Below are 72,089 nucleotides of genomic sequence, written 5' to 3' on the forward strand. Positions count from 1 at the left end.
CATCTAAGGTTTTCGTCAGAGCAGGTGCAGGGCCCCCAGTAGGCGCGTGTTAAATGAAAACAATACCTCGTTCGGCTAGTCTTAAAGGGACATCCTGTTGGTTTACTTTACAAAATCATTTTTCTGCTCAACATCTCCGCGCTCTATACTTCCTAATCACGAAATTTCATCGAGCACATACGGGCCCCTTGCTATAGTGGAAGAGCTTCCTGCACGAGCACAGACATCGTGCACTATAAGTACATGATTAAAAATCGCAAGGCACATTCGCTTAGCACAGAGGCGCAGATTAATTTACATGCGCGAATTAATCGTGAAACTGCTAGCATGTACACAAGTGGCAACACAGCGGTAAATGACACCATAGGCTGACAGCCACAGAAACACAGACCACATAACGTACAGCACAGGCCAGGTAACCGCCGCAGCTGACGCGCGACGGCACTAACCTGCGATATCGAAATAAATCTTCCCCTCACAACATCACGGTAACATCCCAAGCTCGTACTCAGAACGCGCGATAAATTACGTAAAGGCAACACATCACGCTTGAGACTTATAGCGTGATCGCTCCAAAATTTCAATCTGCCCAAGCGATCGAAACCATAAAACCCTTTATTTCGGCGTGACAAAATTATTTTTTAAGTATGTGCGCCTGAAAGGGCCTCATTGCACAACAAATAATAAGTTGGTGTTAATGGAACGCTGTTTATAATACCAGCAATATTCAAGCTAAATACTCAAGTACGTATCTCGCATAGCACGGAGCAGTCGTTCGGGGTCCATTTGCTGCGTCTGATGTTGCTGATCCAAAGGCGTCGTCGCTTCTTTTCCTTCGGTAGCATAAAAGGCGGAAACCCTGCGCGCTGCTGTTTGAACAGCCAACCGCGCAACAGCAGCCCACCGCACGCAACAAATTCACGCTTGAATGCGAGGAGCAGTCGCCATGAATACGCGCGGATTCGCACAAGAGCTTCGTAACCTACGCGCGCTCCTCAGCGATCGTGTAAGTGCGGCGCGCCGGCGTCTCGCCGTCGCGGCAGCACCGGACTCCACGCCGCGCTGTCGCCCGCCGCCGCCAGCGAGGAGAGAGGGTTACGTCACGAGAAGAGGGCGGCGCTTGGGCGGAGCTCGGAGAGCGGCGAGATGAAACAATCGCAAAACTCTCCCGAAGGGTATATATGGCTCTGCGTCACTTAAAACTGCAGCGCCCTCGGGTGCTTAGCGGAAGAGTTGCACAAGCCTCTCTTTCCGGCCAAGAGCCATGCTCTGCGATCTTCACAGCTCAACTAACTTCAACTGCAATCTACGAAGCGCACGAGTGAGGAGGTGGCTGTACACTGACACGAATGGCGCTACTTTAGTTATTTTTCAGGTAGAGCGCGCTTCAAGTACACTCTAGTAGAGGAGCAGCGTACCATTGTCCCGTAGTGCACAACGCTCGAAATTGTCCCCGTTCTTAGATGCGAAGCAGCTTTTGCGCTGGGCCGTGTCCGTAGTTCCATTGGCGACCGTCCCACCTAGCATAGCCATCTGAGCGCGCGCTCGCGCCAAGAAGTCTTCTTCCTCTTGTTCTTCGACCGCCTTGATGATGATACGTGCAGAGCACTTTAGGGGCCCGGCTGCCGTATGCTGTCCTAGCTTGGCGTAACGCGGACAAAACCATGTGTGCTGGCACGCGCTTGCGCGTTCAGACCTGTGTAGGTGCTGGGTGAGACGCTGTGGCCTCTCCCCCTTACACTCTCTTAGCAATCACTTGATGGCGCCGGGGAACGAGATTCTGCAGACGCGCGATGAACCCGAGCGGCGTGCTCCAACAAGAGTTTGGGACGAGCAACAGCAACCATGGGCGTCCGGAGGGGGGTGCAAGGGGGGGCAGCTGCCCCCCCTTGGAATTTTGGATAATAATTTTCTATGCAGTAGCAGTAAACTACACAGCTTGATTAGCACACTCCAGTCCCGCATATCCGCGTGAAACGTCATTCAGGATTACCAGCCAACTTTGTACGTTACATACTGCTATGGACTAATCTTGCCGGTCATGTCACGGCAATGAAACAAAAGCTACCTATGCTGTATGCCCCCCTCCCCTCCCCCACACTCTGCTGATGCACCCCCCTGGAAAAAAATTGGTTGATCCCTCCGTCATAGGAATCGGTATAACACAAAAGTGAAATGTGTCCTCATAGAAGTAGTTTATTGTTTATAGTGCATTGGTATATGCGAGCTCGTTCAATGTGTACCGTTATTTATGCGTCCACATTAAGCACCGCTTAATGTGGACGCGTTGCACTCATGTTGACGCCTAGTGGCACATCTTCGTACCGACGACAAACGCCCATGATCATGATTTAACTCTTGCGGTAGCTGAAATTCTTAACATATACGTGGACTCCGCATATGGAGGATCCCACGCAAAGATGGCATCAACAAGCACATAATAAACACCAAGGAGGTTATAAACACTAATGCTCGATATACACTCCTTCAAAGCGTCGTGAAATGCGAAGAGAAACGCTACGCGCGTCGTGTCTTCCCTGTAGCCTGGCCCGCCCTTCTCAAAGGGCGAGCAGGGAACGCTGTGCGACAGCTAGGCGAGCGTCGGAGAGCTATTTGTCGATATGGATGAATGCTATGGACGAGGCTTGCGCTAAAACCGCCACCTCACGGTGTGTTAAAGCGTTGACGAAATTAAACTTGTATTGGAAACGCGCCGAAGGGGACGGTCGTTGCAACGGCGCCTGTTTTTTTCTTTTACAGCGAAAGCTGTTATGAGATAATTTCACCGGCCGTTTTTGGCGCCGTAGTTGTCCGCCGCCGCCGCCGCCGCCGCCGCCGCCGCCGCTGCTGCCGCCGCCGCCGGTGTCCGTAACCAGTATCGCTTGAAATAAGAAAAAAAAAAAAACGAAATAAGAAAAAAATTCCAGGATGGAACGAGCTTCGAACCTGGGCCCTCTGCGTGTGAGCCCAGTATTCAACCTCTGAACCATGCCGGTGCTTGAAACTGCTTTGCAAAAAGGTCCTATACAGGCTTCATGTCGGGAAGGAACCACATTAGCATATGCAATATAGCGTGGTAGAAGAGTAAAATAAGCACCAAGCGTCGCACAACGCGAATTCTGTAACCAGGCGTGACACAATGCGAATTGCGCGACGAGTAGGTTGTTGAATGCTTCCAACCCATTACAAAGGACTCTGCCATAATTCTTCGTCGTCATCAGGCACAGCATCAACAAAGTGCGCATAATGCCTTACATGCGTTTAGCAGGTACCACGGCTCTTCGTAGAATGGCGAAAAATGGCACAGTGCCTGCTGCCCTACTTCTCAAAATTTGCAATGATTTATAACGTAAGGGTTCCTCGCAAGTGCACTTGTATTGGTTGCCAAGGAAGCCCACAAGCGCATGATCCATTTCCTCGGGGTCTCAGTAAAATCACAATGATTTATAGCGTAGTGGGTTCCTCGCAAGTTCACTTGTATTGGTTGCCAAGGAAGCCCATAAGCGCATGATCCATTTCCTCGGGGTCTCAGTAAAATTACAATGATTTATAGCGTAGTGGGTTCCTCGCAAGTGCACTTGTATTGGTTGCCAAGGAAGCCCATAAGCGCATGATTCATTTCCTCAGGGTCTCAGTAAAGTTGTTCACCCCCCCCCCCGTCTCTCTCCCACGTCAACGTATGTTATACAGCATGACGGGAGAGGGAAATAGCGGCAGGGCGTCACCCAATGCAAATGACATAACTGGTGGGCCGTTTAAAGCTTCCAACCCATTACAAAGGGCTGAGCCATAATTCTTCATCGTCATCAGTCGTCGCGTCAACAAAGTGCACATAATGCCTTACAGACGTGTAGCTGGTGCCTCGTTTTTCCGCAGAATGACGAATAATGGCCTAGTAGGTGCTTCCCAACTTCACAAAAATTGTGATTTATGGCGTAGTGGGTACCTTTCTAGTGTACTTGTATTCTAGCCCCAAGAGAGCTTACAACGGGCTCTAGAAACGCCGCTCTTCCAGCTTTCGCTGTGACTGTGCTGCGGTTTCAGCGCAGGCCTGGCGTTTTTTTCGAGCCGGGTGGCACAGATGTCACCGCCCCGTTATAAAGGGGACGCTCATAGCATCCATCCATCAAAGATCACTGTGAGAGGCAAGTGTGAAAGATAAAAGGCGCGTTCATGTCGCCTCCGTAATGTGTTTGGCGCTAGCTCAGTGGGCTAAACGCCCGCCAGCCATTGTCGCGGACCGAGAGGTCATGGGTTCGATCCCCATCAACGGAACTTTTTCTTATGGTTTTCTTTCTTTGCCATCTGATCGCATTCATTTTGCTGACGTACTTCCGTGACGGAAATACGTCATGAAAGTCTTGGTGGACCCCGGCATAAAACACTTTCGTGTTAAAAGTTCTGCGGATGCCCTTGACAGCAACAGCAACTACAGTGAATTCATGGTGTGCTCCACTTGCAAGGACGCGTTAACGTCGGGAAAGGTGCCCGTGATGAACGGAGCTTTAAGTCGACCCATGCGTTGCTTCGCATCCCCACATGGTTGCATTTAGTGGGAGATGGTGTAATATTTCCTGAATACGCAACCGCGTCTACCTACGTCGGACTAGCATGGCATCGAAGTCCAACTCGTCGCTCACCACACAGACAACGACAACGAGGTTCTTTTAACACTTTCCCTACCGAGACGGGCTGAGCTCGTCCATACGGTTTTATTGCTGCCACCGAAGATATATGCAGACGACGTCACCATATGGTGCACCGGGGGCAGCGATGGCCATTTGGAAACTGCGCTTCAAGATGCCATCGAGGTCACAGAAAGCTACCTCAGACCTACTGGACTCCGATGCTCACCGCGGAAATCAGAGCTGCTACTTTACAGCCCCAAGCGCAGGGGCCCCAAACCGAAAGGTTGGAGGCCTGTAGAGGACATCGACATCACTCTAAGGACAAGTGAGGGTGGTATCATTCCCAGGGTGGACACCTTCCGCGTTCTGGGTATGATGATTGAGTCAAACGGTTCAAATAACCAGACTGTACTGAAGCTTACAAGGAAAACAGACAACGCCCTGAGGTTGATAAGAAGGGTTGCTAACCGGCAGCAAGGACTATGCGAGGACAACCTCATCAGGTTGGTGCATGCTTTCGTGATGTGTCACGTCACCTACGTAGCGGCAATGCACAATTGGCAGAGGTCGGAGCGGGACAAATTGAACACGTTGATAAGAAAAGCGGTGAAGAGAGCCCTCGGGCTTCCCATGTATACGTGCTCGGAGAGGCTGCTTCACCTCGGCGTGCACAACACGCTGGAAGAGATAGCTGAGTCACAAGAGAGGGCGCAGTTCACGAGACTTTCTACCACCAGTGCCGGGAGAAACATCCTGAAAGAGCTTGGAGTTCACCCGACAGAAATCGATACCCGCTACTGCAGCGTTCCTCGAGAACAAAGAGAGCGTATTACCGTGGCACCCATACCTCGGAATGTTCACCCTGAATACAATGTAGGCAGACGACGGGCTAGGGCTAAAGCCCTCCTGGAGAGTGCCCATGCACATGCCCAGAGTTGCTGTTTCGTTGACGCTGCACGGTACCCAAACGGAAAAGCATTCGTTGCAGTCACTGTTGATCAAGATGGCATTATTACAAACTCCTCGTCGGTCCGGACCACAACGGCTGAGGTTGCCGAACAGGTCGCAATAGCCTTGGCCCTGCTAGACGACGGGAGAACAACAATATACAGTGACTCGAGATCAGCAGTTCGAGCATTCGGTAGGGGCACCATCTCAGAATCAGCCTTGCGGATCCTGCGAAATAAGGAGGTACAACAACACACAATCGTCTGGTTCCCAGCTCACATGGGACAGATCAAGGGCGCTCTGTCCAACCTCAACGAGAAGGCCCATAGAGCTGCGCGAGGAGTCGTCGACCGCGTAGCTACTGAACGGCATGACGATGAGGTTGTTGACAACAAAGATCCCCCAACGACGTACAATGAACTTTGCAAGAACTTTTATCTGAGGAGGCGAAAGTATCCGCCACCGCACAGTAAACTGAACAGGCCTCAGGCATTGACGCTCAGACTCCTGCAGGTCGGGGCATATCCCAGTCCCGCACTCTTGCACAAAATTTACCCAGAAATTCAGACGTCAAACACGTGCGCGCTTTGCTCAGACTTTGCCAGCTTAGATCATATGCTCTGGCGGTGCCCTGCGTTACGGGTTCAAAACGTTACATCGTCAAAGTGGGATGCTGCGCTACGCAGTACGGATTTCAGGACGCAGCTATGGGCAGTCCAACGGGCCCACGACGTGGCGGACAGGTTAGGCCTATCTGTCCCGACGTGGGAGCGGCCCGCTACGTGCTAGTTCACGCCCCGACGGACCTAAATAAAGTTTTTCCATACCATACCGAAGATGAGGTGGTCTCGTCCACGCTAAAAGAAGCGCTTGGGGGCGCCACAGTAAAGCTACCCTGATTCATTGTGCCGAGTTCTGTTTGGTTTGAGCAGATGGTGCAGTAAAAATATTAAAAAAAGTTAAGAAAGTGCTCAAAGCATGCATTTTTTGGTCGAGAAAGAACTTGATTCTGGTAAATGGAACTAGAAAATGGCATCCTCCTCCGTTCGCGAGCGGCGCGCATGCCGGCAACAGCTCCATTCACACACACAAAAAAAGAAAAGAAAGTAGCAAAGAAAAAAGCGCTTGTTTGCTAAAGTTCTGTGCAATTAAGAAGAGCTGCAATTCTCCTGAGAGTGTGGCAGCGACACACACAGCAGTGCATTTTGTCAAAATCATTGGATTGGGAAGACGACCGCGTCTCGACGTATCGGCAGTGGACGCTGAAAGATGTGGGCAAACACCAGCCGGCGTGTCCAAGGCTTGCTTTCGCTTACTCACTTGTCCCTGCGCTTGATATCTCGAAATTTCAAAGAGACGATTTTGGCACCGAATACTGGAGAAGTTAGGGCACTCTCCGTGGTGCAGCGTAGTAAAACATCCCTCTGCTATTTTCAAAAAAGAAAAAAAAAGAGAATATTTTGCTTGTAACTTTCGAATAAAGCGCCTTTAAATAGTTTTGGGTTCTTTCAATACACGTAGTATAAAATAAGCAACAGGAATATCGGTATTTCTCTACGGATTTTGGCCAGAAAACTTGGTATGGAAAGGGCTAATGAGCCGCGATGTAGATAAACTGTGAAACTATTTGGCCAGGCAACGTATCGAAGGCATATCCCTATCGAAAAATCTCATATGACACGTATGCCTCGTATCCAATAATCTCGTATGAACACACATGAATCATATGTGTTCTCGTATGATCATACGAGATTATTGGATATGTGTCCTACGTGACATATGAGATTTTTCGATAGTATCTCGCGCCGCGTGGTACGCGCTCGTGTCCTCGCCTCCCTGAGCAACCGCAACGCGGTGCTTTCTCTCGGCCACGAAGCGCGCGACCTCTGCTCTTGAAAACCACTCAGGCAACCTCGCTCGCTTCCGACACGTCACGCTAGTTGAATGCAGCACCGTGGAAACTATGGCACATCGCCGTGTAACCATGAACGCGATGCACACAGCTGCCGCAAACTGTTAATGTTGAGGTAAAAGAGAGAGAGAGAAAAAAAAAAAGAAAGAAAGAAAGAAAGAAAGAAAGAAAGAAAGAAAGAAAGAAAAAGAGCTTAATATCGTTTCCGGGCTATAAGCTTCTGATATAAGGTCGCCGTCTATCATCGACGTATGTCGGCAAAAAAAAAAAAAAAGGTGGTAGCTCATTCAGACTCACTCAAGAAATGTATTTTGCGCTTAGGGCTTACTCGGACGCAAACTCACTAAAAGATTTCTCAACCGGACTCCCTCGGACTCTTAACTCACCGAAATATTACTCAGTCGGACTCTCTGAGAATCGGACTCACGGCTCCATCTGAGTCGGAGTGAGTTGACTCAAGAGAGCGTTAGTGTATAATTAGCTTTTTCGATGGTGGTGTCAATGCTCTTTAATGCCAATATCTCGCATAATCGGTGCTCTGCGTGGCGCCTTTTGATCTGGTACCTTCAAATACGAATTATGAGTGGTGTGTATACAGTAAGGAACACTTTCATAAATCACTCGACTCACACCACGAGATATAATAATAATATCTGGGGTTTAATGTTCGAAAACCACGATATGATCATGAGAGACGCCGTAGTGGAGGGCTCCGGAAATTCCGACCACCTGGGGTTCTTTAACGTGCACCTAAATCTAAGTACACGGGCCTCAAACACTTTCGCCTCCTTCGAAAATACAGCTGCCGCGGTCGGGATTCGAACCCGCGACCTTCGGGTCAGCGGTCGAGCGCCATAACCACTAGACCACCGTGGCGGGGCGGACCACGAGATATCTTTATCAAGTACTTCCAGAGAGTTGGCCGACCCTATGATCATTGACACAGCGAATGGGGAAAATAAATCAAATAGCACGCCATACGCGAATGACTATTGCTGGCGGCGCTGGCGCCTTCTTTACGAGCAGTTAGGAAGGTAAAGCGTATGGTCGTTCAACGTGCGATTACCGGGCATGTTGACTCAACGGCTGCGGGGCTGCGCACTAAGCACGAACGCTGGCGGTTCAGATACCTGACACAGCGGAGGCATTTCGATGCTGGAGAAATAAAAAAAATGCTCGTGCACTTAGATTTGGGTGCACGTACGTACTTGTACGTTCGTGGCCCACGAGACTGCGCGCCGGCAGTTTCTGCCGGCGCGCAATCTCGGAGGCCATAGTACGTTATGCAAAAGCCCGTCTCGTCGTTGCTAATTCAGACTCCGCAACTATGACGTGCTTCATAGTCGTACATTGAATTTAGCGTCAGGAACCCCGTAGTTTACTATTGATTCGACGCATCCTGCTATGTCATTTAGTTGACGTAGGTGTCGCGAGGTAGCGCCACTAGCGCTACCTCGCGACCTAGAAGCGCAAGAAACGTCAACCTTCTAGGGCGACAGAGAATAGAGAAGCGCTGACATTCAGTTCGACTGCAGGTACCGGGTTCGATTCCCAGTGCCGACGGACGGGGACATACCGGCATTTCTAACTGCGAGAGAGGTGCCCCAACGTAGACTTGGGTTGTTCATGGGTACTCATCTTGACGAGATGGCCTACGCTTCTCTCTCTCTCTCTCTTTATTTTTCACTTCCTCCCGCTCCCTTTCACGACGCTGCCCGATGCTCTCTTATGGTTGCAGAAATTAGCGTGTTTCCTAAGCTCAAACCACTATCATTACAGTCAATGTGAATGGAAGCACGGTGAGCGGTTTTCATAAAAAAGAGGCGTTTAGAATATTTTAAAATGAAGTACGCATGAATGCGATCGTTGGAGCCGCAGTCGTTAAAGGCATGTTGAACTGTAGTACCATATCGAAGTACAGGTTTCAGAGAATGAAGTCTAAGGTTTGACGAAAACTCGTCTGGCGAGGAAAATCATGGCTGAAGAGAACACGGGGTCCATCCACTCCCTGGGGTACACGCAAGCGCGTTGCGTTTTTTGACGCATATATAAGAAAGAACGCCATGCATTCTTTCATTGTGAACAAGGCACCCATACCGGGTGCCGAAACGTCAATTCTGTTGTTTTCTGTTCTATTTTAGTTGGCGGTGTACGGTTTCTTCAGCCAATCTTTTAGAGCAGAAGAAACGGATCGAGGAGGGATAGGCGAAATGCTATAGAAGATATTACAATGAATCTTCCTTCACTCCTCGTCAACGCCTCTCCCGCACCCTCGTGTACACAACGCCGCTCTACGTGTAGCTTCTGCTACGCTGCACGCATTTGCGTAGAACGCGCTGATTCCCGCGAAGCGTGGGCCAGATATCCGGCAGCCAGCGACGAAACGTCCTTGGACGCCACAAGGCAAGAGAGGGCAGCGTGTGAGGCGACGTGGCTCAGCAAGCCGCGCCCGACAAACCGGTCCCTTCTTTTTATTTTCACCCTCCCCCTCTCTCTCTCCCTTCACCTCTTCCACGCTCTCGACCAAGAGAGAAGAATGATTTCTTTTTACGCGACGAACGTATTGCAAGAGATACGCCGCGGTCCCGTTGCAAAATGGTGCCTCCCGGCGCCCTTCGTGTGGCTTCGTCTTCGGATCCGTCTTCCTCTTCTCCGCTATTGAAACACGACGCCCCTCAAATTACGGCGGCGCGTGCGGTTTTTTCCGTTTGAAGTCGCCGGCGCCGTACATTCATTTTCAAGTCACCCCCATATCGGAAGCGCGCTGAGGAGCGAGCCTTCTGTTGGCACGCTCGGGAGGAAGGGCATCTGCGAAATTTCTCCGAACAGTCGGGTCCCTTACGTATTTTCATTAAACCGGCCGTATCATACGCATCGGATTGCTATATATAATGAGCAGGCCGCTGCGGAAATGGTATTCAGAGCAGCGGCACTATTATCTGTAATCCCTATGTCTCTCAGACTCACGCGCGCGTCCGGCGGCTCAGCAAAAGTCACGGTTCCCTTACGCATTTGCCTAAGTCGACTCGAAGGCGAAAGCCGTATTCTTCGTCTTTCATGTGGCCTTAGATGCCGCATGAAACGCGAAAGTTGACCGTCGGCGGCGTCGGCTCCTCAAACACGAGTGATGCAAAAAGATATCATCATCACGTGATGACGTCACCACATGACGTTTCATGACGTCACAGATCGTCAGAGCTTTATGACGTCATTATGACGTGATCATAGCGTCAGATGATGATGATGTCATCACGTCATATAGTCGCTTGGTCAAAGTTGGTCCGATCACGGAGGCAGTGCAAAACCAGCTGAAGTGTAGAAACGTTGCGATGCCTCCGATGCAGGAGGCAGTGCGAAGTCATGTTAGGTGCGGAAAGGTTTTGGAGAGGGGCGGGGCGGGATGAGTACAACGAATGAGAAGAAACAGAAGAATGTTTTCGCTCGTGTTAGGCGTACTCATCAGGAGCCCTGTGTGTTTGCTCCTCAGTCGATTGTATTTCACGCACCGTTCTGTGTTTAGAAACAACCGAGATGACGTAGAGTGCCACGTACTCTAATAAGGGGGAGTGGTAAGCTATAATATATGCAGGGTGTCCCAGCTATCTTTAGCCAAGGGTTTAAAAATACAATATTAGAGGCAGGCGAGTGAAATCACTTGCAAATTACTGACAGTCACCTTGCGCACTACCGACAATTTTTTGTTTGATAATTAACTAATTTGTAAATTATGATTATTTAATTAAATTGCTAAATATTGACTGTAGGGAAGAAATGCGGCTTGCAAAGTTCGAGAGCGTATATATATATATATATATATATATATATATATATATATATATATATATATATATATATATATATATATATATATATATAGAGAGAGAGAGAGAGAGAGAGAGAGAGAGAGAGTCTGTATCCGCTGGTAGGAAACAAACGACCGTACACTTGAGGCTGCCCGATCTTCCTATATAAAGCTCTCGCCTTATATCTTGATGGGCCTGGTTTTCCCGTGACATTGTGAGTGAGTGAGTGAATAAACTTTTATTTGGTCTAGCGAAACGCGATAAAACGAAACAAGTTTCACGCGCTGTTCACGTCGCGATAATATGCGCACCCGGCTAATCCCCCGACGGGACCGACAGGTCTAGCCTGCCGGCCCGATCACGGGTGCACTGGACGGCCAGGATTCGGTCTTCATATAGGCGTGACTTCGCATGACCGCGTCCCACTCTTCCTTGGTGAACTTCGGGCCCAAAGAACCGCACTCCCAGAGCATGTGAGGACAAAGTAGAAGCCTCGCCACAGGCCGCGCAATAAGTGTTGGTGTAAATTTCCGTTATACGCTATAAATGCCGTTTCTTCAAACGAGACGATAGTTAAAAGACTTTCCTGGATAGGAAAGTCTTTTAAACGAAGCTCCTGCGAATTACTGATTTCGGTGGCGGCGGCCTCGTCCGCGAAAAACCCGGTGCCGGCGAGTGACCAGAAATAGGCTCCTTGAAGGTCACGTGCGTATATTTATACGCGCCGTTTTCCAATAGGTGATGCTCTCTCGATCGTGGACTTGTCGGCGATCAGCTGTTTCTGATGTGGCGTTGTGATCTTTTACGGAGGTCACTTGTCGTTTCACGTCGCCACATTATTGCACTGTTGCCCTTTCATTGTTTCACGCATGACCACCGTCGTTTCCTTTGGCAACAGAACTGTTGCGCTGCTAAGCACCTGGGTGAAGGTCCAATGCCCTGCATGGAGGAAGGGAAAAGTTAGGAGGGAGCATTGCACAAATACGATAGAGAGCAGGAATAGTCAGGCAAGGACGCGCCAAGCTTCGCTTGCCCCATTTTCCCGATAATGGAAGGGCCGGAAGGGCTCCTGAATCGTTCCAATGTAAGACCATTGATATATACAAGCACTGCGTATATAGTCTACCTTCAGAGAGCGTTAAGCTGACGAGAAGAAACATTCACCCGAAATAACTGCAGCACATAAAGACACAATACACGCACAACTCTACTTTACCCTTATCCTGTTCTACCACCATTACTTCTCAAACTAAAGGAGTGAACTCCAGCAGAATGCACTCTTGAAGTTTCTCAAGAAAGAGAAAATAAGAAGTGAACCAAGCATATTTTCCAATATCGCGCAAGCCTTCTTAACAAAGCGTCTATTAACTTTACATAGAAGCAGGCCTTCAGCTTTTGGTCTACCGCAGAATACGCTTGGCAAATCGGTTTTCCAGGAACTGAGGTGCGAGCTAGGAGGTTTAGAAAGAATCGCTGGAGTGGAAATTACACCTCAAGAGTGAAGCCGCACCCACCCTAAAATGGCGGCCGCGGTCGCCATCTTAGTAGGGGCAGGATAAAACCAAGGAGGTTTAAAAAAAAATTCTGGAGTGGAAGCTCTCGCAACGCCTTGCCAGAACAAGTGAAGCCAGCTTTTGCCCACCAAAGAACTCGGAAACATGCTCTTTTTAGGTGGTGCCTACTAAGAGATTAAATGGCTTTGATCTGTTAGTATAAATACTACGTTAATTATAAAATAAAAGATAGTTGCTGCCAACAAAAGTAACCCGCCGAGTGGAGTATTGGCGACTGATCTCCAATAAAATTTGCCATGACTTTGAGGCTTACTGATGAAAACTAGTTACACAAAGACACGCTTGGAGCAGTATCTGACCCGTAAAAGTTGCTATATTAAACTCGTCTGGCGCGCGTGGAAAACGCTCGCTTTCCTTCGCCAAACGCCGATGATTTATCGTGCCCCTACTAAGATGGCGGCCGCAGCCGCCATCTTGTGGTGGGCACGGCTTCACTCTTGCGCAATAATCGCCGCTCCAGCAATTTTTTTTTAACCTCCTTGGATAAAACCAAGGAGGTTAAAAAAATTGCTGGAGTGGCGATTATTGCGCAATAGTGAAGGCGTGCCTACCAAAAGATGGCGGCTGCGCCCGCCATCTTACTAGGGGCACGATGAACCATCGGCGTTTGGCGAAGGAAAGCGAGCGTTTTCCACGCACGCCACAGAAGTTTAATATGGCAACTTTTACGGGTGAGATACTGCTGCGTGTCTTTGTGTTACTAGTTTTCGTAAGTAAGCCTCAAAGTGATCGCAAATTTCATTAAACATCAATCGTCAATACTCCTCTCGACGGGTTACTTTTGTCGGCAACAACACTCTTTTATTTTGTAATTAACGTAGCATTTACATTAACACATCAAAGCCATTTGACCTCTAAGTAGGCACGACCAGAAAAGAGCATGTTTCCGAGCTCTTTGGTCGGCAAAAGCTGGCTTCACTTTCGCTGGCAAGGCGTTTCGAGAGCTTCCACTCCAGAATTTTTTAGGAGCGAAGCTCCTTAAGGCGGCACCCGTTCGTCCCTCGTAGTCGTCGTAGTAGTCGTAGTGCGTAACCAGTCTTACCGTTTGACCTCCAAGGTGGTGCCGGTGGGAGATTTTTCCTGTGCGTTGTTGAACAATAAAAAATTCGCAGCGTGCGCGTTAACTAAAAGCCGAATTCTTCTGTCTCTCATTCCCCATTAGCAGCCATTGGCATGTTCCAGTAGGAAACGTTAGTAGAAGTAGAAGTGTAAGTGTTAGCTAAAAGCCCGACTTCTTCTGTCTCTCATTCCCATTAGCAGCACATTGTTTACCTCCAAGGTAGTGCCTGGTGAGATTTCTCCTGTGCGTGATTAAACAATAAAAATTTTGTTCAAAACGCCGTTGATTGATGAAATAAACCAACGAAGACGCCAGATGTTTTGTAAAAGCAAAACGAAAGAACGCCAGAATGTTTCTAAAGCAAAACGGAAAGACGCCAGCTGATTAACGAAAGACGCCAGATGTTTTCTAAAGCAATGGTTTTATAAACAATGAAATTCACAGCGTACATGTAAAATTAAAGTGAGCTGCAAGTCGTCATAACTCATCGAACCTTTAGTATAAACGCGCCCGATATCACGTCGGTGATGATGTACTGGGCAGAATTCACGGAAGATTCACGGTTTACCGATGAACCTCCGCAGCTTCGCCCACTCATCATCATTCACTTCGTGGATATGCTGTGGTTTTTTTTTTAAACCTCCTTGCATAAAACCAAAGATTTTGTTTACACCTCCTTTGATAAAACAAATGGATAAAACCTTGCTCTCAGCGAAGAAGTGGGAGCGTTTTTCTTTCACGCTCTACAAGCTTAACATGACAATTTTCTCCGGTCAGATATTACTGCTCAAGGTGTATGTGGGTTACTGGTTTTCGTAGGAAACCTCGAGGTCGTGGCAAATGTTTAAGGCGAGAGCCTTAGATGCCTCATTAAGCATGAAAATTGGCCGGTGTCCCGCGTCCGCGGCGTCAACACGAGGGATGAAAAACATCATCATCACGGATTGACGTCATCATGACGTCACACATCACCAAATTTCGTCACGTCATCATGGACGTCACTGTGACGTCCCATAACGTGACTTCATCTCATGACACCATTGCTTGGTCACATGTGGGCCGATCCAAGAGGCAGCCAAAACGAGGTGAGCTGCTGAAAGCTTGCAATGCCTCCGATCCTGGAAGCAGTGGAAAACCACGGTAGGTACAGAAAGCTTTCGGAGGGGGGCAGGGAAGAATCAACTCGTCGACTGAGAAGAAAACGAAGATTGCTTTCACCTTCGAGTCGTCTTAGGCGAGTGCGTAGAATCCCTGTGAGTTCTTTCGTAGCACATCAATATAAGCGCATCACCGCATAGGCGCAACAGGTGGTCGCATTGTCACGGGGACAAAATTACTTAAAAGCCCGCGCAATAAGCTCTTTTCAACTTCCATCAGACGACACTGCAGCGACAAATTCTCTAGAAGTATCGTCACGTCTCGCCAAATCTCGAAAAGCCTCTAGACTCATGAGACATATATTGCTTTCGCCCTAATGACTCCTTTGTGTACACGGGCCTAATACAAACCAGTAAGTTTTCCGCTCTGACGCACGCCGCTCCCGCTGCCTTTCACAAAGGCAGCAGCGCCTCCTCGTCGGCCCTCGAGTCATACACGAGACACGAACGCGGTCCGCACACAGAATTGCGGCAGGCCCAACCTTTTCAGTCACGATCGCGAACATCTTGGCGGGAATAGCTGCAGTGTGCGCCGTATGAAGAGGCGCGCCGCACCTGGCTTTAACGAAGCCACCCATGACACTCAGCTTGGAGCGAGACGCGGCTCTTTTTTTCTGCGCGGGTGCGCACGTATTCACACACGCTGACTCTGCAGAAATGAGGACTGCAGGGTGCCGAGGGAGGGGAGCTTGTGTGAAGGAGGGCTTAAGCGAGGACCCTCTTTGCCCCCTTCCGTTTAGCTTGTGTTATGATTATTCTTTCCTTAGTGTACGGGAGTCGCAAATAGAGGACGCCTAAAGATGGAAGCAACGCGACCGCACTCCGCTTCTCCGTTATTCGGCTTCTACGGAGGTATTTCAGCTCCTTTGCCGGCAGAAAGAACAACGTGATAGTCGTTCAACACTAAAAAAGAAAAAAAAAAAATGTAAGAGTATGTTTGAATCCTTTCGATGAGTTCTAACATGCCATGCATGTGGCTGTCTTTTTTTTTTATTGGTGCCAGTATGCCCTACGGCATAAGTTAAATAAAAAGAAAGAGTTCAGTTTCGCTGATAAAGGCCAGGAGCTGTCGATGCAAAGGCCCGTGCGTCCAGCGCGTTAAGTCGGGTGGTCGACCGGGGCGGTAGTCAAGGCCTCGTAGGTGGCGGGTGCGAGCCTTGTGAAGGCCCGGACAGGTGCCAAGTAGGTGATCGATCGTTGCCTCTGTGGCTGGAGCAACGCAGGAGGGGCATGTCGTTGGGGGAGGCTGTGCACCGGATGTCCATGCAGCCCGGATGGCAGGAGTCAACGCGGCGCCCACACGAATCCTCCTGAGCGCAACCTCGCCGCCGGGAAGGTCCGATCCACGCGGAGGAATGAGTGCACGCGTGGAGCGCCGGAGGGTTTCTTTGTGCAGGAGCAAGCTGTCCTTTGGGGACAAACGAAGTAGAGGCAGCGGGTGTTGAACTTCCGCTGGATGGCAAGCGGCATCTGCGGCCATTTGAGCCAGTGTAGACCGACGGGTCCACAATACGCGGACAGGGCAGGCGCACGAGTAAATTAGTCGGTGCACATCGGAAGCTATATCGAGGGAGCTGATCACTTTTCGCAACTCTCGAACTGCCTGCGTGGAGTCCGTATAGACAAGCAGCCTATTGGGTGACAAGCAATCCACCTTGGGTATCATGAATGTTAAGCCGTCCCGTATAGCTGCGAGCTCCGCCAACACTGATGGGAATGGTGCCTCTGTAACATAGGAGCATGTATGTTGCGTTTCAGGTAGCGTGGGGCATACGAGGCTGGTGAAGAGACACGTTAACCCTTTTCGGGGCCCCACGGCTCACTAACGCGGGCGTAATTATCTCTAGAGAGAGAGTTCACGTGTCTCTTCAAAGAAAGTCATATACGCGCCACGCCAAGACTCAAAAGAAAGAGTCAAAGGACTCTTATTTTTATTAGAGTGTATGGCTGCAGTCGAGTGCGCTAGATTCTGTAAACGTGACGAACGTCTTCGGTGCTCATTTGCTCAGAGAAATAGAGGCTGTACTTGTCTGAAAAGGGTCGTGTGTCCCCTTCCCTTTTACGAGAAGGCAACGCGGTTCCCTGTTTTTAGCCACAATTATACGCTGCGCACAATGTGTAAAAATACAAAAAAAAATTGGCCGCGTATCTGCGTGCTTTGCTGGCAAATGTCGTCGAAAGACGATAGTCTTCTGCCGGCCGTTTCAGCGCAGCCTAAGAAACACTAGCATTTTCGGCGCAGCCTAAGAAACACTAGGGTCTTTAGAATTACGTATCTATGTATTTTCTAGTAAAGGAACACACCACCTAATACTTACGTATTGATGTTGCGCCTCAGATATGCGTAATATTTGCTTTTTGATCGACAATGTTCAAAGTATGAACGCAGCTACCAGTTCAAGATTACTGGGCGTCCAGCAAGTGCTTAAACTTTGGCCGGCTGGCTGAATCGTGTGACAGACAGACAGACAGACAGACAGGGAGGGAGGGAGGCCAAAATTTTTGCGTTTAAGTTCCCCAAGAAAGACTCTAGTCTTTAAAAAGTGGGCCAGGCTTTAGTTGCTCTAACAACGATATGATTACGAGGCACTCTGTAGTGTGGCAAATCCGGATAACTGTTATGACCGCTGGTATTTTTTAAACCGCTTGTAAATCTAATTAAACGGTTGCTTTTGTCTGTGTGTGTTTCATTCCCGTCGAAATGCGGCCGACATCACCGGGAGTCGAACCGGCGTCCTCGTGCTTACCAGCGGAACACTTGAGCCGCTAATCTACCATGGCGGGTTACGGCGTGCTGTGTAGCTGTATTTGGGCAAGTTGATAGTTTTCTTTCTCTTGGCTACCGCAAGTCACAGTAGAGTACCGCTGACGCGCGGGAAATACAATGACTTGCGATTCCTTAGGATGAAAGCTTTCCAATATCATTACCACTTATTTGTCGTTAAACAACTGCCGCAAACAGTGCCACATAGAACACGGCAAACGCTTAAGGCTCTTGATTAATCAGGTGTTTACCATACAGTGGAATGTAACAGCGTTGCTGAAGTTTTTATCGTATTAATATCGACTACTTATTGCCGTCTATATACTACTCGCTGGGCTAGTGACGAATATCAAATGCAAATATTTCGAAGAAACGTTCATTCAACAAAGAACATGTCGCATTTCTTCGCCATCTGTGGCTTATATAGAGCGCGGTATTTGCAGCAGCTGTAGCCTGTATGTCATTGTTTTTTTTTTTTCGAAATAAAATTCATGTAGCACGATAGAAGTTCGCCACGCAGTAAGGCAGTGTATACCTTTGCAAAACGAGAAATAGAGAAACAATATGTGAAAATCTGCATTGAAAGGGTGGCCTAATAAGATCGTGGTATGAGCCTTTGATGTAGTACGTGCACTATATAAAAAATTCAGATCCCTTCCACTACTGTGAACCTTGAAACTAGCGAAGCCAGCGACTGCGGCTACACGTTCTGCGGCAGCGGCGTCACGTCCTTTTCGCGTCCGTTCGCACTCCTGTGCCCGTCGGCGCTTCTTCGATTTCCGCTCTTCCTTCGAGCGAACGACACGCGTCCGTTTCACATCGAGGGCAAAGGGCAACTGCTATTAACAGCGCTAGCGCGATCTCTAAGCTACAAGACAAAGGGGCTCATCGGTTGGTGGTTAGTGCCGCCGCCGAGTATCGCGACACACTGCTATTAACAGAGCTAGCACGATCTCTAAGCTACAAGACAAAGGGGCTCATCGGTTGGTGGTTAGTGCCGCCGCCGAGTATCGCGACACAATGCTATTAACAGAGCTAGCACGATCTCTAAGCTACAAGACAAAGGGGCTCATCGGTTGGTGGGAGTGCCGCCGCCGAGTATCGCGACACTTGTGAAAGAGGCATCGGCGGTGGCGCAGGGGCGAGGGAAACCAGTGCGAGGGGCGCCTGAAGTCCGCCTCTTTCATTTTCCCGTGCTGCCCTCTGCCGTTTTGGTAAGGTTGTGCTAGGGGCTGTGACGACCTGTATTGCCAGAAGCAAAGCCTCCGAGACGATGAGACGTTTCGCGACTTTCCCGCTTGGGGAAGGGCATATGCGCGGTGGCTTCGTGAAAAAAAGGTGTATTGTTCTGCGCGTCATTTGCCTACGGTCCGTCAGAACCTAGCCATATAAAAAAACAGAAACGTCTACATAACAATCCCTGGAACAACAAACCTTTCCGAACGCGTCGATGATCTTTCGCGCTGGGTTCTTAACCGTTCTCAAGACGACAAGATGACATTTATTCGCTAACTGTCGCGGAGGACACGTGATGTTTTGGTCGCGACGCGGCTGCACAGCTTTGACGTCAAGTGCACGATATTCGTGGATCATCGTTGAGAAAACGTAAAGAAGCGCTGTTAGTATCAAGAGAGAATTAAAGAAGAAAAGGCTTTAAGCAGTGATGGATGTGCTTGCGCCGCCAGAATCCCGACGTACTATTTCAATTTATAAGATGATTTGTGTTTAAAATGGCATGGTTGAAAACATGTGAGCGAGAACAAGTTAGTCACAAATAGTGGTAAAAGAGAAGAGAATGAAATATCCGCGAATGTACTGAAGGAGAATCTGTCATAATGAACGGAGCATTTAATGCAGCTATGATGATTAGTGGGGTTTTGTGGCGCAAGGGCCATGGGTGGCCAAAGAGCGCCATGTCTTCTGTGCATTTAATGCAGCTAGGCATAGACATAGCACTTATACACTTGTAATAAACTTTCAAATTACTATCAGCCAACAAAGTCAGCAGTAGACAGCATTTAGTTAATATTTATCACAGCTAGTTCTCTTATACACTTGTAATAAACTTTCAAATTACTATCAGCCAACGCAGCCAGCAGCAGCCATGATGATGATGACGAAATAAACTTTTAATTTGCCAAAACAGTGTCCAGCATTTAGTTAATATTAGTCACAGCTAGCTCTGTTATGGTGCAAATGAATACGGTGGGCCTCACGCAAATAAAACACTTTGTTACAAAATTAATTATTTCCAGTTACTGCTCTTGCTTCGTTCTCATTAGAGCGTGAAACGACAGTTTGTATGTTCTGCTTCGCGTCATTAGATGTTTTCTCCACGTTTTACCTCGGAAAATGTTTTTTTTAATGCTTATACAAAAACTTCTGCTTAAAACCCACTTTACTTCATAGAGGAATGCTTCGCATAAACGACCACTAGACGGATGAAGATTTACTTGTTTTATTAAAAGTGAAACACGAGAATAGTTTTGTTGGCACGCGTCCTCTCTAGCGTGAGTGCCGTCGCCTTCGTACCAACAACACGACATAGAAAATGTACGATAACGTGTAGCGGTTTAGAGTAACCTTTTTCACACTTGCGTCTGCGTGCGTGACTTGCATGCATAACGTCTTCTTGGCGGGTGCGGGGTCACGTGATGCGATGACATTTACGAGCGCGCGTTCTCGGGATAGAAACTGCTTTCGAGCTCTGCGACGAGCTCTGTGAAATAGAGTGGCTGAATTTACATCGGAAAAAACGATAAAATGTATTACAAAAAAAGCAAAGATAAGGCATACTTTTCAAAGCATATGAAACGCCTCAAGGGGTCTTTGCTTGTCCTCGTTGTATTTTTTCTTCTCTCTTTCGTAAATATCTATCATTCTTGGTCGTACTTGCAGAACTTCGAGCTAGGAAAATAAGTGCTTGAGTATAAATGCAGCCTGTGTGTGCACGGTAACCATCTGCATAATGCCTTCCCGAAGGAACAAGCAGGAGAAATGGCCCTTTACGTGACAGTTGGCAGCCTGTTTCTTCCCTATTTTATCTCTGTCTTTGTGCCTTTTGTGTATATAAACCAAATAATATTTACAATAATAGTGTCTGAATACTGCGGACGTCAGGAGAAGCCCTCGGGACTAAGGCACATTAAGTTACAATCACAATTACACCACGTAACTACGCGTGTGAAGTGGTGTCCGTCAAAAGGCACTACTTACGTTAACTATCGTTGACGTAAAGAAAGCGATTGAGGTTTAGCTCTTCAAAACCTAGTTGTCACGAGCCAAAGGTACGCCTTTGGCCTGGTTTTGGAAAGGTCGTGCACACATTGCTTCATTAATGGTCACGTGGTACCAGAGCTGCGAGGCTCCGAGTGATCGCAGCTGCGACACCTCTCCGTAGTAAATCACGCGGCGTGACGTCACGCCTGCCACACTACCGCTCCGGCGGCTCAGGGTCATTGCGACGTGATTAATGACCTTGGGAGATATAGTGTAGCGGTATAACTTTCGCTCCAAAACGACAGAAAGACCATGAGGTGTATGACCAGCATGCTACGTAGATCATGTGTGACACAAACCTTAACTTCTCCACTAAGCCTCCGCTGACAATAACAGTGCATTTGTCTTGCTATCGCAGAAGCATTGATTCACTAACACAGCTTAGTATTCCTCTTTATTGTTTGATTGAAAGATGATGCATGCGTCGCCAATGGACCGTTTTAAAAAAAGACACCTTTCGCGTATGCTACACAAGGTCACAGCGAATCACTTAGTCCAGTCTCTCGAAGAAACGTCAAAAGAATGAAAGTGTCGGCAAAGTCGGCAAGCAAGTGTTGGCAAAGTCTGTCAGGCTATATGGCCCCACCTGCAGTTAACAACCACCACCACATACTTCACAGGGGTGAAGAGGCACGTCTTGAAACACACCGAGCGTCGTGACCACGTCCTTCCGCTCAACGTGCGTCGCCAGAAAGAGAAAAAAAATGCTCTTTTTTAAAGTTCCTCGTGAGGCGTGTAGTCGGGCAACTGCTTGCAGATAGACTCGTAGACGATGACACTCTTTTTGCCGCATCTGGCCTCGTAAACCCTGTTGCACTCCACTGGCACACCGTCGTCGATGGCGGACTCTGGCTGGACGAGTAGGCAACCTGCAGATGAAAGCAGCAGGTAATATAGACAAGTGTTTGTGGCTGCGGTATGCTATGTATGCATGTATCTGTTCAGGCTATTTATGAATGGGTGACAATATGTCTCATCCTAGTAATCTGCGATTGCATAATATGTGTAGACAGATAAAGATCGTTATCTATCTATCTATCTATCTATCTATCTATCTATCTATCTATCTATCTATCTATCTATCTATCTATCTATCTATCTATCTATCTATCTATCTATCTATCTATCTATCTATCTATCTATCTATCTATCTATCTATCTATCTATCTATCTATCTATCTATCTATCTATCTATCTATCTATCTATCTGCTATAGTGCCTGAGTGTGTTCTGCATAACTGGCGTGCACATCATAACACACACACAGTTGCCCTATGGCAGCTATACCACGAATGGGCATGTGAAGCCTGTAAGCGACGAACCAACAAACGCATGCGCTGCTTTTAGCTGGCGTTGTAAATTGCTTGTATGTCAGCGTATGACTAGACGATTTGGCCACTTGCATGTCAGTGTTCGCAGAATTAAAGGAGCTTTGACTTGTCAACTGTCACAGCTCGACAGTAAAGCGCGCTGGTCAAATACAAAGGAGGACGCACGAAACGAACGCACAGGTATACACAGGATGAGCGCGAACTGTCACAGTTGTAACTTATTTGTTTGTGAGCAGCGCGCTCCTTTCTCAAAAGCGGCCGCTGCAGTGAGCGAAATGACCTTCGTGCTCTCTGTAACTTGGACGCAAACTTGCGGTGACAGCGCAAGACGTACAAGATAAGCGCGCGCGCAGGAGCGACCACGCCCTGTAGAGACACACGCTCATCTCAACGCGGGGGGCTACGACATTTAAAGTGCGCTCTTCGAGCCCTTCGCGCCATCTCGCTAGTGATAACGAAAACACGCTGATATACCCCGATCTCTGAGTACCGCCACTGGCAAATGGTGTATATAAATAGCACGCCGTTAGTATGACGAAGAACGTGCCGTTTGTTGCGGAGTCGTTTCGCGCTGCGCGCTGGTGATCGAGAGGTCGTGAGTTCGAGTCCAGGTGACGGAGCTTTTTCTTCTAGTTTTTTCTGTGCATATGTTAGTCTTTATATTTTACAACGTCATATCCGTGACGGAAATGCGTCAGTGGAGCCGTGGTGGACACCGGCATAAAACACTTTCGTGTTAAAAAAAAGAAAAGAAAGCGATGGAATGTTGTTGGAGTTATTGCTTATCGTTTGCTAATGCAACCACTCTGCCGAATTTCTCGTAGCTGAAAATGCGTTGAAAAGATACTATTTTTAGCGTCATACTTCCCTCGCTTGGATCGCCATTCTGAAGCGCCCAATTCAGCGTATCAGACATGATACACTGGGCTTTGCAGGGGTGTAACATTGAAGCAGCGTTGGCAAAGCTTCAGGGCGGGTAGGCTTATTAAATTTCATTGGGAACGGCTATTATACAACACTTTACAGCTCATAACGCGTGCACTTATTGCGTAAGCTTGTGTTGAAACTGCTAGGCAGAGTCGTCACTCATATTTCTTTATTGCGTATTTTCTGGTTGGCCAAGCCCACTCCTATGGTCAGAGTGTTTTTTTGAATAGTGTACCTCAGCTTCAACAACCGCAATAAACTAACTTCATTTGGAACGGCCCTGGCTAAACCAGATTGCATCGCCTCGTGCAACTGGTGGGCGGTCATGTTGCCTGAGTGCAGTCCAAGCTCAGGGGCTTGCCCTCGGGTCCTTCTGCTGGCGCGGTGCTCAGGTGTAGCAATCGGTACGGTGCTGGAGCTCTTGCTACTCGGAGGGATACGGTGCATAGGTTATTCAGCACCTCCGCGAGTTTGTCATGCGCTAGGGCAAGTACAGCGGAACAGCAAGACACGAGTGTCAGACACGAACGAACGGCTAGCGCTCCCCGTCTTCGTCTTCGTCTTCGTCTTCTTCGCCTTTTCCGGCTGGCCACGGCTTGCTGGCTCAAAACACCAGGTGGCAATGTTAAGAGATCGGCACACTATGCGATCATTAGCTCAATGCATGGATCCAACCAGTGAACTCTGTGTTTATGCTTGTTACCAAAATGAGACTACACTTTTTTGTATAATCACATATGACTTCGATCAAACTAAATATAACAAGTTTCATTTCCTAATAAGTCCCGAGATATTTTTTTCCTGTCAGCCGTCTCTTTAAAGAATTGAAGTGACTGATAACACGGAAGCGCATCTTTCGATGTCTGCTTCCAGCCCATACCTTCGTGTGACGCCATTCATTTTTTTTTCTGAATGTTATAATTACGCATTGGCTCGGTCGTGTCACCTTAAAAGGGGACAACGTGTGAAAGTGTGGACAGAGGAGACGGGAACCAGAAACGGAACAGGACGTTTTTTGCTGTCTGGTTCTCTAGCTCCCGTGTGTGTATGCCTTAGCTTCATTCACGGTGAATCCATGTATACCAACTAGCTCAACCCTCTGTCCTGCTAAGTGCGGTAGCACGTACTCGAACAAAGTGTGCGCGTACTTCTACAAATACCGTATACGCTTGTCCCTTGCACCATTAAAGAGCACTTATCATCAATTATGCTCCGCTGATTTTGCAGGAGAGCTGTGTAATGGTCGAGATCTGCCGTGTGTTGTAGATAGAAAGTTATCATCATCACGAACCAACACGCGCTCAATCACTGCCCAAGCACTCGGCACAGACGGTTATCAAGATAAGCTGCAACGTGCGGCCCCTAGTTGGTGTTCGCCGCCCGTGTGTTCCCCTGTTAATTTTTAGTCGACCAGTGTGGTGAGCAGTGGGACTTGCCCAATTTCTGTGGCACATTCTATGGCACATGGAATTTGTTCTTCCAGTCAATTATGACACTTCTTGTATAAGTGTTCACTTTCACTCAAGTTCAAGGGAGTTGTATATATTTCGTTTTATAGTTAATAACTTGTTTGCTTTTCGCTGTCGATTCTATAACTCCTACAACTAGGTTACCTTGTGTGTATTCCTTATACAGGAGGCCCCAATTCAGTCTCTGACTCTCAAACCTGTACGTCCAGTTTTATAACATATCTATGGTAAAATGTGTGCATCTTAATTTTAATCCAACGTTATAGATCTTTCCGAACATACTCCTTCGCTCCGGTGATCTGCTCATTCTTCTGCTGCTTCCATTTATATGTACGATATGTTCGTGTCCCTTCTTTAACCCAATATTAATGAGAACTAACATACAGTAATGCCAAGGAAAGTATAGGAGATCTTATTTGTAATAACTGGAATATAAATGTGAAGAAGATAAAGTGGACGAAAAGATAACTTGCCGCCGGCAGGAACCTAACCTGCTACCTTCGAACAACGCGTCCGATGCTCTACCACTGAGCTACGGCGGCTGTCATCCCCCCGTCCACTTTATAGGGTATATATGTGCCATTAAACCTAGGAGTATTAGACAGCGCCGATCGCAGTCATGGCGGCGAGTGTGGAACACTCTTTTTCTGCCTTTTGGCGTCACGTAGCACGTGATCTTTTTACGAGCTGGCAGCTGACCAATAATCCCTCTCATACTACCTGAAGGCATCAAGCCTGCCAGAACGAGACCCTTGCTATGAATGAAGGAAAGAAGATGGCTTTTAAGGGCTTGTTTTTCTTTGTTAGGCACAATATTAAGGAGAACTAACAGACAATAATGCCAAGGAAAATATAGATGTTATTTGTAATAACTGGAACATGAATGTGAAGAAAGTAAAGTGGACGAAAAGATAACTTGCCCTGGTCCATGCCGGCGGCAAGTTATCTTTTCGTCCACTTTACTTTCTTCACATATTTATTCCATTTGTTACAAATAACATCTCCTATACTCTCCTTGGCATTATTGTCTGTTAGTTCTCATTAATATTGTGTCTAACAAAGAAAAACGAGCTCTTAAAAGCCATCTTCTTTCCTTCTTTGACCCAAGTAATATTACACTTGTTAACTAGCGCCACTGGAGGTATGAGCTTCGCAGAATGGCCGGGCATTTGCGCTTTACCCATTAACTCAGTATGAACGTTAAGCTTGGCCAGTTCAAGACTTGACGCCCAACTCACCCTTGCGTCCATTATCCCGGTCTTCAACGAGGATTGCGCACGTCTTTTCGGGACTGATGTACATGAGCTTGCGTTCGACGGTAGGCTCATCTGAAATGGTAAACAAGGACGTGACGTTGAAGAACGCCGTGCCCGTGACATGCCCGTCACACTGTTTCAGCGGCTAAACCGCTACGCCCTGTGCATTAAGCAATGTTCCAGACTTAGCGTCATGATTAGAATCAACTGGAAGTCCTCAATTAAGTACTTGAGTAGCAAATCGATATATATTGCACATGACGTCACAGAACCAGCTTCTCACTTCGCTATTACCCAAAGATGGCGGCCACGGGTATATTGAGTACATAATCCCGTCACTCGTACATCGCATTGGCATGGACGATCGCAGTCATTTGGTACACTTTCACCGTCATCGCTTTGTGTCTCGGTGCAAGACGAACCATCTTGTACTGTCATGGCTCATGCTTATGCAAGCTCTCGAAGCGACAGTACCCAATGATGGCGGCTACTGTGACGTCAGTGAAAATTATCCATAGAACGCAAAAAAAAAAAAAATAGCATCGACGTCATAGCTCACACACGCAGAAGCCGAAAATGTTGTGTTTTGCACACTCAGCGACTACTGTGTGCGGGGCCAGGAATTGTTGAACAATTCCTCAGTTTGAATTGTGGATGTCTGAGCTTGTTGATTTGAGACATTGACAAATCGGCCACCGCATGATACACACAACACAACATCTGGGGTTTAACGTCCCAAAACCACGATATGATTATGAGAGATGCCGTAGTGGAGGGCTCCGGAAATTTCGACCACCTGGGGTTCTTTAACGTGCACCTAAATCTAAGCACACCGGCCTCAAACATTTTCGCCTCCACCGAAAATGCGGCCGCCGCGGCCGGGATTCGATCCCGCGACCTTCGGGTCAGCAGTCGAGCGCCATAACCACTAGATCAGCGTGGCGGGGCGACTTTATCCTCTGCAACACCAATGGGTTGCCTGGCGACTTAAGGCTGCGCAACAACTATGTCATAGTAGACCATAAAGTGGCTGACGTGGATGGTATTTTGAATATTAGTGGTGTTTTTTTTTTGTCATCGAAAATTGTCTTACTCAAGCCGTGAGCGTACGTGACGGCGTTGTAATCCTTGTGCACACCAGTCTTGCTGATCTTGAAGAACACTTTCATGGACATTCTGCGCAGTGAAAGAGTTAAAAAAAATCATTACAAAATCAGGCTGCTGATACACGTATCGCATGCGTCTTCCGTGCGAACTTCGTGAACGCAACATACATTGAATCCAAGGAAACTACAGGGCACATTATTTGTATCCTTCAAGTGTGGTGCAGGTAAATATGTCACAAATGTAAACAAATAAACTGGACAAAACGGCTACTTGCTGCCGGTAGGGACCGAACCTACAACCTTTCGACAACGCGTCCGATGCTCTACCGAAGGTTCGCTGATCTACTGCTGCTTTACCCGGTGCGTTATCCGAAGGTTGTAGGTTCGGTACCTACCGGCGGCAAGTTGTCGCTTCATCCACTTTTACATCTTTACATGTATTTACTGCACTACAATTAAAAACTATAATTGCTTGAAAGTCACTCATTTTTTTTTTTCAATGTGCATTTTGCATTCTGTATTGTTCTTAGTCTTTTGATCTAATATCTTCCTGGTTTCAGTTTTTTACATAATTTTTTTATCTCGCTATAGGTAATTGGTGTTGATTGCACTGTTATATTTTAAACTGCATGTTCCAGTTATTCTTGCTACCCTTTGAATTTTGCTTTTATGTTCCTAAAAAAGAAAGAAATCTCTGTATATTTGTGTTGCACTACACCTGAGCAAATGTATGGGTGGAGGAACCATAGGCAGCCAGAGATAATCTGCCCTTAGTCCTTTCAACCAAGACAAAACAAAAATTTGTCTAAATAAACTGAATTGAATTGAATAAATAAGCTCCCCTATGCTTTCCTCGGCTTTATTCTCTGTTGATTTCATTGGAATGCATATAACAAAGAAAACGAGTCCTTCGTCAATTCCCATCTCTTCGTTCTTCCAGGCAAACTTGAGCAGGAAATACGAGGCTTCAATTATTTTGCGGGTGTATAAGGTTTCTCTGTTTTCAGCGAGACTTGTCGAATAATGAGCACACCTTGTTCGTCGAAGGCTGCCGTTTCGGAGCTAAGGTTACCAAGGACCTACCAACCGGTACCTAAATCTATGTTTGCGCAACGGCTTAGAGGATATTTGTTATCTTATCATTTGTCGAGGAACAACCTTTCTTTCATCACAGGCGGCCGCTTTCAGACATTTATTGCCGGCGACTAAGGGGTTTCAGATCGAGATCTCGGTTAAAAGGGACAAGAACTGAAAAGCACGGTTTGTACCGTAAGCGATGGTTGGACCACTGAAAAGAGAGAGAAAAAGGGGGCGTAGACGAAAGCCAGAATTTTCTTGGCCGTATTTGTGCGCGTTGAGCTTGTAATCTGGTGAGTGAACAAACTGGCTACCATAATAGGACAAACCGGACAACGCCGATTCTCTCTCTTTTTTTTTTCTGGCGCATCGTATATAGGAGTTTGTTTTATTTAATGGCATTCATTGCCCCGTAACGGCCCGGGGGGCATTCTTACATTTTTACGTACGTGTGACGTGTTCCTTATACATTCAGCCGTGTTCTGAACATCTGCAAGACCAATTAAATCAGAAACGCTTCTTTACTTTGCAGTTAGACGCGCACACGACATTGTGCCTATATCAGAGAACAGGGAATGCATAGGATGTACTTTGGCTTATAATACGTATTTACAACGCATACTTATTATCCTTATAATAGGGTAGTGTACCCTCGGTGTCATTTGTTGAATGAATGTGAGTCCGTATTCACAAAGCTCTTTGATCGTGAGTACTCGCCACCATTGGCAAGTCTGTAATGCTAATGACCTGTCCGGCATAACGACTGGGCGCCACCTGCTTTACGAACAGTGCACACAGGGGTGTGCAAATATTCGAAAATTTCATATGTCGAGTCTAACAGCAGGCGGTTTAATTCGATATTCTAAATTAGGAGCTTTTCGAGTCGGCCTTCGAATCTTTCAACCACTACTCGTAAATACGGATGCTTTTCGAAGAGCTTACGAATATCTCAGAATGCGAAGTGCGCCGATATCAGCACTCAATATGTTAAAAAATACGAATGCGATTTTAATGGGACAGTTTTCAATACTACGATGTGAACATTACTTCATAATGAGAACATTACTCATAATGTGAACATGTGAACATTACTTCATATCTGCATCAACCATATTCATTGTTCTCACAGAACAACTAGTCGATCGTTGCGGGAGCAGCGGGGACTAAAGGTTACGGTATTTAAGCCGTTAAGTCAACGTAAGTGAAGCAAGCTTCCATTTATGGTATATCGCCTGTAGATACAGGTTCTACTCACAGCGCCTGCGACTGCTTGTACATGCGAGTGCGGAGCAGGTACTCGTAGTTGGTCTCGCTCAGCTGACGCAACCTCTGGGCCGATTCGCAGCGCTCGATTCGTTTCAAGTTGAAGTTGCGCTTGATCACGTATATCTTCTCGGTGATGGCAACAAACTACAAAAGAAAACAAGAGAACAATTAAGAGGAACGTCCGGGAAGGAACATAGCGTGGCGTCTTCGAACACTCCCAGACACTTCCAAACTACTACTTGACCTCCCATAAAACTCCCCGGCACATGCAGCGTTCACAAGACTCTCTAACCCCACTCCCCAATGCTCCTGAACATCCTGTGCCTAATCCACGACATCATATTACACCTTCGGCATATGTAGAACTCCTATGGCTCCATGATCCCAATCTCAAACACCCTCTAGTTTTGCCCTGACATCCGTTACAAACATTCTTCAGCACCTCCCAACACTTTCATACACACGTATGCCAAAAGGTTGTTTCAATCGGTACTTGTCACTCAAACAACAAATTGGCTCGAAATCGATCATACTAGTTCAAGTTGAATGTTATGTTGGATACACATGATATCGGAGCCAAGACTTACCTAAAAGAAGAGCTAGTTAACTGTCAGTGTAATAATTAGGAATGATTTCATTGAGCTCATTGAAAGAGTAGACCGTTTCCTTGTGAGCAGCTCGGATCGTTGCGCCACCTGGCGGAGCAGATCTCAACCACGCGGTTCTGTCTACGTAGCCTCTGAGATCAGCTTCGGCAGCGTGTGAAGCACAATGTTAAAACTTAACCCAATGAATACACCAGGGCCACTGGCGTAGGCAGGGCGGGCACTGGTGTATTCGTTCACACACACACACACACACACACACACACACACACACACACACACACACACACACACACACACACACACACACACACACACACACACACACACACACACACACACACACACACACACACACGTGTAAGTGCGTAGTACAAGAGGCCATGCACGTAGGCAACGCCCCCTCCCCCTCCGAAATTCGTCCAGCCTTCGATATTCCCGGGCAACTTTTTTTTGCCATGGAAAGACTTTCTTTCAAACAACTAGGCCTTGCCCCCCCCCCCCTCCCCGAAAAAAATCCTGGCTACGTGCCTGCAAGAGGCTATATAAGGTGACACTATTATATGCATGTGTAGGGTGGAAGGAACGTGTTTAGAATCCAGTGTATAGCAGCACACGTGTTGACATTTGAGAGCAAGCACTCTGAACTTTTGCGGACGCAGGTGTTATTTGCATATCTGATCTTGCTTGAATAAGTCCTTTTATTAGCCGTCCTCGCAGAGTCGTCTCAGAAGAATGCGCTGAGAAAACATCCCATTGTCCTATACTGACGAAAGAAAGGAATGCTTTCTAGTATACTGCATTGTTCAACATAATAAAGCCGTGTTATTACATTTTTCTTCAACTAGCAAGGAATAAAAGAGAATTTAGACGTCGCTAAAAATGTGTGCAGGTGCGCAGAAAGGGTGGAGGGAAACGGAAAGGCAGAAGGCTGGGAGGCTAACCAGAAAAGCTTTGAGTAGGCTATCCTACGCGTGGAATTCGGGAAGGAGCATAGAATTATGCGAGAGAGAGAGAGAGAGAGAGAAATGCAGTGAATGCATTGTGGCGTGCTGGACTGCACCACAAGTCAGAGACGTTCGCACAAGCCCGTCGTCCTCAAAAAAGCACAAGAGTGCCTTCATTGCCTTGCGGGCCTACGAGAAATGGGGAAGGTGTTCTAGTGGCCGATCGTCCAGTCGTCGAAAGCACTTGTCTCTCCGAGGCAAGTCGAGGACAATGGCATAGCGAGTGGTATGCATTTTAATTAATCAAAGCGGACGCCACAGCCGCACAGGGACGGAGCTTAAGCGGTGAAAGCGCTTCAAATTTCCACCCTCATCGTTTCAAAAGGTCGCGACAAAAAAGTAAGAAAGAGATGGTTAATTGCGGCAGGAGTGTGGACACTCTCGAAGAATTTCAAGTACGCACGCAGAAGCGTCCACACAAAGGCACCACGGATGCGCGAAAGGCACGCAGCCGCGCTGACGCAAGCAACAAGACGCGCTCGAAAGCGCAGATCACATTCGGGCGTGCTGTGAAACTCATAGAAGTTTCGAAATTGCGGCGTGAACTCCCGGGGGCCAATTTGTGGACGTTTGAGTGACGGGTCGCTGGCGAGGCACAAATTGCCATTTTCGTTGAATGCCCTGTTTGTCAGCTGTGCCGTCATTTGACAAAGGGGCTAAAAGTGAGAGAGAGATAAAAAAAAAAAAAACGAGAAAGGCGTTCAAGTTGTCAGATTTGCTTGCACAGAAGCGCAGATATTGGAAAATGCTCCATATTTATTTTTGCTTGCTCTACTTTTTTCGGGAACGTCACTCTTTGTTTGCTTCTTTTGTTTTTAGCACAGAAGAGCCTAGTTTTTCCATCCGAGAATTTCCGTAGTTTCAAGGTCGCTGCGATTCACAGTTCGTTCTTCAGCAAGCAGGTGACACCCGTGTCAACAGCCCTTCCCTCCCCCTCTCTTCCATTCACACCACGACGCCTTAGGGTTTTACTCAATAATGCCTTCACAATTTTCGAACTTGAAGCACTTGAGTTTCCAATATAAGCGCAACTGAACTTTTTGTATTCGGCATCGTGAAGTTCTTCATATCTCGAATGCAAATTCACTCACTAGTGAAATGGCTGATAACCCATTATGTGAACCCTAACGGCGCAGCAAAACCATCGCGCGCCTGCTCTGCGTATGTACCCGCCCTAACACCCAAAGAGCAGCCCTCTCAGCCGCACTAGGTCAGCTGGGCAATCGCACTCTGACCGCAAACAGAATTCTAGGGTATTGGCCTACTCGAGACTTAAACGCGAACCGCTATGAAGGTGTTGCTGTGGTTTCTTAGGAAAACCGGACTGAACGACACGTTAATTGGGACAGTTCAGTGTCTACGTTGACGTGTTGCTTTTAGGCAGTGCTATTTTCATGACATTGTAGGGCAAGTTACAGACTCTGTCCTTCCCTTTCATTGTTTCGCACCCCCTCTCTGCTTCCCTAGTACAGGGTAGCCAACCGGAGATTTCTTCTGGTTAACCTCCTCGCATTTCCTTTACCTTTCCATCTACCTTATATCACTCACTCACTCACTCACTCACTCACTCACTCACTCACTCACTCACTCACTCACTCACTCACTCACTCACTCACTCACTCACTCACTCACTCACTCACTCACTCACTCACTCACTCACTCACTCACTCACTCACACGCACATTACACACACACACACACACATGTGCGCACACGCATGTGCAGACGCATACAGGCATACATGCTTGAGGCCTCTTCATAGATACGCATGTGTAAGCACATGCAGACACAGGCATTGGTCTGCGCAAGGTTCACCGCAGCGCCCCCAGCACCCTAGTGGTCGAGCTTGAAAAGAACGAGCTCCGCAATGGACGCAAAAATGAAAATGAAGTGATGACGTGCTTCCCATGAAGGGCTGTCATTGGTCCCTGGCTTTCCGGGGGAAAGGTGGGAAGTAAACAGTTCATTGAATGCAACATCAGGGGTCCTTGGTCGCTATTATCGTAAATAAAAAAAAACAAACATGCGTACGCATATCCCTGCTTATTGAAAAAATGGCGTGAAAGGCCCGATTGAGCATGAGGCAGAATTGGCGCCCCCCTTTAGATGACTAGGGGGGGGGGGGTGACCACCCCCCATGCACCCCCTCCCCTGCGCACGCCTGTGTATAGAGACATGAACATGCGCACAAAACCTGAGTTAAACCATGTTTCCAATTAAAGATGTACTCCCGCTCATTAGAGAAAACATGTGCCTTGCCATGTAGCTACACGTGTACCCAGCGCAATTAATTCGCTATTCTTCTTTATGCATAGGTTCTGTTGCCGAAAGTGGGCGCCGCGAGATTATCGGAAAGGTCACTCATTGCTGAGCACAAATATCAGTCTCTTTAACGCGATAGTGTTTTATGCCGGGGTCTACCTCGACTTGAGTGACGTATTTCCGTAACGGAAATGACGTCGCAAAAAATGCACACGATCAGATGGCAAAGAAAAACGTGAAGAAAAAGTTCCTTCAACGAGAGTCGAACCCACGACCTCTCGGTCCACGACAACATATGCCGGACACGCTATCCACGTGCACCACCCTTTTTTTTTAAAGTTCGGTATTACTATAGGACACGCGTGTGGGTAACGTGTCAACAAAAAATTTGTTCAATATGAAGAGAAAGAGGTCGCGGGCTTAGAAGAAAAAGGGTGAGCAATGATGAGACCTTTAGCTTTGAAGCTGTAGTTGTGACAGCCCTGTAATCCTCAGTCATGACGTACACACGCTGTTGTCGTCATGAAAAGGTCCACCGTCTTTCGCATATCGGAGAGTCTATTTCAAGTACTTCCGGTCGAGTAATTATTTCCGGTTTTTTGAATATTAAGCAATTTTCTTCTAAGACAGAGCTGGTATGAAATCGATGGTTCTGGTTCACGTTCGGAGTCATATTCGATGCATATGATAGTCGAGTATAAGTTTACTTAAAATATAGACCAATTGAATGTCGGGATATATTGACGAATATTAATTTAATGTGTTCATTGAAAGAGCCGACGCTTTCCATGTGAACAGCTGGGATCGTTACGGCACCTGTTGGAGCAGATCTCGACCATGCGCTTCTGTCTACGTGGCCTCTGAGATCCGCTTTGGCAATGTGACGAAACACAAACGTAGCCCAAGGAATACACCAGCGAGCGCACACGAACGTTGAAGTGCGTGGGACCAACACGCGACACTTAAGTCAGGGATTAGAGTCGCCTCCGGAGTAGTTTTTTTTCTTTTTTCGTTTGTCGCGATAGAAATTATGTAGACACTCTGGACGGGTTCTTGCCGTCGCCGTCATGTTCCGTATAAAGTCCAAATGGATAAGATCCCCCCGCGCATCGTACGTTCTATGCGCGGGTAAAAGCGCGCGAGCGCGGGCGACAAACGTGGCTAAAGCAGAGATCAAACAAGCCGGCCCATCTACGTTGCTCGGAGGGCGCATGCGATAACATCCCTCCGCGTGTTAAGCCTGCCGTCGAGTACTGCTCAAGCAAAGAGGAAACGCCCGGCGTCGTCTTGGACGAGCACGAAAATACGCGGGGGAGGGGGGCTGTAGCTTGAGCAGCAACTGTGAACTTTGATTCTAAAGGCCCGGACACACGTACACGTTGCAGCGCGTCAACGCGTGACTTTTTGACGCGGCGCTGCGCCCTCACCCTATGGGGAGAGATGGCGCGCGGCTACGCGAAGCTGCGCGCCTCCCTCTCCATAGGGAGAGGGCGCAGCGCCGCGTCAAAAAGTCACGCGTAGACGCGCTGCAACGTGTACGTGTGGTCGGGCCTTAAGGGTGCAGTCGCGATCGCTGGCGCGCGCGCTATCTCGGCAGGCATTGGCGGACGGCTCGTGTACTCTTCTGCGTGCTGCGCTTTCAACGCGAAGAGAGTGTGCGAAATCCGCATCTCTCCCTGGAGCGGCCGTATTCTCTTACACCAGCGTTTTGTAGGGTTACGCGTGACTAGATCTAAAAGAGTTAGCTGCCAGCCTTACTTCTTATAACATTACAATTAGTTGCTATCACATTCATTACTTCGCCCTTGCGGTGAAACTGTGATTTTTAGTGTTGACAGGCCGCTTTCCGATGCACTTGAGTCTTCACGTCCTGATGAGACGGTACGCTATCCAGTCCTACAGCATACACGTGTAATGCAGCTTCGCTAAATTAAGTATGAGTGTGCACTTTAGACACTCGCACAGGAACGTCGTGGCTTGCGAAGAATAACCGCATATTCCCTTTTGCGTGCATAATATCTAATTTTACTGATTTACACAATCACTGAACATGCAACTAGTCAATGCCTTAGTTTTATGTTATCACATCGAATCTACAAATGTTTACGCGCATTTATTCCCGCCACCTTTGGCCTTTGTGACGGTAACATGATCACGTTCACTAAAGAAAGTTTGTCCCGCAGCTGCCACGCGTTTAATGTAAAAGTATTTTTTCGCTCGTATACATTCAACTACAATTTATTTTCACGCATGATAGAGCTTTCGAAACCTTTGCTCGGCAGCATTCGCTCGTCACCACTCAACGATTTTTTTCAGTGAGCACCGGCAAGTACGTTGCTGACGTGTAAATTCCCTCATTTGTGTCATTGTTCTGTCTGTGTATGTATTTACTTTTCGCGACATGTGATTGACTTAATTTCCTGCATTTGCTACGTTGTAGAACGTTCCCCCCTCCTATTACATTGTATAGCCATAAAATAGGGCGGCACAATGTGCAGATAGAAGGAATTCATTGATATCATTTTTCTTTCGACATCTCACTACGTCGCCTCTCAATTTAAGTCTCAAACTTTCAGCTCAGTGTGTGTACTCACATCTTCCATGTGTTGCCGCTCCCGGTGTCGCGGGTCATCTTCGTAAGGAGTCGCATCTTCGGCGTCTTCCTCCGTAGCATTAGTTTCAGAAGCTGACGACGACGTGACCTTCTTCTGTTCACTCTCATGTGCTCTTCTCACCAGTCGTTGTCTTTCCTGCCTTGGCAGCGCTATCTTCCTCCTTGGGACTGGCGCTCCCTTCTCCCGCAGGCACCTTGACCTCATACTTCACGTAGGTCTCCTCTGCGGTCAGTACCACCTTCTCCCTGTCCGACGAGTCGGCCTTCACCTACGCGTTCGGTTCTCTGAGCCTTCTCGACATTGATCTCCGAGTCTAAGTTAGACTTCGCCTTTTCCCCGGAGGCACACAGGATCGCGGAGGCCACGCACAAGGCGGGAAGCAAGAGCCACGTGTCCCTCATCTTAGTTCGCTCGGTTCGAGCGGAAGGCGTTCTGTTGTACGTACGATCGCGGCGAGCGACTGCGCTGATCTGCTTCGCAAGCGTTGACGGAGTGACCTTTTAAGGCCGGCGGTAATGGATGTCCACAAGTGTGCCGCTTTCTTCCACGTCAACGTTCGCAGCTCGAAGATTGAGGCGTCACTATAATGAAAAGAGGTTGTCTCTACAGTTCCTGGTAAAACGCAAGCGATGCCTTACGTGACCTTCAGTTCGGGGACAAAGGGCGACAGGCCGCATATTTTCGCGTTACTTTAGTGGCGATGATAATGAGAGCTTCGGGAAGCTGTGCATGGCCACAGGTTTCAAATTAAAGAAGATTCGCATTGAAAAATGGGAGCCTTTGTGTCATTGTTATACTCTCGATAATGAAATGTCGAACAAAATGAAATCAGTCAGCCCGCGTTTGCAGCGCTGACGGACGGCGTTCAAAAATCCTCCTAAAAGTATTCCTTATTGGCCGAAATTGTTTACGCGCTGCTTAATCCGAAAAAACAAACAAACAAGAAAGGCGAGAAGATTAGACGCTACGAATGGAGGCAGCGTGTTCGTGAGTCGGCAATTTTATCGTGTTAGCAATATAGAACCGTCCGTTGAGTAGATCTGAAGGCGGCGGCGTCCGCGCAGCGGCGAGTGGGTGCTAGACGGAAAGAGGCAAGGGGGGGGGAGGTGTTGGAGGTCACGTGGCGTTTGTAATAAAATCTGGGCATTTACCTGCCAAAAACCATGACATGATTATGAAGCGCGCCGTACGTAGTGGAAGGCTCCGGAAATTTCGAACAACCGGGGTTCTTTATCGGGTGAACACTCAGAGTGCAGCTATAGCGGCGAACACAGTCGTCGGTCGTCCAAATCTGATCGTAGGTTGAAGCACGTCGGCTTTCGCATTTGCGTCATCGTTCGTTCCATCTCAATCTCTGGTGTTCGCGTGAGTTGCAGAAACGTAACACAGCTCTCCGTGTTGCACAGGCAATCTCATATTAGAATCGCGGGCAGTATTGAAGAAGCTTTTTAATTCAGCAAGGCGTGGCTTGTTACGATGACACGTGTGGCAGTTGTAGCCGGTGAAAACCAATCACCTCGAAAAAAAAAAAAAGAAAGTGTGGCGAAGCCTTGGTACTGTTTAACGGTTGCGCTCTCCAGCGGCTTCTAGTGGGTCGTCCTCTTCTGAACGACGCTCGCGCTCGGAGGCAGTGCTTTTGCCTTGACTGTCGCCATTGCGCATTGTCGCTGAGTGCCGTCCAATAAACAGCTCAACAAAAGAAATAAGTACACGTGTAAGTCGAGATGCCACAGATCCAGTGCGACAGAAAGCGTGAAGGCATCGGTGCTGCATACCTCGGCGTGACATTTTCGGTTCGGTCTTCCGCATGTTCGTTGCAAAGGTCAGCAAGCTACTGTTACCTTTGCTGCTTCTGCGAACACTGCTTGCGTGCTTTTCTCTTCTTTGCCAGAGTTATTGCTGAAAGCAAGAAAGGGCTGGCCGATCGCGAAATAAATTAATGGAATATTTCTTCAGACCTGGCAGGGCATTGGTGCGAGCTCTTGCATAAAGGCCGCTGCTGCGTCCCCTAGTAGAGGCGGCAGTGTCCTGTAAAATTGCAGTAATAATAATAATAACTCGTGGGGTTCTACGCACCCAAAACACCATATGATTACAAGGAGCGCCGTAGTGGAGGGCTCCGGAAGTGTCGACCATCTAGCGTTCTTCCACGTGCACTGACATCGCACAGTACATGGGCCCCTAGCGTTTCGCCTCCATCGAAATGCGACCGTGATCGAACACGTGCCGTTCAGGACAGCATACGAGCACCGTAAGCATGCAACATTGGAATCGGTTAGCTTGTGCACCATGCGAACCTGCACGTCTTTTTATACGTAACACTGACGCTGCGCGTGATCATGCGTGAAGATTCGTCAGCTTCCAGCTCGTGAAAAAGATCACGTGCTACGTAACGCCAAAAGGTAGAAAAAGTGTGTTCCACACTCGCCGCCATGGCTGCGATCGGCGCTGACGAACACTCCGAGGTTTAAATTGACACATATATCCCATAAAGTGGACGGGAGGATGACCGCCGCCGTAGCTCAGTGGTAGAGCATCGGATGCGTTATTCGAAGGTCGCGGGTTCGGTCCCTGCCGGTGGCAAGTTATCTTTTTGCCCACTTTACTTTCTTCACATTCATATTCTAATTACTACAGATAACTTCCCATATACTTTCCTTGGCATTATTGTCTGTTAGTTCTCATTAATATTGTGTTTAACAAAGAAAAACGAGGCCTTAAAAGTCATCTTCTTTCCTTCATTCATGCGGCACCTAGTCTCGTAAGCGTCCTCGAAAGGGGAGTACCAGCGTCACGGATGACCGGCACGGGGAGGCCTCGGCGAGCCTTCAGCCGTGGCCTCCGTGATCATCTCCGGCAGCGCGCCGTTGCAACGGTGCGCTGCCAAAGCTGATCGCAGACGCCGCGCTTCAGCCAATGGAGCAGTCCAGATTCTAGATTTTGGAGGCACTTCGCTGGCGTCGCCTTCTATACAGGATGGTTCTTTTATAACGGACCTATTTCACTGGCCTGTAGTTTTGTTACAAACCATCAAATTTTAATGCGGTTTGCGGAAATGGATTCAGGGAGGACGAATATTTAGTGGCCCGTCCTGTTTCTTTATTCGCTACGCCGTGAAAAAAGAATAAATCAGAAATAACGAAAGCCGCTACATTCCGTGAAATTCCATGCAAGAGAGATTGCGTACTGTTGAAGTCAGAACAGTTTGACGTTTGATGTGGTCATTTCAACAGCTGCTGTAGGCTAAGTGATTATAAACATTAACCTTTACAGACCTTTACTAGTCATGTTTGGTGCGCCGCATGGCAATCAGAGTTTTTCACTGCGTTTTATAGGTGCAAGCTATCCCTCCTTGTATAGAATCTCGCGGTATTAGCTATTTCTTATTTCTTTTTTTTTGCATTGCGCATAAAAAATACGGGACTGGCCATTAAATTTTCGTCCTTTCTGAATGTTTGCCCGGAAACCGCATTAAAATCGGATACTTTGTTGCAAAAGTACGGCCCAATGCAATAGGTAACTTCTAAAAGAATCACCCTATGTTATTGTGTAGTTTCAGCGCATTACTTGGGTCGGCTCGCCCTTCCCTTCACTTGACTGCAGGTCTGAGTTGCGGTGGAATTATTATTAAACGCATATGTAAGGCAGTTATCGCTTGTAAGATCTTCGCCATGGTCTAACTAGGTCGTGGCATCTGTGGCGCAGTCATCACATGTCCAGAGCATGGCTACACGAAGTCATGACCTGGCCAACGTCAGATTTTGTTACTCTAAACCATAGTATCAGCTACGCTCCTCTGCCATTTGATGCATATTGATATGCTCTTGTCTCTTAAGTTGAGGCCCGAATTCCTTGGTTTGTTCCGTGAGCTCTCTCGCGGCCCTTGTTGCCCTTTCTAAAGCTTCTTTGCTATCGACTATGTTTATGTCCCATGAGATGAAGCGCGATCTGCATTTTTTATTGCGATAGCAATTATATGGACAGTCTCGACGGGTTTTTCTGTCGCCATCGCTATCGCCGTCATGTACTTCCGGTATGAAGTCCAATGTGATAAGATTCCCCCAGGCATTGTATGTTCTACCGCGGGTACGACGAACGCGGCCGAAGCACAGATCAAACGAGCCGGCCCATTTCCGTCGCTCGGAGGGTGCATGCGATAACATCACCCCGCTCGGGAGACCTGCCTTCGAAGCAGACAGGAAACGCCCCGCCCGTCTTTAAAGACCATGAAAAGACACGAGGTGGGGGGCGGGGTTTGTCGCGCGAGCAGCCACTTTGAACTTTGAATCTAAGGGCGCTGTCGCAATCGCTGGCGCGCGCACTATCTCGAAAGCCATCACAGCGGGCGGCTCGTATACCCTTCTTTCTACGTGCTGCGCTCTCAACTCAAGTGACTATGCGGAGAGTATCTCTTCCTGGAACGGCCGTATTATATTACACCAGCGTTTTGTAGTTACGCGAGATCGCATACAAACCAGTTAGCTGCCAGCCTCACTTCGTGTAACACTACAATTTGCTGCTATCGCATTAATTGCTTCGCCCTTGCGGTGAAACTGCGACATTTTTTTGAACAGCAAAGCTGGTTAAGCTAGCAGTAATTTGTGCGGCCTATCTGAAAACTATCATAATCATGAACGGGTGTGTGTGGCAGAAATTGGGCTAATCCGCTACTCACCTTTGGTTCAATAAGAGAGAGAGAAGGAAAGCTATAGAAAGAAAGAGAAAGAGAGAGTGATGGACAGAGAAAATTGAGAGAAATAATGGGAATAAAGACGAAAAGAGAGAAAGACACGGAAAGGTATGGAAAGAGAGGGAAAGAAAACCACAGAAAGAGAGAAAGAAGCAGAGAGAGAAAGAGATAGAAGAAAAATGGAAAGATCAAGAGAGAACTAAAGAGAAAGAAAGGGAGAGAAAGATGCAGAACGAGAGAGATAGAGAAAAAAGATGAACACAGCATCAAAATGTCCTATATCATTCGTATGATTTATATTCTATAACCTGCCTTATCCTAAAGTACCATAACAGTTTATAAAACCACTCAATTCTTGGCCAATTCTCCGCAGCGGGTGTGAGCCAGATATAAGTGAAGAAGAACAAGAAAGAGAGATAGAAAGACAGAGAAAGATATAGAAAGAGAGGGAAAGAAAACCACAGAAAGAGAGAAAGAAGCAGAGATAGAAAGAGATAGAAAAAATAGAAAGAACGAGAGAAATGAAGACAAAGAAAGAGAGAGAAAGATACAGAGATAAAGAAAGGGAAGAAAGAGAAATAAAGATAAAAACAACGACAAAGAGAAAGCAATTGAAGAAACACAAAAAACAGATACAAAATAGAGATACAAGAAACAAAGAGAAAGAAAAAGAAGAAAGAAAGAAAAAAGTAATGAGATACAAAGAAGGCCACCCAGCCGTGCTCTTCCTTCAGGCTTGACAAGACAAGTTCGAAGCGCCATATTCTAGGGAGCTGGAAAGGCAACGGCGGCTGCGAGAAGAGCCCGAAGCGATGGAAGCCCTACGCCAACGACGACGTGGCCGTAGATCTATGAGAGGAGCGAACGCTCGTTTCTGGAGATTGGACATCCGTGTCGTGACTAACGTAGCTAAAGTCTAGCAACAAACTGGAAGCAACCAAATTAGACTTCAGAATCGTCCAGTTTCCCTGTTTCGAGCCTCGAGTGACTTAGTGCAAGCTTCGCCAATATTTTTTTTCTTGATATGCTCGAAATCTCCGTGTTTGGAACACCGCGACGTTTATATTTCTTTGCTTATCCGCCGAGGCCTGACGTGGCATATTGACATTCAACGAGGGCTAAGTAAAATAATAAATAAAACAGCTTGCAAAGAGAAAAAGTGAATGTCAGCGAAAGGTTCACTCTTTAGCGAAAATTTTGCTTTCCGCGGTGATGAGCAGCGCACTTTGTCAAGCGTGTGCTTGTTTGTGCTTTCCCGGAAGCTTTTCGTCGTTATACTCCAAGAGGGATGAAAGCAAGAAGCAGCCACTTTATGTATATCAGTCACCGTGATGCAGCTCTGCGCGGGCAGCCACCGCGCACTGTTCACTTAAGCTCCCTGTTTGCTCGTTTAACACGCCTCTCTCGTTAGCGCGCTGGATTGAAAGAACAAAAATAAAAGCGCTTACTACCGTATTTATCGGTGTAAGACCCGCCATGCTGCCGTATAAGACGAGAGCGTGGTTTCTTTCTCCACGTCACTTCTGGCGTTGTCTCTTCCTCGCCACATATCTCTTCATAAGACACGTGGACAATTCAGTACTAAGCGTTGAGCCTATCATGATTTTGCGCTTTTCGGCTACACGCTGTTACATCCGCTTGCGCATTCGAAAACGCACCAAACGAACTTTAAATAACCTCTGAAAATAGAAAGAACAAGCGCGTTATTCTCTCCTGACGTTTCCCGTTTTTTCGGTACGATTCGTGACGCCAGCAATCTGTTCACATGACGTCATGAAGAAATAAGCTCTCGATTGGTCCATATAGGGAACCCAAGCTCAAGTTTGGGCGCGACGCTCGCGCGGCTGAGCTATGCGTTACTGGGGGCAGACGCTGCCCGCGAAGGCGGTTTGTCGCCGGATTTGCCAGCGGTGGCGGCAAGGATACGTGCGCACAAGCGCTTCTCATTAGGCCCGGAGCACTGTTAGTCAGCAATAGTTACATTGTTACGCACCACAGATGCAAACTGAGAGCTCTGCGCTTGCGCGAAAGCGGGGGCGGCAGTGTTGTGGCCGTGGATGCCCCCAGATGCGATAAGAGCAGTGGCGCCGCTCGACGTTTCTTTGGAAGCTTACACGAGGGATATTAGTTATGAATTGTCTCCTACCCTGCTTTGCCGTGCAGTCGTGCGCCCGTTCTGTCCTGTCTCGAATGACTATTGCATGCGATCAACTGATTTCATTTTTGGTTTGCGCGTTTTCGACTGCGCAAGCGTAGATCACAGCGTGTAGGCGAGAAGCGCGAAGTAAGGCTCTACTCTTAGCGCTGACACTGTCTACGTATTTTATGAAGAAATGAGTGGCGAGGTGGAGATGGCGCTTGTAGGAAGGGTAGTGACGGCGAGAAGGAAACAACGCTCTCGTCTTTGAACACGGAGCGGTTAAGGGCCCTGTAAGACGAATCGGGGAAACGTCCCTGCCTTTTTTTTTTTTTTTTCGCCGTATCTGCCGCTGCTCATGTTTTGTCGAACTGCTTGAAAAGAGATCACGGATAAATTTACAAGACGAATGAAATTTCGGTTTCTTGTCGAATAAACCCGATCCTTTAACCATATTGGGGTATAATCACCTTTCTTGTAGGTTTTTTATTACGACACAATCGTAGACGCACTTGTGTCAACAACGAGTGGTCGACGACTAGCGAGAGCGTCGCGTAGCACATGACGCTCGAGACCAAAGCACCGTTACAGGTATGAAACTGTTTAAGATGTGTACGGGAGCTACCAATTGGACATATCCAAGCAACTAAAAGTCAGTAAAACGCTTAACGTGTGTGAGTGAAAGGGCAGACCAGAACAGCCGGATGTAAATACGCTTAAGGGGGGATGAGGGAATAAATGTCAACTTTTGAAGTGCTTGCATTAATTTTTAATGAAAATTTCAGGGATGGCTCGTCTTCTTGATGTGAGGACATATTCCAATTTTAAGCGCCCTAGCATGAACACAAGAAAACTTACAGCTGTTATAATGATCAATCATTTATGCTGACTCAGGAAAACTATCATTGCAAAAATAATCAAAATGTACAAGTTATTTATCATTTTAAGTCCTCTAGAAGGTTTGTAGTGCAGGATAAGGCCAGTCACGTATTTGTTTTAATGCGTTTCTGTTAAAATGCCATCGCTCTAAAAGCGAAGATTATTTCCTTGTCGCTGCATGATCAGAGTAGGGAATTTTTTATTTTTTATGTTAGAAACTACTTAGGGATCAGTAAGATACCTTATCTTGCTCCTGGCAAAATTTAACTATAGAAACAAGCTCGCAAGCAGGTTTTTGGCGGAGCAGTTTGGAAACGATAGTTTTCCTACGAGGCTCGTTCCCCCCAAAAAGGCGAACGGATGAAAATGAGTTTGAAGATTTCACAACATGCTAGACGTCTTAAATTCAGGCCTGTACAAGTCCACAGCAAGTGTGTCGTCGTCACATCGCGGATTGGAGCGTCACAAAATGGGCACGATGCACAATACGGGCCGCGGTAACGTGTACGCTTATAGAAGGTCACTAGAGGTGGTCACAGTAAGGGCGTTGGCCATTGAACAAACCAAACCTGGGTAAGAAAAAAAAGGTTTACTGAAGGTTACGTAAAAGCATTGGCGTGCGTTGGGGGTTTTGCTTTATGCAGGAGATGAACATCCTTAACCTAAGTACCTGAAGGAATAAAAAAAGCTTACTTTCGCTTTTACCAGCGGATACCTAAAAGCCACTATCGCAAAATAACCACACAAGCTTCAGAACTTTCGACTGCGTCCTATACGCGAGTGTGTGCGGTACAACTTTATGGCGACCGTAGCAGCAAACTTGCAGTGTAAACTCGTCTCATTTCCGTTCGTAAGCGAGGAGGCCTCCAGATATGCCGCTGCGCTGAGCCTATAACCATCCCGGTACGTTGAACTAAATACAAAAAGCACAGAAAAAAAAGGAGAATAGATGTGCGAAACGCGAAACACACAGGCGCAGATTTGCATATGAGAAAGCGATACCCCGACGGCATTTTCGAGCTGCGGAAACGCGAGAACCGAATAGCGTCGCGCGTTTTTTTTCTCGATACTACGTTTTTTCGTTCATTATTGCTGACGTCAACACCGTCAGCTCTCTTTGCATGAGCAGTCTCCGGAAAGATCAAAGCGTGCAGTATTCTGGTGCTCTTTCATAGAGGGTTGATGTGCGGTATGAGTTTCGACATTCCGAAAGAGCGCTTCTGTGTTCGAAAGTACAGTCGCCTCTTATTATCTCTGTCTCTATGTTTGCCCAGTTTCTCGTTCTGTTTGTTTTAAATGCGAAGCATTTCTTAGCGAGCCAAAGGTACTGTGACCGTTCCGTTTCTATCTATCTATCTATCTATCTATCTATCTATCTATCTATCTATCTATCTATCTATCTATCTATCTATCTATCTATCTATCTATCTATCTATCTATCTATCTATCTATCTATCTATCTATCTATCTATCTATCTATCTATCTATCTATCTATCTATCTATCTATCTATCTATCTATCTATCTATCTATCTATCTATCTATCTATCTATCTATCTATCTATCTATCTATCTATCTATCTATCTATCTATCTATCTATCCGCCTACGCCTTGGCGCTCTCGTGGCCGACTCCTTAACCTGGTATATACCGAAATTGGCACACAGGGAATTCAGTGCATCATGAAAACGACTTGCAGGTCATGACATGAATAACGTGACTTCCTTATCGCATACTTAACGAAATCCTTTTTTTCCACCTGTCACGTGTGGCACATACCCGCATGCGTGCCAGAGGTATGCGGGTATGCGCCACAAGTGATTCACAGTCTACGTCGACCTAGACTTTGGAAATCTTAACGTTCCCGTGTCGCAGAAAGGAGCCGGTGTCGTCGTTGTCGATGGGCGAAATATCCCGATGGAAGCAAAGAATACAAATCATTGCTCGAGCCGTAATCGAACCGAAGCATTTTGCGTGGCAACGAAGTATTCTACCACAGAGCCACACCAGAACTTCAAGCTGCTTTTGAAACCTTCGACACCCTGAACACCCTAAAACTCTGAACGACCCTGAACAAGCTTAACGTCAGGACAACGACAATTGCGATTGCAGAGTTGACTATCCGATTTTATATGAGTGTAATAAACGTTACATATATGGACCTATGACTCCGCAAGCTACAGTCAATCGTGGCTCTTTACTATGGATACCTACATCATCGCACCGTAGCGTGAACATCGTGGCGATAAAACTGACGTCTCGGCTCTAACGTGAGTGCCGACGTGAGGTCGAATCATCAGCTACCCCTTACACACCAGTGTACTCGGCGTGCCTGGTAAGAGCACGACATGCGCCCTACTCAATTTACACAAGGCCGTCGATCCACCTCGTAAAGCTTGGCTCAGAGCCAAAAATCCGGCATAGGCTTTTGCACGCTGAATGCTTCGCATGACATCGATTTCCACAATGCGCGGGATTTCTCGGATTTCTTTTTCAGCTTGTCATCTATGTTTTAGGCTAGTCGAACACTTCCAACATTATTTCGCCGTTAGGAAAGTCTGCAATCGTCGGTTCCAAGCCTCCGCTACCCCCGCCTCCACTTTTTTTTTTCTTTCGTCTTCCAACCGCTGTCATTAACGCTCTTACAAACATCTTCGGGAAAATGTGCAGCGCGGCACATTTTCCCGAAAATGTTAGTACACCAACTCGCCCAGATCGCCGTATTAGTATTAGCTCTTACAAAATCTGCTGAATTAATTCTGATATGGCGGACGATGCGGTAGTGCTCGCAAAGTGCGTGTTTCCGTTTGCGGGCGCATTAAAAAAAAAAAAAAAATGTCTCTGCTTGGTCCTTGCGGAGTCTACCTCTCGCTAATATGTTTCTTATTTGCTTCGTTTGAGGTTTCTTTTTCTTTATGTGGAACCGGGGCTCAAGGCAACACTGTCGCTTCTTCGAGTTTAGTGTTACACCTTTGTTGTAGCCGGGTTGAAGCTGTATCTATAGTTCAACGCTGTAACACGATGACGCGGTGACGATAACGGGTTGTCATGGTAACCGAACCACGAAAATGGTTTCAACGAACCGCGTAGGCCGTCCCTTTTCAGAAAAGTCTGCAATGTATTCGGCATCTTTTATTTTTATGCCGAGTGTTTCAACTAGCACGCATGAAGTAAGGAGGAAAACGGCCTTGTGCATGGTGGACTGAGTCACTCTGTATTGTTAGCAACCTACCGAAGAAGCCTGCACTTGTTTGTGTGTTCCTATCGCGTTATTAAGAGAGAATTAACGAGGAAGCTGATGACATTCGGAGGCCCTAGTTTATGTAAACTGTCAGAGATGTCTTCAAGAACAAAACACTTGCGTAATATGCGCACAGTGACAGCACTGTAGTATGCACTATAGGAACTTCATTGATTTAGATGTTATCTACAGTTGGCCTGCTAATGAGTTATCAAACAACTTAGGACCACGAAAATTACTGCCGGTGGTCACAGGGCGCTGCTATCGTTGGCTACAGATAGTTTGATCCGCAAAGAAGGCTTTTGCGTGAGCGCTTGTGTACGTCTTTCTTCGGTACGCTTCCCCTTGCGCCCAACAAATAACGTCCAGCAGACCCGGCAACCCTGCTCAAAAAGGTTTCTCGAAAAGCTTTTCGAAATCTGATATCCTTGCCTTAGAAAAAAAAAGAGAAAGAAAAAAAAAATCGAACCCGGGTTTTTTACGAAGACTTAAAAAGCTTCTCGGTGGCTATTTCGCCGCACACCTGCTGCGTCGGACATGGATACATTTCTTTTCTGTTTTTGCTCTATAAAACGCAATACTCCGCAGCTACCGTTGCGACTCCGAGCACCGTTGAACTTCGCATGCGGGGAAAAGCGGATAAATTTACGAACAAGCAACTTGGAAGTTCGATTCGACTGCGAACCCCCAATAAACATCGATATCCAAAGAGTGAACGAAAGAAGGGGAATTTTGTCGAGGAGCTCGTTCCTTTGTTAGACACAACCTAATGAACAGACAATTAGGCCAAGGCAAACATGTGGACCATTGATTGTCGCGTTTAACTGTATCGCGTAGTAATAGTGAACTATAAACTTAAATGAATAAAATGGGAAAAAAATCCCCTTTCCGTCCACTTTAATTAATTTCAATTTGCACCATTATTACTACACTACAGTCAAAGACAGCAATTAACTGTCCCGGATGCCTTCCTTGGTTTAATTGTCTCTCGGATTCATTTGGTTGTGTCGCACATCCAAAGAGATGCCTCAGCAAGACTCTCTTCTGGAGCCCATACTTTTTCTTCTTTTTGGGCTCTGGACTCGTAGTGGAGGGCGTACTTCCGGCTCCAAGAGGCCGACACTATTACGCACAGGGACTGAATCGCTTCAATCTTAATGCTTTCTTGTTTCGTCTTGTCGTGAGACTCACAGGAAGTGCCTCACGCTTACTCTGCAGCACCCACTGATAGACACGTAAGCTAGGGAACAACAAAATGCGAAGAAACGACCCCGGGACCGTCATACAGGGGCTGCTCTCCGCAGTTGTAAACCACACCGAACCGAACGCAATTTTCTTTGCCCACGTCGTCCTCCTTTTTATCTTATCTATCATCTCCTCCTTCGCTCCCCCTGTTCACGCCGTGGTTTCGGATCGTTTCATTCGGTTGCCTTCTCGCCGTGTTGGTTATATTGAATCTGGCCACCTATCCAAGACGACGCCATTCAGCACCCAATGCCTTCTTCCATTTCTTTTAACTTTTTTTCCTCTGCTCGTACTCCCCCAGCTCCCAATGCATCGAGGCACGTGTACCTCTTTGGGACCAGTCCAGCTCTTTCATTCCTTTCCTTCCTTCGTGATCTCTATAGGCTTTTTTTTTCTCGGCAACGGCGTGTGTCGAAGTGCACTTGACGTGCTCAAGCCTTTTCCTGTTCCCAGAAGGCTATCCTTTCCGTTTCTCGTTTTCCTTTTTTTTTTTGTTTTCAACCGTCGCTCTCGTTCCCCACTGCTTTCCAGAGCTGAAAATCTGTTTCTTGTGTGTTTCCTTTGTTTTATTTTTGTATTTTTTGTGTTACGGTATGTGTACCCCCTCGAGGCACGCGCCTCTTTGTTCCATTAAAGCTTCCACCCAAACCCCGAGCCTACAACAGCACCATTTTCGGTCCAGGAGCGACCCCCACTTTTCCTTTTGCTTTTCTTTTTCGCTCTAAGCGAAGCACAACACTCCCCTTTGAAAAGCCTGCCTCCCGACATAATCCATCGACTAACCATAAGCCGGTTCACCGCGTGGGCCTGCGCGTGATGGCTTCTGGCTGGATGACGTCAGTCGCCACCGAGTCACTGCACGCCACGTGTGCTGAAAAAGGAAGAGGGGTAAAGAAGGGGGCACTTACCATCACGGGGCCCCCCTGGCGGCTTGCAATACGCGAACGGGCCAATATAGGCATATGGGAAAGAGGGAAGTTTGGAGGAGGAGATGCAGATCCGAGCGGCTCTTTTGATCGGGGTTCTTCTCTGAAGCAGACCGCGTGGATACCTTTGGGGATGACGTCCCGTTGGGAAAGCAAAGAGAGAATCGGGCTCTCCCTCCCCCTTCTGTTGCCCCACTTATGTGTCATGTAGGTTTGCCTATGTGCTTACAAAGAAAGGGGAGTCAATGGGGAGCGCCTGCGCTTGATGTCGTCATCTTCCTGGGGACAGCGGCCGAGGGGTGTGAGGTTAGGGAAGGTAGGGATGGGGTGGTGGTTGTTGGAGTACGTAAAATATAAAGTATATGGTAATTTCACTTTGGGTGTAGCGTGCGCTCGGCCGGTTTCGAAGGGAGGAGCGTTTTGTTGCGAGTCAAATCGCCCGGCGATAAGTGAGATCGAACTTGGCGTGTTTTTGTGCATGATATCCCTCCATTCCCGCCCCTTTTCCCGCGTTAATGCATCGATTGCCTTTTTTTAGCTCCCGTATCAGACCTTAGCGCCCATGCAAAACTTTTCACTGCCTCTGTGACAAGTACTGTGTAGGCAAGCGGCATGTAACTCGTGTACTACCGACGTTGACTCGTGTGGTGTGCGCTTATCCGAGCGTCGTACTCGCATACCCGAATATATAAATATCACACAAGTGGATGAGTTGCCTTGGGGGCATAGAGGCTTGCACTTCATATTCTAATAGCACACGTTTAGGGGCGACTTGGTGGATTCTTTCAGAGAGGAAGGATTTTGCGCAGGTGTCGTCGTCTCTGTCTATGGTGTGCTGTGTTTTTTCCGTAGTCCTTTCTTTCATATTCTAAAGCAATAACCGATACAAGAGTGAGTCATTCACCGTTCTTTACGCCTATCGACACTTTTAAAACAGTTTTTAACTGCGACAAAAAAGTCATGATATACTTCTCACATACGCTCGTACACTTGCCAAGTTGACGTGAAAATGCGCGAAAGAGAACGATGACACAGAATAGAAAACACAAGCCGACGCTCAACGACTAGCAACCAAATTGGTGTTTAGACGTATGCTAATGACATAAGCTTACTGGTACTGTCGATGCAAGCTCAGTTATTACCTCAGCTTCGTGCAGTATTACATTGAGTGACGGTTGTCTTTGTACAACATTACAGTTAGGTGTAGCTTATTTCGTTACAGAAGTAGAAGCGATCATATTATCAAGTAGGGGCACCGCCGGACACACGAGAGAGATATCAATAAAATTTTTATTACGATAATTGAAATGTGTTCATAACAGTACTACAAGATTTCTGGGGCTGGTGCAAGAGCACAATGCGTAACAGTTACTACTACACTTTGGGGCCGGCGTACAAAATGCAGCCTTCTTAAGAAGCTGGTAGCCACAGTCAGTGCCACTGACTATGCCGAAGACTGGTGCAGCAGCTGAACGATATATGTATATATCAGTGCTGGGCAGTATCGAAGATACATGTATCTTAGATACTCATTGAGTATCTTGTATCTGTATCGCGATACGTCTCGCAAAACGAGTATCTGTATCTGTATTTCCGATACATTTAAAATTGTATCGTGTATCTTAAGATACAAGATACAGCCATAAAAGCACCACCGTGCGAAACAATAAACGTCCGCCGGAATTCTGGTTCTCAAGCTGATATTGCTGCCGCTAAGCCACCCTAATAAAACTAACGACAGTGGCATTCTTGTATATTTCCGCCAGAGAGCTCCAGCGAGCTCAAGTGATGAGGTTTAGGCGTCCCTATTGGTGGAGCAGAGTCACATGATGGCGCTCGAGTCATCTAGACAAAAACAAGCGTGCGAAAGTCTAAGCGCAACCTACCTTTTTTTCAATATGTTTTCTCTCTCTTTAGTTGTGTTGATATCGTGACATTCGTTCATAGCCACTGCACTCTGCTGCGTACTCCTATGCGTGCGGCGTCTTTCGCACAAATTTTGATGCCGCTATACTGTCGCAATTCAAGTTTGTCTTGCGTAGTGCTTCGTTGCAAAGTCTCAAGAATGCAAAAATGGGGCTGCTTTGCGTCTCGCGGCTTTCACACATTAGCGATTTGAATGATCTCATTGATGTAAGCTTGACTTACATAAGTACGATCATATCGTCTTACATGCAAAGGAGATTCTAAATACCGTCCCGCTATCGGTGCCGACGTTAGATGCAATAGAACAAGCATTTACGTAATAGGGAACATTTTGACGTACTGTGTCTTTGTTTTTCCTGCTATATCCTTAGAGAAGTTCTTTCAATGATAATTTGATCCTTAGCACAAGTGCTCTCATTGCTGTCCTCCGTTTGCATCCCGTACATTACCTAGTCCTCTGCATAGTTTTAACAGTGAAGCTCTTCAGCAAATCGTTCCTTGTCGGACGAACCAAAAAACTATCATCATCATAAACGGGTATGCCACAGAGATGGGGTAAATTCCCCTTCTTAACACTGGTCCACTAAAAATGAAGAAGGCGACAGTTAGCCCAACAAACTGCTGCGAAGCGACGGCCGGAGACCCCGAGTACGTACAACGAGAGAATACCAGGTAACGGGAAAGGCAATGGCGGCTTCGAGAAGACCCCGAAGCGATGGAAGGCCTACGCCAACGACGATGGAAGGCGCCTGATGCCTTCCGGCTTTTATACTCGAAAGACGAAGACAGGTCCTAGTTATAAGCTGATCGGTCTCTTGCGCCGTAACAGCGTAGTTCATCCCCGCTACAGCCAAGTTAAAGCAAAAGTTCAGTTAAAGCAGAAGTTCAGTAACGTTACAGCCAAGTTGAAGGCAAGTTCAAGTCAAGTTCAAGCCTCTCTACTGCCAAGTTCTGCCTAGATAAAGCAATAAATATGCATGAGACCGATCAGCTTCGCTGTGTATCGAACTTTGCGCGGCTTAGTGCAAGCTTTGAGCCATCTTGTTCACCCGTCTGCTATTGTAATATGTCTTTTGTAACCTGCTGCTAAAACACGTTCTCTGCTTTATTCTTATTTTGAACTGTCTGCGAACCTGGTTTTATTTCATATTTCGCGGGCTTTCTTTAAAAGCCCGAAAATATTCACCACGCAGCATGTACGCTGCAAAAAAAAAAAAAGGATCGATCGTTTTAAATGCGCTCTAGGACATGTCGAAGCGCAGTTGGCTCTAAGTGTATATTAAAGATGTCGCACAATTGACCTTATTTAATTAACCTGTTAAGCTTAGTACAAAACATGCCCTAACGAGTGCCACATGACGGTAAACCAAATACCTTTGGTTCATTTAGCGGCAATCAACCAATTTTTTAAATATTTGGTCCACTTACGGAAACACCCTCTATACTTATTCACGTTGATTGTTTAGTACGGAACCACCTTGCTACTTGACTTATATATATATATATATATGTATATATAGATATATATATATATATATATAGATTATATATATATATATGTTGGCTTTCCTTTATCTAGGTCCCCTTAAAATATTCTTATTGTTACAAATCTGTAGGTAGCGGAAGCCAGAAGTGGCAATAGTGTGAATAGCAGTGATAAGCTGCGGCGCTTTGTGCCTCTAGAACATGTCTGAGGCGTTTCCTGGAGGCTCAGGTTCTCTCGAAGAAATGGTAAGAGTGCACGTTAGTGAATATGCTCCCAGCGAACGCTTTACGCCAGCAGATAAGTAAAATATGAGAAATCACTGCAGTTTTATGTCCTCCCTCAATTAATTGTGAGCGCCGACTGTGTAGTTCATCGTCTTCACACGATGCGTCACAAACAATATCGCTACCAACGTTGTTGCTGCTCTACACCTGTCGGTTGATACGGTATTACGAAAACAAAAAATATGCTTGCGGACAAGGGAAGACTGCACAGCGGTATTTGCGTAATTGTGTGGAGGCTTCTTAATGACGTTCTTGCAAGTAGATGGCAACCTGCTAGCTGGTCGCCAAGTAGAGCCGCGACACCCATAAATTACAGAAGTGTCACGCAAGAACCACTGACAGCGCAGCGGTTAAAGAGCTGTCATGTTAAGCAGCCAAACAAATCCCAATATGTTGTTTACGAATGAAACTAATATACCTTGAGCAAGAAAGTTTGTATGTCGTGATACAAACAGATATTTTGTTAAAATTAAAGAAAGTTGGTCGCAGTTAAGAAATTTTCAAGTAAACACGTTTCTACATAAGCGTTTGCTGCTTCTTTATATAGATCTATAATAGAAAATTTGCAAATGTATCGAAGTATCTTAAGATACAATTGGGAAGTATCGTAACGGATACAATTATTCCGGACGTATCTTGTATCTGTATCTCAAATACTTCTTGCCCGAGTATCTTGTATCGTATCGCGATACAATTTCAATGAATCTTTGCCCAGCCCTGGTATATATCCAGTATTTTACGTATGCGTCTCTAAGGGCCGCCATCTTTGGCTGTTAACGTGACTGTTTTGTACCCGTAATAAGGAAATGAATGGTATTGCAGAAGACTAATGCGAGTGAAAATGGCTTGAGGGACGCATTCGGCGTTTCACGACCTTTTAATCTGACTTCACGTCGCACAAAACTGACAAATCATTCGTGTAAAATACCTAGGCATGGGCGCTCATGAAGTTAGCAGTCACATGGTCTCTTATTCATTCGCCTAAGAGGACTCGAAGGAGAAAGCCCTGTTTTTTTTTTCTTGTCAGTTAGTTACACTGTTCCTCCCTCAACCCTGGAGCCTTGTGAACCTCGCATGATACCGCACTGCCTGCGGGATCGGCCCACGTACCTTTCACAAAACCATGATGTCGTGTGATGACGTCATCATGTGACGTTATAGTGACGCCATAATGAAGTCACAAAATTTCGCGAGCGGTGCCGTCACCATGACGTCAACTGTGATCACGTGTCTTTTTGCATCGTTCGTACTGACGCCGTAGCTGACGGCCACTTCGCTTTTAATGAGGTGCATATTGTTTCGCCTTAACAAAATGGTCTATAAATGTGCCAGATCATTCGCTACGCGGTCAGCTGTATAGCCGAATCTCAGTATTTTATTTCAACGTCACTGCTTCCTCAAAGCACTGGCTTGTGAGGCGCGCTCCGGCACACTGACAGTGCCACGGAGACGCAGTCACGTAGCAGCTCGGTGCGACTGCCTCTTGGCTTCTTTTCTGCAGCGCGAACCGCTCGCCCGCTTATACTTCTTCTTACGGCTGCGTGGCCGTAGGACATGGGACAGCCACTCAATCGCACCTCCGCTCTGATTGCAGCGGTGTCGATTAAGGTAACGCCACCCGCCAGGCATGCCTACCGATGCATTACGCCGTAATACAGTGTGGCCTTGTGCAGGCCCGCAGCTCTTGGCAGCCATGTACTCTCCGTCCTTTTGCTTTTATTGCTGTCCGGAGCACAATACAGCTTCGGTTTCTCTCCGCCAGAGATGCCTCGCGCATTATCTCGCTGCAGCTTCTCGGATCTCTGGACTCCTCTTGCCTTTATTTGTTCTTTATATTAAATGCGAAGCATTTCTTAGCGAACTTCTGCGACTTTGACCGTATCTATCTATCTATCTATCTATCTATCTATCTATCTATCTATCTATCTATCTATCTATCTATCTATCTATCTATCTATCTATCTATCTAGCCGCCTACGACTTCGTGCTCTCCTGGTCGCTTGGTTAATCGAATGTGCACCAAAATTGGTATGGCGTAACATGACTGTATGACGAACATAAATGACAAGTCATAACATGAAAATCATGACACGAATGTCATGTACAGCATGATTTACATGCTACGCTCATGGTGCGCTGGCGGCCGTTTCGCTAGCTTGATATACACCAAAATTGGTATCTTGTGACGTGACTGTGTGACGGACATAAATAACACGAGTTAACACGAAAATCATGACATGCATGTCATGTACAGCATGACTTACGTGCCACGCTCATGGGGCGCTGGCGGCCGTTTCGCTAGATTGATATGCACCGAAATTGGTATCTTGCGACGTGACCGTGTGTCGAACATAAATAACACGAGTTATCATGAAAATCATGACACGCATGTCATGTACAGCATGACATACGTGCCACGCTCATGGGGCGCTGGCGGCCGTTTCGCTAGATTGATATGCACCGAAATTGGTATCTTGCGACGTGACCGTGTGACGAACATAAATAACACGAGTTATCATGAAAATAATGACACGCATGTCATGTACAGCATGACTTACGTGCCACGCTCATGGGGCGCTGGCGGCCGTCTCGCTAGATTGATATGCACCGAAATTGGTATCTTGCGACGTGACCGTGTGACGAACATAAATAACACGAGTTATCATGAAAATCATGACACGCCTGTCATGTACAGCATGACTTACGTGCCACGCTCATGGGGCGCTGGCGGCCGTTTCGCTAGATTGATATGCACCGAAATCGGTATCTTGCGACGTGACCGTGTGACGAACATAAATAACACGAGTTATCATGAAAATCATGACACGCATGTCATGTACAGCATGATTTACGTGCCACGCTCATGGTGCGCTGGCAGCCGTTTCGCTAGCTTGATATACACCAATATTGGTCTCTTCCGACGTGACCGTGTGACGAACATAAATAACACGAGTTATCATGAAAATAATGACACGCATGTCATGTACAGCATGACTTACGTGCCACGCTCATGGGGCGCTGGCGGCCGTTTCGCTAGATTGATATGCACCGGAATTGGTATCTTGCGACGTGACCGTGTGACGAACATAAATGACACGAGTTATCATGAAAATCATGACACGCATGTCATGTATAGCATGACTTACGTGCCACGCTCACGGGGCGCTGGCGGCCGTTTCGCTAGATTGATATGCACCGGAATTGGTATCTTGCGACGTGACCGTGTGACGAAACATAAATAACACGAGTTATCGTGAAAATCATGACACGCATGTCATGTACAGCATGACTTGCGTGCCACGCTCATGGGGCGCTGGCGACCGTTGCGCTAGATTGATATACACCAAAATTGGTATCTTGCGACGTGACCGTGTGACGAACATAAATAACACGAGTTATCATGAAAATCATGACACGCATGTCATGTACAGCATGACTTACGTACCACGCTCATGGGGCGCTGGCGGCCGTTTCGCTAGATTGATATGCACCGGAATTGGTATCTTGCGACGTGACCGTGTGACGAACATAAATAACACGAGTTATCATGAAAATCATGACACGCATGTCATGTACAGCATGACTTACGTGCCACGCTCATGGTGCGCTGGCGGCCGTTTCGCTAGCTTGATATACACCAAAATTGGTATCTTGCGACGTGACTGTGTGACGAACATAAATAACACGAGTTAACATGAACGTCATGACACGCATGTCATGTACAGCATGACTTACGTGCCACGCTCATGGTGCCCTGGCGGCCGTTTCTCTAGGTTGATCGACCCCCAAGTTGGTATTGCGCGACGTTACTGTGTGACGAACATAAATAATAGGAGTTAACATGAAAACCATGACACGCATTTTCCTCAATGACATACAAGACGATGTATGCAGCTCTTTGCTGGCTGCTTCGCATTACATCGATTCCCACAATGCGTGGGATCTGCCCTTTTTTTTTATGTAGCGGCCGTGTTCATGTGATGACCTGACAGTCATATTAATCAAATCCTCTTAGCCTCTTATGCCAATCTTTGTCTACACAAAGTTAAGGAGGCAATCATGACAGCACCCAGACGTAGGCGGCTAGATAGATAGATAGATAGATAGATAGATAGATAGATAGATAGATAGATAGATAGATAGATAGATAGATAGATAGATAGATAGATAGATAGATAGATAGATAGATAGATAGATAGAAACGCTCAAAGTGCCTGAGGTTCGCTAAGAAATGCTTCGCATTTAAAAAAAGTGATTGAGACGTCACCTTTGTAAACAAAACAAAGCGGATGTTCACCACGAGCTGCACCTCATAGCTGGATCTTGTTACGCTGGTCTGCGCGACGCACCTTTGATATTCACCGGCATGACGATTCACTCCACGCGGACGTTCGTTCTCCTCCGCAGTCGGTCATCACATGTCTTTTCGGCGACCCTCTCAAAACTTGTCACTGTCATCTCTTGATACTTAACTCACATCACTAGATCATCAAACAACACGTCTTCTGCGGTCGAGCGAACGATGCTATCACTAGAACGACATAACTTCATCGCCGACTAACTCCTCACTGACTGACTCTGCTCTCGCGCGCTTGCTGCTCATGCATCAATTGCCTGTATCGGCTCGCGCCTGTGTTCGGGAAGGTGCGTATGACGTATGATTCGTCTGTGCGTGGCACAGCGAAAGCTAGGGAAAGGGCGAGATCCTCTCACCGATTCGTCTGCGGAATCAGACGGCGCCGCTGGCTCGGCTAGCTCGGCTTTGCTTTCTCGAATATCCCGATCTTTCGCGTTCGTTGGCTGTGTTGGTGGCGTCTTCTGAGGAGAGGGTAAGAGGCGCGCGGGCGCGCTCCCGGCGCCTTTTTGCTTCTTCGGTTGAGCTCGCGGTTCTTCGGCAGCGGATCGCCACCTTCCAGTGTCGTTCTTTCTCCGCGATCATCTCTTCTTTTTTTTTTAACCGATCGAAGCGGCCGTAGCTTTCGTGTCAGGCCTGTCCGCCACTTCCGTTAGCTTGTCCGTTGCTCACAATCATTACTTTACGTGCCGTTTTTCTTTACATACGTTTGTTTTTTGTGTCTCTTATCGGGCTTGCTTCGAGAGCGCCGGTCATTGAGCCGGCTGTCAGCACCGCCAGATGGCTCCCATATATAATAGCGCGCCAGGGCTCGTTACGAGCCTGACGCGACCGATAGCACGCCCTTTAAGGGGTGCGCAGGAAAAGATAAATAATAAGCGAGATTTCTAGAAATAGAGGCGGTAACGAACGGGTGCCCATGATCGGCAACGTGAGAGGAGACAGGTGCCAACTGAAGGACAAAGCGAACCCAGCCATTTTTTTAAGGGTAACAGCAGTTGAGGGCACATACTTTCTCTGGCCTTTTTCTTGGCATTTAGTTTAGTAGCTGTCAATCATCGTAGATATATAATGATAGCGTATCTATTGGCAGAAGTGCGTTTAGAAGGGTCGGCAGGTGCCTCTATAGCCAGGGTTCTCGGTTGTGTTAGGGGCCGGCAATCGTTAGTTCTATAACCGCTGTCATCGAGCAAGCTGTAAAATGTTGTTTTGTACTGCACTCGAGGCTTTCTTTTTTGTGTTGCGCAAAGACCTTCGAGATCGGTCGACAAACGCTGTCATTACGCAGCGCGTTATCGGATCTCAGAGGCCGTGATTCGAGGGCTTCCCCTGAGGAGGGGTGCTGTGCTTAACAAGATGAAAGTGACAAAGAGCTTTGCGTGTGGGTCGGTTCACAAGCACGTGGGTTCGTCCAACTTTTGGCTTTCGCTGTGCGAGCTGTCGAACGTCTTCATCAAAAAGTAAACGGAGAGAGAAGTAACGAAGCACACTGATGAGAAAATAAGTTCGCATGTGCGCCTTAGGCCTTGTGCGTTACATCACTTTTAAAGATTAATGTTCCTCATATAGCGAGTCAAGTTTCAACTGTCCACATGATTTTCTTCGTATGCACGATTTTTATGGGGTTCGCTGTCTGTATCGCAGACAGTCTCTGGAGCGCCTGCTGCCTGTAGCGTGGCAATGCTCCGGATTAATGCCCTCAGACTTTGCTTCAGAAGAACCGAGAAGCGGAGAAAAGGCATTCCCATTTAGTGGATCATTGGCTGAATCACTGCATTTAGGAAAACTGTTGAACATCACTTATCCTACTTGCGTTTGCGAGAGAGCTGATGCTCTTGAAACAGCCTTTGCAAAAGCAGATGCTGTCCCTGACGAAGGCTTTCTCGAAACACTTGCCGTCAGTTCGTCTTTCCCGTTCCAACACAGTTTGCCTATGTTCGAGCGCGGTAGCTTGAACGCTCTTAGAAGTCCTTGAGTAGAAGTAGAGAAGTTTTCGTCATCCTATGAACTTTTGCCTCGTTGTGAGCTTCGCAAGCGTTCTTCTTACATCTTCAGGTGTGCAGTACAGTTCCATGCTGTTCATTTCTGTATCGTGAATTTGCGTTTCCTATGCTGTACCCTGGTAAGCAAAAGAAAGAAAGAAAGAAAGAAAGAAAGAAAGAAAGAAAGAAAAAAAGAAAGAAAGAAAGAAAGAAAGAAAGAAAGAAAGAAAGAAAGCTTCAGCTTCCACAGAGATAAATCTTGCAGTAAAAGGAGATATCAATAAATAAAGGTTAAGCTTCCACACAGAACATAAAATTCGCGGAAAGAAAGAACGAAAGAGCGAGAGGGAAGAGTGTGTCTTCGACACTAATGTGCAGATGACGCGCTCGATCTCATCTTCAGCACATCCGTGAACGGAACGCGATGAAACGCGCAACGAGGTGTTCCGCCCGATCGCTTCCGGTTTCGCTTCCCCCGTGTTCACTCCCCTTGCTTCCTCCAACGCCTCTACCACTGCTTTCGCCAGTACTGCGATGTTGCTGCTTTTCTTCTCCAAACTCGTCCCTCGGACTCCGATGCAGGCATCTATTAGCCCATCTTTTTTTTTTTCCTTCTTTGCGTAACACTTGTCTAATGTAGAAAGCCCTGCATCGTCAGTTTCAGCTAGTCAAGAGAAGTCCAACCAATCGAATCTTTATTTTAGATTTTCAATGCACACGACAGGAGCGCAGACGAATGGCCGAATAATATCGCTTGAATTGGCCTGCGACCCAATTGTACTCTAAACTCTTTCTGTTTATTCTCTTTTTTCTTTTTGTGAAATCGCGGGGATTTCCCTAAGGGACATGGATATGCGAGCAAAATGAAGAAGGGTGTCATATATATAAATGCATGCAGCACTCTTTGGTCGTAGTACTGTAGAAATGAATTGCCAAATGGCTTTTGTGCGCAAGAAATTGGACAAGTAAATGGCACGTGTTTATTGTTAACCAGCCATGTCAATATTGCGTGAGGCGGCATGACGATGAGAGACCGAACCACGGTGCGTGACGTTTGCACGCATTAACATAAAAACAGGTACATCACTGACATAAACAACTATAGCGCAAAATGAGCGTCCGAAGACATAAAGAAATGGACAGGGCACAGCACCATGTCCAGTCTGTTTCTCGCTATCGTCCGACCTTCCTTTAGAGCCCAGCTCTTAGGCGCCCCTTCCTGCTTTGAGCGGCGTCGCCGTTGGCGTCGGCGGCGTAACCGATAGAGCGAACGAGGACGAAAGGAGAGAGAATGCGGAGTCTGTGGATATCACAACCCACTGGCCCCTAACCTTCCTTTCTTTCTCCGTCACGCGCGCTGGCCCCTCGGTCGGAGTTCTTGCGCATGCAGGGCTGGTACGTGCTGCAGATCAACTTTTATAGAACTTGGTAAGTTGCAAAACTCCCCGCTTCAGCCAACCCATCGCGCGGCGCCGGGCCAGCTTTCGGTTTGGTGGCGCTGGCGGCGCAACAAGCTTCCGCTAGCAGACGAAAGCGCGTAGTCTGCGTGGCAAGGCGCCGGGGCAGCCGTTCACAAAGGGCTCCGTTTACTCGCCGACTGTATATTATCGAGATTTTTCGTTGCGCTGCCGCTGCAACGTGAAACTTGCAGCGACTTCTCGCAGCGACTTCTTGTTCGTGTGCTTCGGTGTTTCCCACTTTGTGTGGTAGCAAGTAGCGCCGCAGGCAAGCGTACTCGATCGGTCTTGCGGAGTTGCCCTGATGGCCCGCAGCCCCGTGATTGTCGCACTGTGCTGCATCTTGGGTTACTAAACCCGCGTTTGTTGACGACCTGCCTCTAGTATATTTTCTGCGCTGTGTCGGAGAGTCCGCGAACCCGGCCGTAGCGTGTTTGTTCGCTGCGGCAGTGGAGAACGTCGCGTTCTTTCCCGGTCGCCTCGTAGGGTAAGCTTCTCGCAAACCTATCTCCACAGTGCATGCAGGTCCCATTACCAGCTCAGTGTAGTATGTCGTTTTGTCACCTTGCTTAATGCGCGAACTGTTCTCTCTTGTTCCCATTGCGCAGGCTTATAGTTCTGGTGGTGCTGCTGTCGGTCCTGGACTTTGGCGCGCTGGCGTGCGTCTCGGACCTGCAGCAACACATGCTGGGCTACTGCGTCATACTGAGTGGCTGCGTGGTCGTCGAGGCCTGCATCTCGTGGGTCTCCATGCGCGGGAGCATCCTGGACGCCGCGCCGAGGGCCTCCATGCAGCACCTGCTCTACGTGCGCCTGGGTACGTATGCTCTGTATTATGTATATCGGCACTACGCCTTGCATGTCTTTCGCAGTGGTCCTTTTACGGTGAAGCTGTTTTAGTCTCCCGTGGGCCATCTTCGTCGGAGTAGTAGTAGTAGTAGTAGTGTAGGCTGTAGTAGTAGTAGTAGTAGCTGTAGTAGTAGTAGTAGTAGTAGTAGTAGCTGTAGTAGTAGTAGTAGTAGTAGTAGTAGTAGTAGTAGTAGTAGCGTAGTAGTAGTAGTAGTAGTAGTAGTAGTAGTAGTAGTAGTAGTAGTAGTAGTAGTAGTATGAAAAATTCTTGGAACACGGGGTGTCGCTGCAGCCAACGTTTCGACCAGCGGACTTGTCTTCTTCAAGACTACAACCTTGAGGGTCGCAGCTTTCTTCAAGGTTGCAGCTGAAGAAAAGTGCGCTTGTCGAAACGTTGGTTCCAGCGATAGCTCGTGTTCCAAAGATTTTTCATTACTACTACTACTACTACTACTACTACTACTACTACTACTACTACTACTACTACTACTACTACTAAGTAAGGTGGTCACTCAGGGGAAAATGGAAGTTTCAAGCTCTGAAAAATGCTGGCGCGCATTTTGTTCAGGATGCAAAACTGCGATTCTTCCTAGTTGGAACACATTCATCTTGAAATACTTGCGCAGGCACACGAGGACACAGAAGAGACACACACACGGGCGCAATCTAGCAACTGGTTTATTTTTTGAAAAACGTTCACTCTTGAAATTTCGCTCTTGTCTGCTGTTCAATGTGCATGTGATAAGATGCGCGATGTGCGCAATTCAAATGAATTTTTGTGATCAGAGTGCGCAGTTTCGAGGGTTGTTAAGTGAACGTTTTTCAAAAAATAAACCACTTGCTAGATTGCGCCTGTGTGTGTGTCTCTTCTGTGTCCCCGTGTGCCTGCGCAAATATTTCAAGATGAATGTTCAGGATGTTCAGGAAATAATCAGGATCATTATAATAATCATTACAGCTTCGCTGTCGGACGGTTTTCACACTGTGCAAATGGCTGAGTTTTTATATCTGCATTAGCAGCTATATCTGCTATGTCCACAATCCCAAGAAGGATGTCAGGTCGGTACATCCCAAGAAGGATGTCAGGCAACGCGACAGGGCAGGGTAAGGGAACACAAGATAGATAGATAGATAGATAGATAGATAGATAGATAGATAGATAGATAGATAGATAGATAGATAGATAGATAGATAGATAGATAGATAGATAGATAGATAGATAGATAGATAGATAGATAGATAGATAGATAGATAGATAGATAGATAGATAGATAGATAGATAGATAGATAGATAGATAGATAGATAGGGACTTCGTAGTATGAGTAAAGTGGATCTCTCAGTAGGCAATTACACAGCGTTAGGGGGGCGAGGGCGATAGGGAAAGAGAAGCATGATTGGTGACTAGCTAGCGGAAAGGAAGTTGAGGGAAGACTGGTTTGCGGGAAGACTGGTTGAACTGAAGTGCACGACTAAACATTGCAGCCAAACTAAGGCATCATACTTCAATGTTTGTTCTGCCAAAAAAAAAAGAGGCATTGCGTTCAAGTAGCTGCAGCATCTCCAGATTCTAATTCAACACAGATTTGTCCAAACCGCAGGAATACTTGTGATCGAGGTGTGTTGGCTCGTGGTGGGAGTCATCTGGGTGAGCAAGCATTACGACAGCTGTCCGATGGGTGTCGCCAAGGACGCCATTCTAGGTACGTACCCCTCACTGCCTTTGTCGGCTCATTTCCATCACAGAACGGCATCGTACGTGCAATTCAAAGCGTAGTTGCCGGTGTGTGTTGTGTACAGGACACTTCCTTCGCCGATCCTGGAAACAAAAGACAGGTTTGCATCGACGTCGCGGACGGAGCTTCTCATTGTGCTAGTATCCAGACACGGCAGAATCGATGACGTCGGTACATCGTACTATCAAACGCACATCGCTTTCCATTCTTAACAGTGGCCGTTGTTCAACAGAATGTCACTTACGTATTGTTCGCATGAAGAACCTTTTGTGTTTTTACACTTCCCGTTTGTACGCTTCTGGAAGTCGTAATACCCACCATCATCATCATCAGCCTGACTACGCCCACTGCAGGGCAAAAGCCTCTCCCATGTTCCGCCGATTAACCCGGTCCTGGTCTTGTTGCTGCCACGTTATGCCCGCAAACTTCTTAATCTCATCTGCCCACCTAACTTTCTGTCTGTCCTCGCGCGTTTGCCTTCTCTTCGAATCCAGTCAGTTATTCTTAATGACCAGTGGTTATGAGTAACTCAGGGGACGAATTGCAACTCATGATTACTGAATTGGACAAGGAAAGCAGGACTGGTAGGTTTGAAAATAATACGCAGAAAACTAAAGTAATATGCAACAGTCTCGGAAGAAAACAGCGCTTTGCGATAGGTAGCGAGGCACTGGAATTTGTAACTGGAACTTGAAGGTTGAAGTAACTAGGGACTGAAGTAACTGAGGGACCCGCCACTTCAGTCCTCAAGTAATGAGACTGAAGTAACTAGGGGCCCGCTACGATGGTTTAGTGGTTATGGTGCTCGACTTGCTGACCCGCAGGTCGCGGGATCGAATCACGGCCACATTTTCGATGGAGGCGAAAATGCTCGAGGCCCGTGTACTTCGATTTATGCGCACGTTAGAGAAGCCCATGTGTTCGAAATTTCCGGAGCCTTCCATTACGGCGTCTCTCATAATCATAGCGTGGTTTTGGGACGTTAAACCCCATCAATTATTGTCATTATGAACTAACTAAGAGATTAAGGATGGGGTGGAGCACATTCGGCAAGCATTCTCAAACCATGAATGATAGTTTACCACTATCACTCGAGAGGAAGGTATATAACAGCTGCATCTTACCGGTACTTACGTACGGAGTGGAGGCTTACAACGAGGATTCAACTGAAGCTGAGGACGACGCAGCGAGCAATGGAAAGGGAAGCGACAGGAAAAGGGCAGAGTGGGTCAGGGAGCAAACGGGTGTTAAGGACATCTAAGTCGAAATCAAGAAGAAGAAATGGGCAAGGCGTGTAGCGCGTAGGCAAGATAACCGCTGGTCGTTAAGGGTAATACCCGTAGGCGTGCGCAAAGGGGGTAAGGCGGGCGGCAACCCTGCCCGGCACCTTTACTCTGTGGCGTGTTATTCTCTCCCTCCGTTTCCCGTCTTTTCGCACGCACAGTTCGTGACGCCAGCAGTTTATTCACGTGATATCATGAGGGAATGAGCTATCGATTGGTCCATGTACGAGGGATGCAAGTTGTGAATTGTCTCCTACCCTGTTTTGCCATGCAGTCGCAGGCCCATTCTGGATTGTCTCGCATGACTATCGTACGCGATAAACTGAGTTCACTTAGTTTTGTCCGTTTTCGACTGCGCAAGCGGAGATTACATCGTGCAGCCGAAAGGCACGAAATCCTGACAGGCTCGACGCTTAGTGCTGATGTTGTCCACGAGTTGTGTAAAGAAATAAGTGTCGTGGAGGAGATAGGGCCTGTAGGAAGGGTAGTGAAGACGAGAAAGGAACCACTATCTCGTCTTTGAACTCCGAGTGGTTTAGGGACCCTTTAATGGTCTTCATTTGGCCCCACAGGTCCCATAAGTTCTACGGTACAATAAAGCTTGCTCCCACCCTAGTGCTTTGGTGTTCATTTCTGTTCATGTTTACGTGTCGGACAGGCATCATCGTGTGCAACTGGTGCGTCCTGCTGAGTGTCCTGGTGACGGTGTGGTGCACCTTCGACCGCGCCGGCCGCACCTGGGTGAAGATGAAGCGCTACCAGCGCAGCCTGCAGGACGGCAAGCTGCGCTACAAGAGGTCTGGGAACTCGCAGCGTAACTGGAGGCACCGGTATGGCACGCATGGCACCGCTTTGCACACTCGCACGCGCATGCGTGGATGTAGGTGTCAAGCATGAGCGCAGCCTGCATACGCGCATTATGTATGGGGTGGGTCAGGGGGGGAGGGGGCAGGTCGTTGGCTGCCGCTAAGCTGGCAATCCGAACCGCTCATCGTGACCTCGAGCCAAAAGCCAGCGCTGTTATCCGTACACTCAAACAAGAAGCTCCGAACTCTCAGAGGAAAACAAAACGAGACACCCGAGAAACCAGTAAAAAGGTTCGCGGCGTGAGTTTTTCACAGCGAACCTGTTTAGCAAATCGTTGCTTGTCTGGCGAAACAAAAACGTGGCTGATCCCTCCATCATAGGAATCGGTATAACACGAAAGTGAATCGTGTATTGACAGAGGCATTAGATAGTTTATTGTGCATTAATATATGAGAGCTTGTACAATGTTTATTGGTGTTTGGCAGCTATTGGGCGCGAGGACATACCGTGGCGCCGCCATGCGCAGGCATCCCTGTGACGTGCAAGGTTGGAATGCTCTGCCAGCCCTCTCCCGCACCACCCGCAGCCGCTTTCGCGTCTGCTTTATTATTATTATTGTTGTACTTCACTCCAACGAAATCAGTAAAATACTGTTGCGGCTTCGTCACTGACCGTACGAAATGCTAAATAACCGCTCAGAAAAAATATTACGTCCTTATGATACCTTAGACAGCGTCATGACTGGCTGCGTCGTCTGCTCCACAGATATGGAAACCACGGTGGCCGCGCACGCTGCTTTTGTAAAAGGTAACGTTGCGTCGAATGGGCTTTAGCGCGTGCTTGCGGCAAAGAAACATATTCTTGCTGCAAGAAATGCGGGCAACCGTGCAACTTCATTCATTGTAGGTTTGCATATAAAAACGGGCCGCGGTTGACACGACAAGCATGGGCAAATTTGCATTCCTGTTTAGTACACATAGCCCTATGAAGCATGACGAAAGCGGTTTCTCCGCTTTGTGGCAAGCAATCCAGTATGCTTAGAGATTCATGCAGCCGCAACCTTTCTCATATGATTGGAGACAAACGCACGAAAGCCATATGTACGCGCGTGCCTCATTCAGTGTTGTAGCTAGATAACGTTTCACATGAGTTTTTCTGCGGCACGATTTCAATATCTATCTGTTGCTTTTCATTGCGCGAATTTTATGAAGTTGTCACACGTACGGTGCATTTTCGATCGCCACCGAGTGTCACAGGGACGAAAATTTGCGACAATTGACTGCGTTATGCAGCTTGCACAAAGGGGTCAATCGCGATCGAAAAATACGGTCCCGATCGGGCTCGATTGCGACAGCAAATGCACCGTGTGCCAGCGGCCGTATTACTTTGCGCACTTGAATGACCATGCTGCAAGGTGTACCTTTACCGTGGTCTAACTGGCAATTTTATGTTGCAGTGAAACTACCAGCGTCCAGCATTTATAAAGCTTCATTGATAAGCAGGATGACACTTCGCGGCTGCTCTTAGAAGGCGAATCAGTGTTTGAAGCTGACCACGTTTTCGCCTGTAGCGTAAAACAACATAGAGAAGAACAAGTGACACTGGCCATGGGCTCATTTTACAGAAATAATCTGTAAGCAAGGAAACCCATGGGCTGAAGTCGAGTCTGACAAAAACCCGTGTGGTCGGCAAGAGACACGAGGACAATTAAAATGCACACGAGGGCGGAGGGAGGGGAAGGGGCGAATTGTGGTGGAAGTTACGTCGGCGAGACCGGTAACTTTCAACAAAGACTCAAACAGTACGCGTATGGCGTAAGAAAGGTTTCATCGAACGCGCTGGCCGAACACGCAGAAGCAACTGGCCACGAAATAGACAGGGATAACCCGGACAAGGCAAACATAACTGAGAGAGAAAAGAACTGACCTTCTCGGATTTATCTTGAATCTCTGAATACCTAGGCAACGGCGCACACGCTTAATCGTCATGACGGAAACTTTCCACACGTGTCCGCACATTGCCTACGTCATATTTTAGAACATACATAACCGAACTGGCTTAGCAAAACGTTTTATAGGGCTAGTTGGTTCATGACTTCTGAAGGAAAAAATTGTAGCGCAAAGCAACACAAGGACGGACAGTCCCGTCCTCTTTGTCTGTCCGTGTGTTGCTTTGCGCTGCAATTTTTTCCTTCAGAACCCGAACTGTTTGCGCATTCATTTTAGATGCGTAGCAGCTCTTTGACTAGCCTGTGTAACGCTGTCCGTCCGCACAAACGCGAGGCAACGCGCTTCCCTCGGCGCAGGTGTTGGAGCGGTGCCAAGTAGGTCACGCCGCAGCTGGGCGGTGACGTCACGCACCCCTCGCACGCTTCCCTCGCAGGTGCGCGCGTACGTCACTCTCTCCCTCCCCCGCCGGAGCGCCGCAGCTGCCGGCTGCCTCCCGTGTCCGCGTTTCAAACAAACGTTTACGCCAGTAAACGCTACACCGAGTTTCGCTTCAAACGAATCTTCCAGCGCTCACCGCAGCACCCGCGTTAGCGCCGTTCAACCCGTGACGCCACCCGTGCGGAACGCTGCTGCTTCGCATCCCATAAGCGTTCCCTTCGGGGAGATGGTCCAATTTTTTTTAACTGTGAACAAGGCTCCTGTGCAGGTGCCGGAACGTCTTGCTTTTATGTAAATATTCATGGTCGGTGTCCATTTTAACATCATAGGCTTGAAATAACAAAAAAAGAAAGACAGGTGACAGCGGCATCATGCTCATGAAAAGCAGGGTGGCGGTAAAAGTGAAAGCTTACGCCTGGCCCCCTTCACGTGCGTAGTGCACTGTGGCACGGAGCAGAAAAGTACCATGCCGCCGATCATTTTTACGGCACTTTCCCGGATTGTGTACTCTCTAGTGGTCCACACACAAGAAGTGAGAGCAAAACAACGCTATTCAAAAGCGAAAACGCCGCGAAATCGTGGTTAAAAATAACGAATTCAACCATCTGCTTCCCTTCGCCAGAGCGAGGCGAGGTCACGTGATCCAACCCTGCACGTCACAGCGATTGCAGCGCCCGCTTCTCCAGTGGTGGGCCTCGCGTCCAATAGCACCGTCAAACACATAGAACGACGCACGAAACGAACGCACGAGTATACTCAGGACGAGCGCGAACGAACAACTGTTACAATTGTAACATTTTAGTGTTTGAGCAGCGCGCTCCTTTTGCAAACGCGGCCGTTGCAGCCAGCGAAGTGACCTTCGTGCGCTCTTCAACTTCAACGCAATCTTTGCGGTGAACACACAAAACGTACAACCCCACTCCCCCCACTCATCACGAGATAAGCGCGCGCGCAAGGGCGACCACGCCCTGTAGAGAGGCGCGTGCGCATCGCAACGAGCGGGGCGATGACCTTTAAAGCGCGCCCTTCGCGCCTTCTCGCTGGTGATAACGAGAACACGTCAACGTGCCACCGAGCTCTGAGTACCGCCAGCGGTATATGGTGTATATAAAGAGCTCGCTGTTAGTGAACCGAAGAACGTACGCTTTGTGGCCGAGTCGTTTAGCGCCGCGCGCTGTGGAGCGAGCGGTCGTGAGCTCGATTCCCAGTGACGGAACATTTTCTTCTAGTTTTTTCTTTATCATCTATTAGGGTACATTTTGCAACGTCATATCCGTCACGGAAATGCGTCAGTGAAGTCTCGGTGGGCCCCGGGATAAAACACTTTCGTGTTAAAAACTATCATCATCATAAACTGGTATGTGCCGCAGAAATTGGGTAAATACCAGTACTCACCACTGGTCTAATAAAAGTCGACGGGATCGAGCCGAAGACCCCGAGTACGTACAGCGAGAGATTATTAGGGAACGGGAAAGACAACGGCGGCTGCGAAAAGACCCCGAAGCGATGGACGGCTTACGCCAACGACGTAGTGCCCATACACATATGAGAGGTGGGAACGCTTGCTTTCTGCGCGTGTTTCTGTCTCTGGAGTTTGGACAACCGTGTCGTGTCTGTGACTGTCCGTGGTTTAACTCGAACCTCCCTGCGCTGAAAATCAACGTAGAAACAACCTAGCATCACCTAGCTAAAGCCGAACAACAACCTGGAAGCAACCAAGAAACAACCTGTGTCACCTAGATAAGGCCTAGAAAAAACGTAGAAGCAACCAGATTAGTCGTCAGAATCGTCCAGTTTCGCCGTTTCAAGCCTTGCGCGGCTAAGTTAAAGCTTCGTCATTTTTCCCGTAAATTATATATTAACCTAAATGGCACGTACCATTGATATTTCTAGTGAATTTTGGTAGAGCAACATATACAGATGCTTTAAAGCGTTGTCAATAACTGAAGAACGCTTGGGAGGATCTAAGATAGTTTAGGGTGGTCGTTGAACTCGGTATTCATGTGCTTGACACAATGTACATTGGCTCCATTGACGCTGCAAAACTGAGACACCCGTATGGTACACCCGCATACACAATTTGTAGGAACATTCGCATTGAGCTCTCCCAAAGTAAATGCATGGCACGCTGAATGTCTCACCGGTCTTACTTCTTATTCTTGTCGCTGCCTTAGTGTTCTCTCTGAGTGATTCGGCTGGCCACTGGCTCGAAGCCTGGCCCTGAGCCCAGAGTACATAGGAACCTTCATCGTGTCCGAAACCATATCACAGTTTAGCGATTACATGGTTGCCAGACAAAACGATTGCAATAGCGGCCGCGTTTCTGGCGCCATCTGGGAACGCAGAGCAACAGTGTTCCACCTGTCGACGTTGAGACTGAATTGTACGTAGGGACGTATTTGTTAGCACTCCGTATGATTTTATAATCCTCAGTCGAGAACAACGATGCAAGCAACACTGAGGGCGCATTGTAGTTGAACTAAGCACTACATGTTGTCACTGCCAAAGTTGGTGCTCCGGTAACAAGGCATTCAGTAAATATCAGTATTACAGAGTTAGACAGACTCCGGAGGTAAAGCTTCCCATAGGGCTCATGCATTTGAATCTCCGACCACAAGGACGTCGCCGTAGCCGCGAATAAACACTACCTTGGGAACGTTATTCCTTGAGACGCTTGCTGGGGTTGACGATAGTATTCAGTTATCATGGGAGTTAATAAAAGTGAGGTCATGAGAAGTAGAGTTGTAAGCACGTGTCAACAGAAATGATTCATGAGGTCCCACTGCGATTCACAAGACGCGCAGTCGGCCGCGGTCTCGAACGGAAGTGGATATGGTGGCGCCATCTAGCAAGATCACGTTCAAACACTCCTTCCCGAGGCACGAGTACTGCGCGCACTAAATTACCTAAACAGCCTGGAATCTTTTCTCAAAATGTTTCAAATAAACATAAAACCCTGTTCGCACGTTTCTGATGCGCAAAAAAAAAACCTTGCTTGGTTTCTATTGGCAATGTTACTTCCGTTGCATAACACTAATTTTAGCCTACCTGTAAATAATTGCAAAGGCAACAATGAAAAGGTAGGGTAATGGCGGTGCTCTTGTAGTCGGTGCTTGTTCGGGCCAGCTTTTCCTCTAGAGCCTTTTCTAACTTTATGATCTATATATATAAGAACAAGCTAGAAATACGTACTCCAGGAACACGCGTACGTATACACAGAGGGGCTTATACGTGTAGACGATAGCTAAATGTATGCAGACATGCATTTCGCGTTGTGCTTTACACTCGCAGGCATTACCGACGTAACCTCGACAAATCGGTCGCGCCGGGTTGTATACAGGGTGCGCAGCATGAGGTTCGACGAGGCACAAAGGTTTTGCTTGATTGGTGAAGAGTTCTCGGTCGGTGCATGCCATGTTTTCGCGGTGTCCATAGCCTTTTACTTTGCACGACTATGCGGGGCAGCTTAAGCCTCAATGCTCAATGTACGTCATCACTATCAAGCTTTATTTCTTATCTATTACCGGCAACTGTAACGAACAACGCATCATTTGCTGTGGAAACCCAACACTGCGAAAGCTGCTTCTTTTTTGAGAAGCAGCAAATATGTAAAACAACGTGAGCCATTTTCTTACAGGTGAATCACAACGCCTGAAGTTCTTTTAAAGGGCTGCCTAATAGGAAATGTCATTATTGCTCTACTTTTCTTTGTATTTGTTGTCTCCTCGTCCCTATTAACTCCAGATATGTCGAGGAAACTTGACTGTCGACGCTGCGGAAGCTGCGCCATGGTCAACACGACTTACGTCCCTTTTTAGACTCTCCGATGGTCAGTTCAGCTCGCGCAGGAGGAACAAATGCCTTAGTTGCTACTTTTAACCCCTTCAGGCCCAAATGAATGATTTTCAGTGTAAGCAGCTGATTTTAACATTTCGAGCTGCGCATGATCGTGGTAGTCCAAAAAACGAAAGAAAACATCCTTGCTCACACTTTTCGATGAAGAGTGATTAATGTCCAAATTAGATTCAGAAATAACTTTTATTGAATAATATTTTCATTATTTTACTTAATTTATTACTTTAAAAGTTATCTAGATGGGATAGCATAATTCCCAATAGCCAGAATCCAAATTTTCGACACAGAAGTAAAATAAATGCCCTATCTCTGCATGGCGAAAGAATAAGCTGCATCAGCGAAATGCGTGGACAGCGCGACCGCTTCCGTAATTTCTTTGTTCACACGTGACCTCGCTTTGTTGTGTGTACCATGCTGGCACCATACGTAGAGTAGATGCTAAATAATAGCTCTTCAATAAAAACAACGCTTATATTTACCAGGTGCTTGCTGACTTACCTACAAAACTGAAGCTTCCAGTTG

The 72,089-nt window shown here is 47.3% G+C and overlaps 2 protein-coding genes across 2 annotated transcripts in view; one reads left to right on the forward strand and one right to left on the reverse strand.

The window, feature by feature from the left end:
- Positions 1–21,502: 21,502 nt before the first annotated feature.
- LOC119402167 (uncharacterized) lies at positions 21,503–36,540 on the reverse strand. Its single transcript, XM_037669288.2, has 5 exons — positions 36,026–36,540; positions 29,547–29,701; positions 27,202–27,284; positions 26,091–26,180; positions 21,503–21,994 (listed from the first exon to the last, which is right to left on the reverse strand). Exons 1-5 carry the CDS (start codon positions 36,248–36,250, stop codon positions 21,840–21,842), a joined length of 708 nt encoding a protein of 235 aa, XP_037525216.1. The 5' UTR covers positions 36,251–36,540; the 3' UTR covers positions 21,503–21,839.
- Positions 36,541–61,262: 24,722 nt separating this feature from the next.
- Positions 61,263–72,089, forward strand: part of LOC119402168 (diacylglycerol lipase-alpha) — a gene marked incomplete at its 3' end in the record, with an annotated part of 28,852 nt that continues 18,025 nt past the window's right edge. The window contains 3 exon segments of the mRNA XM_037669289.2: positions 61,263–61,469; positions 63,101–63,202; positions 65,177–65,348. Coding sequence (XP_037525217.1) covers positions 61,337–61,469; positions 63,101–63,202; positions 65,177–65,348 — 407 coding nt within the window.

The sequence above is a fragment of the Rhipicephalus sanguineus genome, chromosome 8, assembly GCF_013339695.2.
Source record: "Rhipicephalus sanguineus isolate Rsan-2018 chromosome 8, BIME_Rsan_1.4, whole genome shotgun sequence".
Classification (NCBI taxonomy): Eukaryota; Metazoa; Arthropoda; class Arachnida; order Ixodida; family Ixodidae; genus Rhipicephalus; species Rhipicephalus sanguineus.

What these genes read in the sequence shown, in the direction of transcription:
- LOC119402167 (XM_037669288.2), bottom strand. Translation starts at nt 36,250, where the DNA reads ATGAGGTCAAGGTGCCTGCGGGAGAAGGGAGCGCCAGTCCCAAGGAGG. An exon ending in AGCGGCAACACATGGAAGAT is followed by an intron (nt 29,702 to 36,025) that starts GTGAGTACACAC and finishes TTTCTTTTGTAG; the next exon opens with TTTGTTGCCATCACCGAGAA. An exon ending in CACGTACGCTCACGGCTTGA is followed by an intron (nt 26,181 to 27,201) that starts GTAAGACAATTT and finishes TTACCATTTCAG; the next exon opens with ATGAGCCTACCGTCGAACGC.